Source organism: Saccostrea cucullata, unplaced genomic scaffold (genome assembly GCF_032062105.1).
Source record: "Saccostrea cucullata isolate Sc308-1 unplaced genomic scaffold, CSIRO_AGI_Scuc_v1 ctg428, whole genome shotgun sequence".
NCBI lineage: Eukaryota > Metazoa > Mollusca > Bivalvia > Ostreida > Ostreidae > Saccostrea > Saccostrea cuccullata.
In genome coordinates, this window is record NW_026928261.1 from 255,001 (window position 1) to 324,993 (window position 69,993).

The following is a 69,993-nucleotide window of genomic DNA, read 5'->3' on the forward strand; positions in this document are numbered from 1 at the left end:
TCAAATTGTAGCCCTAAAACCTATTAAACTGTAGCCCTCAATCCTATTAAACTATACCCTCAAACTAATCAACCTATAGCCCTCAAACCTATTAAATAAATTATCATTCCCCTTAGACCTATTAAACTGTAGCCCTCAAACAAATTAAATTTTAGCCCTTAAACCTATTTAAATATAGCCTGCATACCTATCAAGTTTTCATAAGGAAGAATGCAGCATGCTGTGTTGACTGACTATATGGTACACTGATTAGGATAAAACCATTCACAAATGTGCATGTGGATTTTTTAAATATCAGTTTCATATCTTATGATAAGTGGTGACCAGGTTTTAATTGCATATATTTACATTTGCAAATGTTTTCCTTTATATAACACTACTGAAAGCAATGCGTATCTATAACTGTATAAATACAGGTACGGGGTCAAGAGGTCATAGATGTGCGTATGGATAAACGTTCGACTTAATTTCTCTGTGATGTCATAAAGAGTTGAGGCGCATTCAGTGAATTTGATACATGCTGTTGGGTTTGAAAAATAACGCATTTCACACGTTAAAAGTCACAGTCAGGCAAATATAAAGTATGAATAAGTCACAAATGTAAATGTAAGTAATAAGGTATCATTTTAAAACATCTATCGGGCTATAAATACGGGTTGGTACCAGATTAAATTCATCATAAAGCCCTTTGGGCTTTATGGAATTTAATCTCGTGACCAACCCGTATTTATAGCCCGATAGATGTTTAAAAATGATACCTTATTTCTTAAGTAGTCATTGATTTAAGGAGAAAGGATGCAAGGGGTATAAAGAAATATTATGCTATTTGTACATGTGCAAATCATCTTTATTAGGAAGAATTTTTAAAGGGTTGGTAGGTGTAGAATTCTGTATTACAGCAATAGATAATTTAATGAATTATTCTACCCAACACCTCCTGGCAGTCTGGCAAATAAGTACCATAAGTCATCTCTCATAATAAATAAACTGTAAAATATAATAAATTTATTTTAAAATTAGTGTGACAGCCATCCCAAAAAAGAATTACTTTTTGACATTTTCTGTGCTACAAAAACTCCTTTCTCTTCCCCATTTTTCCTGCATTCTTCATAAAAGCTTTTGCTTGACAGGAAAAAATACATAGACAGAAACTTAGAGGGTGAAGTAGTGCAGTATAAACAGATATTAAAAATGTCAGAAAGGAGTAGGTGCGTAGAAGTAAGAAATGGATTCCCTGCTTCTCTAAGCTCTCTAGCACCACATCTCTTGCACAGTTATTAATAATTACTTTATCATATATATAAGAAACTTTCACCTGTATTTAATTAACATGACTAACAATGTTACAAAATATATAAGAAAGAAATTTGCAGCACAAGGATTATATTTTGGTCAAGTAAAAGCTTGAATATAAAACTTTTTAACAGAATTTTAATTAAAACACATCAGTTATTTTTAAAATGATATATATTTCTAGTTAATGCAATTTTTATTAATATTGATTTATTTTATTTATTTATTTTACATTTTCAGTCCAGCAGAAGTAACTGTTCATTCAAAAGTGCCCAGAAAAGTAAGTTATTATAAATAGAAATCTATGTTTAACTTACTAAATATAGAGATGAGTAAAGTAGCAAAAGTGTCACTGTTCATGACACCTTATTTTTGCAAGATAAACATTAAATCTTGATAAACAAGACAAAATTTCAAGAATTGTACTCTATATAATCTAAAGCCGTACATATATATAATATATGTGAGAAAGAAATTTTTTTAAGCACACTGTCTCCTGCAATTACTGTAAATGTATTATATTTAGCGTGTACAGTATTTAGAGGAAATTGACTTTTGAATGAGTTAGCGTAGAATTGATTTAGCGCTTTTCTTCATATTCTTATTGATGTGTATACGTGCAAGACATTTAGCTTTGTACTTGATTTAGCAGTTGCTCCGATCTGCCAAAGCCGCTAAAAAGAATACACAGCCAAATGTAATACGTTTACAGTATGCGAATATAAAGTTCCTGCGAATAAAATGTGATTTACAGGACCCACTTCATGCGGGGTTGATGTTTTTCTGTTGAGTCACTATATTTATGGATTGATCATTACAGGTGGTGACAGTGCCACGATAGCTGGTGTGGTGGTTGCGGTGATTATACTCGTGGCTCTCGTGGTAGGAATCGGAGGCTGGTTTTTCTATGCTTACACTCATCCCACATCCGCTTCAGGTCAATGGATGATCAACGTGAGTGTTTTATAAATCTGTTTTATATAAAACGATAACATCAACTCTAATTCAGATTATTATGCTACGTAAATTTAATTCCATGGTACTCAGGCCAATTTTCTCCAAAACAATTTTATTTAAACAATGTAGTCAGATCTCTGAAAATGGCTATGGGAAGTGATATTTGAGTACTAAACTATGAGAAAATGAGGACGGAACTTTTTTTCTGGATTGGTCTCTGCATTACCAATTTTTTTATTTAATCAAAATTATGATAAAATTTGGAATGTGGCTCCTCAAACCAAATGGTCACAAGCCTTAATATTTTAATTTCAATTTTATGTGGCCTAAGTATACATTGTTCCATGGAATTCTATCTACTTTCATCTTATTTTCACTTTTACATTTTTTTCAGCATCGCCCAAGTGAAATGAAAGCAAAGATGAGCAAAATGAAATTCTGGAAAAAAGACTCTGGAACAGGGGAGAAATATCGCGTAGAATCTCAGGCCTAGAGAATAAAAAACAAATTACAAAAAAGATGTGAACATTTGCTCATCAAAATATGAAATTAATTTTCTTTTTAATTAATTTATATTTCATCCAACCAAGGAATGTCTTGTTTGGACAAATATATTACATGTGGTATTTGTTCCAATTCTATTTTTATCAATATATAGGTAGGCAGTAATTAATTAATCAAATATTTTCATTTTTGTTGAGCAAATTGGATACAAGACTGTGATATCTAACTAAGTGGTTCCTTCATTCTACTGTGTTTTCAAATCTTGTAGAGGACACACCAAAAAAAAAACATCAATTTTTGAATTGATTCATAGTCCATCTTTGTGTCTTGATTAAAGACTCTCTGTCAGTCCAGTGGATAGCCAATGAGATCTGTGAACTACTGGAATGAGGGAATGCCTTAGGAAAGGTTTTATATCTGTTCTGCCATTCTACTCTTCCATGATGCCTTATAAGACTTAAATGGGAAGATACAGGATGCAGTATAGCAACGTCTGCCATTTTTTGTGCATTGTTATTATGTCAGTGTGTTGAGATACTTTTGAGAATAGGGCATGAAAATTTTCTTCTTTTTTCCATATGTAAAGATCAATCTTTTTTATGGTTTGACAAAAAATATTTGTTTGTGGAGATTTGATTGAATAATAATAATTTTTTTGGGGGGTTAAATATTGTAAAAAAAAATTTTGGAGATGAATTTGGGGGTCTCTTCATACCACAAAAGCAGTGAAATTGAAACACCACAAAAATTGCTTATTTCACAGTAATTGGGCATGGAGCAGTTTGATCATGCTAGCACTTGGGAAGATAGGCTTATTCTTGATATACTTAGCTGTTTACTTAATATTGTGTGCTTCGAGAAACTGGAGAATAACAATGCACCAAAGAGCTGATGTTGTGTACGTTATGATGTAAGCCATGACCATACTACATATCATGTTGATTTTTATACGATTTGTCCAAGAATTCCACTGAATGTTATCATTTTATTTCTTCTCGTGTAGTTCTGCAAATTCCGATCAATTAACAGTTTGGTATTAGGCGAGAGATGTCATCTTAATTATTTATGTGTTGTATTTTTAAAAACACTCTGTTACCATTGACTGCATGGAAAGGCTCTCTGATTGGTTGTTTATATTACATCCTATCTATGATTGGTTGTTTTTACTACATCCTGTCTGTGATTGGTTGTTTATATTACATCCTCTCTGTGATTGGCTGTTTTACTACATCCTATCTCTGATTGGTTGTTTGTGCTATGATGATGTACAAGTGGAATCATCTGTCATTTTCCCACCTCTATTTAGTAGGTTTAAATAAAAATCACCAGTTTTATGTTTAGCTTGTTCTTGTCAGATTTTACCTGAATGTAACTGTATCTTTTTTTAGATGCAAATTTGACCACCCCACAGATTCTACCTTTAATACTTTAACATTAGGGCCCGTTACGTGCAGTATGATATGAGTTAGTCTTTATTTCCACCAGAGAACAATGTGAAAATTTTTGACTTATTGTTTTAAATTTTTCGTAGCTTAGTATCCTGCCACCCAAAAATCATGACCACCAAAAATGACATTTGTTATCTCTTATACTTACGAAATATCAGCATTGGAATTTTCTCTTGCTTGTTAAAGCATGAATCTCTAATTTTACCCCCTGCCTACTTCGTTACCTTTGTTGTTATTTTTTTTCAGTGCAATTGATAATGTTCAGTGTGATTGATATTTTTAATTTTGCATGATCAGGCACACTTATTAATGAATATTCTGCATTATATCAGGTTACATTTAATATTCAAATTAGTCAAACTGACAATCTGACTTCATGTTTATGCAAATTAAAAAAAAAACATTCAGGAAAGATTTTTTTTTTATTTCTTACACTTGGATTCAGATTTTTAGTTCTGTTGTTTATGATGTTGTATGATCTAATATATATCAGTTTTCTTGTTAAATTGTAATGTTATTTAGCTTATTTTTTTCCCTTTCTATTGTTTATGATTTCAATTGACACAATGAAACATTGTTACTGTTTTTCTGTTATTAGTTCATGTTCAGTGTATTTTGAGATTATTGCACAATATAATATACTCGCATCTTAACAATTAAGCAAGAAGAATCAATTTTTTTTAAAAATATTACGTATTGAGATTATCAGATTTAATTTTCTATTTAGCTCATATATATTTTCTAATTGTACAAAAGAACTTCTATGAAACCTTAAAATGTATTGAGTTTTAAAAGAACTTGTTCAAATGTAATTCATATCAATTGCAACCTTCTTTTGAAATTTTTCATGTGAAGCATACAAATTGAGAATCATTTGATAAGAAATCGTACAAGATTTTTTAGTGAAATTTTTCTCAATCATATCATCAGAAATAATTTTTTCAAATTTTTTTCTTTTGAATTTTAAATTCGTGAAATTTTTACATAGTTTTCACATGGAATTCACATGCTTTGGGCATGAAATTTTCATGAGGCATTTTAAGTCAATTGTACCATTATTTTATTTGAATTTTTTTTTGCCTCTCTTTGGTAAATTAAAAAAAATTAACTTCAATACACTCAGTTCAATTAAATCATATCCATTAATTGATTGTCAGGTGTGTGAGTGGCAGTTTGTTGCTTAATATTTTCTTACTTAAGAAAAGGGATAGAACAAAGATTTTAAATTCATTTTTACATTTTTCTACTCTTTCATTTTTTTTATTCAGACATAGACTTAAAAGATTTCAACAGAACATTTTTTTAAAATTGTATGTTTCAGATATAGAAGACTTTTGTAAAATAGTATCAAAGAAATGTACTTAATATTTAAAGAATGGAAGTTAATAATTTTTTTAAATATCTGAATGAAATGCTCTAGCTTAAGTAGCAATGAACAATTAGGGGGAAAAAGATAATTTGCAGTCCTTTTCAATTAGATGACTTTGTTCTTATATTCAAAATGGCATAATTAAGATCAAATGTTTATGTACATACTGAGATATTTCTAATATATACAGATCATTTCATAGCCAAGTTTTATTTGTAGCTGAATTTACAAAATTGTATGGGTTTTCTTTATTATTTTCTTTGTTTATCTAGTTATCAAAACCTAAAATATATTTTGAAGCATACACTATTTTTTTTTTCAGTTTGTATATTTAATCCTCTGTAATGTTTAAAACACATGGATATCAAAGCATATACCAAAAAAATAATCTTGCAATTTTAAATTTAAATACTATGTATAATATGTTATTTTTGGGTAAAAAATTCTTATATTTATTCCCTTTACTTCGGTTCATATTTTCTAACTTTCTGCATTCAGTTTCACACATGTTCTGCCTCCTAGATTTGTAAATATATTAATGTTTAATTTTTAAAATCATTCAAATCTATTGCAATGTGTGCAACTTTGACAGAACCTCATTAAAAACTTGTTTATTACATGGATTTGTTTGTTTTATCTAAGTGTGTAATATTATACCTGATTCAGGTATAAGGCCAAAAGAAAATATACTCTTGTTTCCTGTCCCCTGACCAAAAAAATTAGGGTAGGTAGGTAGGGAAAAAATTTTATTTTGAGAAAAAATTTTATTTTCAAAACACAATGAATGCAGAACATATAGCATGTAATAACAACAAAATGATAAGTTAACAGTTTTAAATACAGAGCAAGTTTGTTAATAAAGATTTATAAATAAAGTAAAGGTATCCTGTACACTTGTGATGTAAATATTGTTGGTCAACTTTAGTATTTCATGAAAATAGCCCCCCAATAAAAATGAAAATGCAAAAAAAAACTTTTAGGGTCGGAGGGTAAAATGTAGGGTAGGTCGGGTGACAGGAAACAAGAGTATTTTTTATTTTGGCCTAAGTTGTAGAAATAACCCACAGTATTCAGGCTCAAAGTAGATTAATTATATAAATCCAAAGCAGAGCAAAGAAAAAGAGCTCCAAAAACTGAGTGGTGGGATCAGGTACCATGGGTAAGTAAGCATCCCAATTCAATCGGTCACATCCACTATGTGCTACTTGTCTTGGAGAGGAAGTGAGAGTCACATGTAGTCATGAATCAATTTAATATTGGAAAGTGCTAAAAATTGTCAGTTTCATTAGTAATTGGAAAGGAGAAACTGTTCTTTTCTCTTGGTAATCTCTTGCTCTCCTTTTACTACTTGCATGGCACAATTGTTAGAGTGTCTGCTCTAGAGTCGCGAAGTTAGGAGTTGATCCCTACGTCACAGGTTCGAATCCCACTGTTGGACGTGGAGACCGGTCCTTGGATGAGACCGTATAAACCGAGGTCCCTTGATGCAGTAGGTGCTGGCACGAAAAAAGATCCCTCCCTGCTCAATGGCCGTGAGTGCCGAGCATGAGAACAAAATTTCAGCTCTCCACCCGCCAGTGTTTGCGTCTCCATATGACTGAAAAAATCTTTAGAGGTACATTAAACAACGTACAATCAATCAATTCTTTTACTACTTGACAATGTTATTACTATTATATTTAAAAAATGACAGAAAACTCCCCAGGCAAGCACTGATTTGAGGTAATTTTTGCACTGTATTTTACGTCGGACTTTGATTTTAGCTATTATCTACATGTTGCAAAACACATATTTGATAGAAATAATCAAATAAGCTGAAAATAAAATGGAATGGAATTTAATTCGACAATCTTTGCCACATTTTTTTTCTGATCAAAATTTACAGTGGGGTTCTCTTTTGGCCTTGACTGTGTTGCAAAACTTTTGCAATGTACTTCTTTTCGCGGTGTTCTGTGACAAATTTCGCGAAGATACTATTGTATAAATTTAAAAAAAAAACTTTTCCTTATCAATTTAGTATAACTCACAAATAATATAAAACTACATTGCAAATTGAAAACAAAACTCAAGAATTTTATACATTACTAAAAACAATGTACTGTAGATAACTCTCAGTGATCGATCTAAAAAATCCATAAGCACATTTCAAAGTTAACGTAAATCACAGTTTCGCCCCCTCATTTTTAACAAAATTCAAATCCTATTTTTGGCCCCCTCTAACTTCAATCCGCGCCTGAAGAGGGCATAAGACGTGGACCATTGGAAATTCCAAAGGTGGGATCAGATGTATAGAAGGAGTAAGCATTCCCTATAGATTGCTCACACTCGGCGTGAGCAGTGAACATGGATCAATCTTATTAATCTAATAATTTAGAAGAACTTGCGAAAATGATGTCCTCAAATGAGACTGTTACCGGTATTATTCTTGTTTCTTCAACTTATTTGTCGATAGCATGCCTGATTTTAGAAAATGTTCGTTCGAATAGAATGCTCTTGCGTTCGAACTGGGAGTTTAAACCCCATACTCGGATGATAATTGTATACATTGCTACATAAGTTAGGGAAGCTGATACAAAAGTTAAAGCCGTCACGTTTTATATCATTAAGTTTTGTTGTACGGTCACCATAAAGGTCTGTCTAGTAAATTATCCATAAATGAAACAGAGGTGTCTGACTCAGGAATCTTTTATTTGAAGTTTATTGGGTTACTTCGAGTTGATATATTAATGAATAACTATCGTTAACTGGACATAATCCAAATAGAATAATCAAACAGAACATGCTGAAATCCTGGCAAATATTCTAAAATATACTTTGCGAAGTCAGGCCTATGAAATGAAATCAAATCCACCACTAACCCTTTTTATTTAAAAAATTAAAATATGATTAACTTAGAAGCATTCACTTAGTTTAATGTTACCCTCAGCATTTATTTCACAATACTCTTGGCAACGTGTTATGCAATATACCAATGTCACATAATGCAATTTGTGCGCACAAGTTTCGTCATTGAATGAATTCTAAACACGTCAGCTGAGTGTTTGAAATAAGCCGAATAATCACGATGTTACTAATAGTTGGATTGGGGTGAGGTCGATCTTGTGCTTAAATTACGGGTAAGGAAGTAAGCCATTTGGACAAGACCTCTGAGACAAAATGTCGAAACCCAAAGTTTTCCTGGACATTACACTCGATAAAAATAGCATAGGTCGTATAGTTGTGGAACTGCGAACCGATGTTGTCCCCAAAACGGCTGAGAACTTCCGTGCATTATGTACAGGTGAAAAGGGCTTTGGCTACAAGGGATGTCCTTTTCACAGAATTATTCCTGATTTCATGTGCCAGGGAGGCGACTTCACAAACTTCAATGGCACTGGAGGAAAAAGTATCTATGGAGCCAAGTTTAAGGATGAGAACTTTCAGCTGAAGCATACTGGGCCGGGTATTTTATCCATGGTCAATTCCGGTCCAAACTCCAACAGCAGTCAGTTCTTTATATGTACTACTGCGACTCCCTGGCTGGATGGTAAATATGTTGTATTTGGACAGGTCGTCGAAGGCATGGACGTCGTCAAAAAGATGGAAGGATGTGGAACCAGAAGCGGAAATACGAAAGCTAAAATCTTAATCCAAAATTGTGGCCAGCTATAAGTAAGGCATTTTAAAAGAATCTCAGTTATCAGAGATTTTCATTGGATATTGAACATTACCTAACTGTTGCAATGCTATACAAGTGACATTTGGCTACGTCTGTAGACTCTCTGTTGTAACTTGGTATAAAAATTAGCTTTTATAGAGAAATATGATGTGACTAATTTTGGCCATTTTTTGATTTTGTGAACTAGTCTTTAAATTTATCGTTGACGTATGCAATGTAGGGTTAAGAACAAACTCTTATGTGAACATTTTAAACTTGGTATTTATTCATTTCATTAGTGAACTAGATCAATAAAAACTTGCATTATTTTGTTATCATAAAGTTGTCGATTCAAAAATGACAAACTTAATATTAAAAAGGATTTTTATATGGGTTACAATTTGGACAGTTGAAACGCTTGATTCATAAGAAGAAGTCGTCTGCGTGGTGCAGTGGTAAAGAGCGTTGGTTCTAGAATCGCAGAACAAGGAGTCGATCCGAATGTCGCCGGTTCGAATCCCAGTAGGGGACATGGAGACCGTTCCATCGGATGAGACCGTATAAAGGCCGAGATCCCGTGTCGCGGAAGGTGCTGGCACGAAAAAGATCCTTCATTGCTCAATGGCCTTGTGTGCCGAGCATAGGTCAACATTTGCAGAGAAGGACAATTAAAAAAAAACAAACCAAACAGAAAAAAAAATATTTGCGAGCAGAGCAATAAAAATATATTGAGATTTGAGAATAAGCAGTGTGTTGAAATCCCTTTAAAATAATTTCAGAATCGAAAACAACAAAATTTCTTTTACTCTCATTTTTCCCTAGATTTATGAATAAGATATTCAGTAATGCAAACAAGTTATTGCTGTCTTGATTCATTAGTACTGTTTACGATGAAGTTTCATATAATTTTTGTGACATTAATTCAAATTAACATAGAAGTCTTCTAATTGCTACAATATCACTATAATGGCAATATTTGATGGCCAAATTACACGTATTATTGGGCGGTACATAGAGTGTATACAATTGTCTTTTGAAACTAGCTGTAGTTAGGTATCTAATTATCTTAATAACATACTTGATTGTGGATGATATTATTACTTCTCTCAGAGACAAGGTTACTTGTACATGAGGTACATATACTCAGTCCACAAGTATATAGTTACATGTATCAAAATGCTGATCATTGATGGGGGGCCTAAAATTGAGAGATAAAAAATGACATTCGCTTTTCAAATACACGCTGTTGTACATAGACTCTATATGCGATGTAGCATATTGCACAGGCTAAAGAAAAATAGCATATTCACTATCCAGTTGAATTTTATATGCAGCTCCAAAAAATATTTACAATCAATGACGTTTATTGTTACGAACTTTAGATACATCATGTCAAGTTACTTCAATTTGATCATTGATGTATAACACGATCAAGATACTTTTATTCAAAATATTTCCATTGCTAATTTTTTTTCTCTATGATAACTCTTTGAAAGTTAGCGGAGTTTATTTCTTGATAATTCTGCCGGAATGTAAATTAGGCACGGTAGGTCAGGAGCTAAGGAGGCCTAATACGCATGATCTGTCTCTGTGTCTGACGCTAAGAAGGCCAGCCTATGCATGTAAATCTCGTACGGCTGCATTTGTGTTTGACGTCAGTGGGCGAGGACTATTGAAATTGGCATGGGAGTCCTCGTGTAACTTAAATCTATGTCTACATTTTTAGATCTAAATCTACAATTTTATTTCACAATGAAATGGAAATATAAGGAATCACTGTCTACTAAATATAGTATGCCAGGGACATCAACAGTAGTGGGAAACATGGGATACCGGTAATTTATGCATAACGGGCTTCGCCCGTTATGCAAATTATCCCATGTTTCCCACTATTGTTGATGCCCTGGCATACTATACTAACTAGAAAGTGATTCCTTAAATAAACAACGTAATTTTTCCTTTGTGTGATAATATGGTAGGATAAAAGATGAGTACTTATCGAGACACTTAAAGAATTGTTTCCTGTTGTACTTTTTCTTCTCACGACAAAGTAATGTTGATGTAACTCTGAACCTTAAAATACTGCAATTGGGAGAGGACTTTTTAAGTTTATGCATGGAACTTATGTCCAATCCCTTGTACCAATGAAATATGCTCAAAACAAATTAACCCAAACAATAACATATAGAGTAATAATCTGGACCCCCCTAAATTACACTTTTTAAAAGAATTCTAATTTATTAAATATCTTCAGTTCACATTTTAAAATTTCTTCGTAAAATGGCACGTGCAAAGCCAAATAATGGAATAAACACTGCAAGAGTTATATCCTCAAATAAAAAAAAATAACACATGAAATCTTCGCATCCTTTTGATATCGTTCTTTAAAAAAATGATTTCTGATACTTGAATTTCTGATTGACAATATCTAATAGTAGATCAAGTCTTTCAAAAATCTGTCGGAATTCAAATGGGTACCAATTGCGCTCCGTTAATTGCCTGACGTCACGGCGTCAGGTTGTATAAGGATCAATATTTTTATAATCCGAAGCTAATAGATCATACCTAGAGAGCTAGGTTTTGTGCAAGCTGATTTACATTGGAATTCTTTACGTGCATTTTAAATGTAGCAGTTTTCAGAAAAAAGAATGATATTACTGTTGCAAAATACTGCAGTGTTTACTTAGTTTACTCTTTTTGCATGGAACAATTATTTCATGTGATTCACCGTTTCAACATGTCCGTGTATCATTTTCTATTCATTTCTATACTACTGGATCAGTCTATTTGTATTCTACAGAAGAGGTGAATCGCTCTTTTCGCGCCAAATCTCACTAGTAAGCTTTCTTCGCGCCTTTTACTTGAATTGTTGTATTGTATGAATGGGTGTGCTAACGTCCATGGAAATAAATAAAGTTTGTCCTTTTAACCTCCTTCTAATGCTTAAGAAATTCTATCTACATGAATTATTTCATTCTTTTAAACAACATATCGTATATATCAGTATATGGACATGCAACACTAAAGAATCTTTATTAATATGTTTCCCGATCCCGCACTTGGTTTATTCCATAAATGGACTAGGCCAATGATTATAAACAACGCAGCTAAACAAGTCATGGTCTCAAGATGCATCATATATATCATGATGTCTCTGTTCAAATGCACACACTACAAAATATCGTTAAGAAAGCAGTGCGAAGAGGCGTTAGCCTCCGAGTTTGCAATAACCTAAATATTAAATTTTGTATTCATTCTCAATATATGATAGCTGTCAATCATGTAACTGATTTATCCATGAATGAACACACTTCATTGACCTTTTCCCATATTTGGTATTTTCTTTACATCAACTAATAACAAAATTTGAAACATACCACGTCTTTTAAAAGGGGTTACATTGGTATCCAAGTAACGGATTTACAAATTTGGTAATTTTCATAGTACTGTAACACGTGATCAATTCCTTGAGATAATCAATTCATTTGTTCATATGAAATTTTGAAAATAGTAGAAGGGAACCTATCTTTTTTATCAAGAATACCTGTAACTTAATAGTTTTTCAGCAAGCCTACGACAAGGATAATTTTCAATTGATTAAGTTCAGATGTGTGAACTCGGGCGATCGGATTTAAATGGCCCATGGGGCCAGGACTTTCTGAATTTTGATTTACAGTTTCCGGAATTTAAAATAACATATCATTATGTCTCTGTTCAAATGCACATACTAAATAAGAAACCAGTGCAAAATCTTGGATTTTTCTTTCCACAAAGGCCTAAATAAATTTACTTATTTCATTCTCAATATATGATAGTGGCACTACCCCCTCCTTTAAGAAAAAAAAAAACATTAATGAACACACATGTACTATTGTTTACTTCAGTGGAGTACATGTACTTCAGTAGAGAAAATACACCCCAACAAAATTTGTATTATATCCATCTTTTAAAATGTTTACATTGCATGATTTTCTAACATATTTTATTATAGATGTTGGATACAATGCATATACTCAACAAAAAAAGAAACGCATATTGTTTTACTCATCAAAGAAATTTTGAAAAAGTATATGGAACAACTATCTTTTTTATCATTGGATACCTGTGATTTTTAACAACACACTCTAAAATCACTTTTAAAAATTAAAATTTAAATGAAAACTTGATTAATCATGCTTTATCTGAAAATGTGTTTTACATGATTTCTGTTGAAAGCTTAAAATCAATTTTCAATGAAATTTTGGATTTAGAAAAACAATAAACACTCAGATGCAGTGTAGAGATGATTCTTCTATTAGTAAACTAAAATCAACATTTCATATACTCAAGGTTCTCAAAATATAAGGTAAGGACATATTTTAAACCCACAAAAGTACTACTCAAAAGTTTATCACTCTATCACTCAGATATTGATTGATTTAGTCAGGCAAGCTTTATAAAAAGCAGTTACTTGTAGCAGACTTATTTTTGCAATCATTTAAAAGCAATTTATTCAAAACCTTATACAAGAGAAGAAAAGACTTGAGATGGCCTAACTCGACATCTAAATATATCAAGAAGTTCGTATTATCAATAAATAATATTTACTTCTATTCAATTATACTCCATATATTCCCGTGAACTCGTTTAAAAAAAGTTGACACAGTGTCTGACACATCGGTATTTAACTAGAAAAAGGCGGTAGTGGAAAATCTAACAACAAAAATTTATGATAAAATGTAATGCATGCAAATGAACTTTTGTATATTAGTTAATTTATTTCACAGGAGGTATATATATTCCGTAGGTCAAGAGTTCAACCCCGAGCTGGGGCTTCCATATAAAAGTAAAGAAATTCAGCCGAAGTTATAACTGAACACAAGTGGACGGGGCTTAAGAGAAAAAAAAAGATCCAAATTGACAGAAAAGAGATGACCCGGTTAGGCCATTCCAAGTTTTTTCTATGTTTAGCGTCCACCCATCTTTCAAAAACCTAGCTACCTATTCGCAAAAAACACACAAGTCAAAAAAATAAAATAAAACGCATATCTTATAGTAATGAAAATGACGTAATTCAAAAGATATGATTTCATTTATCTATTTTCAAAAAGAAAGTTATTTTCTTCTGCAAAATCAAGGTATTAAATACTTAAACTACTCTAATAATGAAATATTATATAAATATTTAGAGATATTGCTGGAAATCAAATTTTGACCTGAATGATTAATTTTCGGACTCCTGATTCTGTTTGTTTTTTCTGACATGGGGTGTCAAAAACCAAGGCGCACGCGGACAATAAACATAGAAAAAACTTGGAATGACCTTATATGTGCATAAACAGGACATTTAGTATGGGTACAATTTATCAAGCTATATATAAGCTACATGTATAAGTGAACACACTTTGTTGAAGATGACATTATATATATATATATCTTTTTTTTTTGCCTGATAACTTCCTTTTTGTACTTGAAATGTATCCCCTCAGCAGCTACCACAAATCAGGAGTATGTATCCGTCATTGAGTTTTTTAAGAGTCAACTGAAGTAGAGGAAGTCAAATATTAATAGATCCACCATTATTATTTGACTGAAGCGAAAATTTCAATTCTGTGTTACAATGTGGGTCTTTTAAGGCAAATCTGATTGAAACTAGCTCCACATATACAGAAACTTGACAGAAGTTTTAAAGAAAGCGTTTCTATAATTTAATTCCTCCGCTACTTTAAGAAAGACAACTTCAGTCTTATTCTAATATGTAGCATACGGAAAGAACACAGAAAACAGAAATAGTGCTATAAAAATGCATTTCTTAGATCGTTTTAATCTAAATAATTTTCTTTTCTCTGAATTGTAAACAATTTTATTTTAGAACATATTTTATTCTGTGACAACTTAGTTTTTTCTGCACTTTTGCTCTAGGTTTAATTTAATAAGCATGGGCTTCCTGAGCTATAAATATCTTCCACTAAATGTCATTTTAGGTTAGAAGTGCTTGTGCTTAAGAACTATATGTTTTGTTGGTAACCTTCCCACCGAATTTAATGCTTTAATTTATTCAGATGTGCTTTAATTATTCAGACCTTTCGACAGAATGTTGAATAACACACTGAAATTAATATGAATGCAAGAGTGTAGTAATTAATTTGCAGTGGAAAAGGGAATATGTTGAAAGTAAAACTTTTTATTGCTGTGTATTGTTAAATATGTGGACATCTTTCTTCGTTTATATGAACACGCCCCAAACCACCTACTGCAATGCCCGTTTTATACCATTTTAGAGGACATTCGAATTTGGAAAATGAAAACCTGGTAAGTACTTTTTTTTTACACTAATTAGATTTCTCGTCGTTTAAGTCTGATTACGTGCTGTATTGCATTCACAAAGATAACATATGTTTTGTTTCTCCTCGTTTTCTCAGACAGAAGTTCTTACAAAATGTTTGATGCTAGTCATTCATTTTTACTTGTGAACATTAATTTTTTTGTTTGTGAGACACAGAGTGAGGACGTATATCTGTCAAACAACCTGTGAATAGAACGGCCTAGTTTTATTTGTGGACGTCAGATATTTATGGAAGGGAGGTTGTGGAAGTTATATGACTTTATATTGTTATTTGTCCACTGCTAAACATTAAAAAAAAATTAAAAATATAAACAAAAAAAAAATCCAAATAATATCGAAGGACTAGTTAAACAAAATTGGTTATTTGGTATATTTGTTGCGTCTTATCATAGAAAAATTATGCTCTATTATTTTTATTATAGGATAGTACCAAAATGTGATTACACATATTTATACCTGGTATGGCAGCATTAAAGAAAGAAAAAATTAGACTCCAAGGTCATGAGGTAAAAATGTTGAAACATAAAGAAAGGTCTTTTCACAATGGACACACATGTATAGCATAAAACACTGCTTTAGTACAAACTGTTTGTACGTTGGGGCAAAATTTTTTTTTTCTCGGGAGATGCTCAAAGGTCAAGATCACGAGGTCATCTTTGTTTGTATCGATTTAAAGGGAGGTCACCTTCTGAGAAATACAAAGGTGAAATATAAAAACTCTATAACCAAACACTTCAAATGTTTGTGTCCAAATATAATGTTTAATTCACAAAAGTAGGACAAATGTAGATCAAAGTCAAGTTCATAAGGTCAAAATTGTTATTACTAGAAAATTCTCCTTTTGAAAACGTTTATATGTGTCTGTCACTAAATCTCTAACCTTTACTATAACTTTTTTATTACGGTCGTTGTAAGGGGCTTCGGTCAGAGAGAGCAAAATTTTCTTTTAAAAACATGTGTAGGAAAAATTTAATTTTTGCTATTAAATAAAATAGGATTCATAAACAAGAGGCCCATGGGCCACATCGCTCACCTGAGTAACTTGGGTGATGCAAATCTTTACCAGATTCTCCCTCTTGCTATACCTATCATGCCCAACAACCCCCTTCCCTTTTTTATTTTAAAACTTTAGAATCTACACTACCCAAGGATGTTTCCACGTAAGTTGCAGCTTTCCTGGCCCTGTGGTTCTTGAGAAGAAGGTTTTTAAAGATTTGTTCTATATTTTTCTATGTAAAACTTGGAATTCCCTAAAACCCTACCCCCAGGGGTACAAATGTTTGTGTCCAAATATAATGTTTAATTCACAAAAGCATTACTGGCCCAGTGGTTCTTGAGAAGATTTTTCAAGATTTGTTCTATATAATTCTATGTAAAACTTGGATTCCCTATTGTGGCCCCAACCCCTGGGGGTCAGATTTTAATAATTTACTATTTACACTACCCAAGAATGCTTCCACATAAATCCTGGCCCAGTGGTTTAAATTATAAGAAGAAGATTTTTAAAGATCTATATATTTCTATGTAAAATTTGGATTCCCTATTGTGGAAAATTTCCATAAGTTTTTGAAAAGATTTTAAAAGATTTTTCTATATATATTTCTATATTTATGTGTCATGTACACTAAATGCTTCATAACCTTTCCTGGCCCAGTGGTTTAAATTATAAGAAGAAGATTTTTAAAGATTTGTTCTATATATTTCTATGTAAAATTTGGTCGGCCATTGTGGCCCGCCCTACCCCCGGTCAACTTTTTAACAATTTAATATCTACACTACCCAAGGATGCTTTCACATAAGTTTCAGCTTTCCTGGCCCAGTGGTTCTTGAGGAGAAGATTTTAAAAGAGAGCAAAATTTTCTTTTAAAAACATGTGTAGGAAAAATTTAATTTTTGCTATTAAATAAAATAGGATTCATAAAAAACGTAGTGAAATACATGCTTTATCCAATCAAAAATTCTTGAGAAGAATCGAAAATGTGAAAAGTTTACAGACGGACGGACGGACAGACAGACAGACGGACGGACGACGGACAAAATGTGAAAACAATGCGTAGTGTAATACATGAATCATAAAATTCAAATGGTGATAAAACAATGCATTTTAGACATTATAAAAGATGAAACGAATTTTAGACAAACGGATATCCAAGATTCTGCAAATTTCGAGATTATCTCCCTTGGTGCGCTCTTCCGTTACGGATGGGGGTTTTGTTTCCACATGTAAACAGTCAGGTGGGTCAGCCTCAGTTATTTCATAGACATAAAGCGTTGTATGTCTATGGTTATTTATATATTGAATACAATTACATCATCGATATGTCATCATAACTGATTGTCCAGATACACTTTTCAACCCGAAAATTACCGAATTAAAGAAGTTCATTTTTTTCCCCGCGAACAAGAACTCGAAACGAAAGAAAACAAGAGGCCCGTGGGTCACATCGCTCACCTGAGTACTGTTGCTAGGAAAACGAAAAAATCAATCCTGTATTGAAAAGCCTATATGCATAATCGGTCCTTACCTATATTAAACTTTCATTTTGGTCTCACCCTACTCTCGAGATTCATGATTTGATCAAAATTGAATCTACACTACCTGAGGATGGTTCCATATATACTGACACGCAAAAGAAACGCAACACCGTACTTTAGGGGGAAATAATTATGTAAAGTAAAGAATTTTGTATCTTAAAATTATAAATATCTTCAATTTGGATCGGTAATTTAACGGTTGAACGATTTCCATACCATAACCGGAAGTAAATAATAACAGAAATCAAAAAGTGCATGTTTAACAAAACATTTGGCAGTATTATGGAGTTTTAAGGGTTTTTTTTTACATAAGTAATGAAGCAATATTTCAAGAAATGAACTCTCATTTCGTTTCCTGTAACGATGCTAAGGCCACTTGAAAATGGTTTATTACACATTTCCATTGCTCTAGCTGGAAAAGTTCAATGTAAAGGTGATGGAGAGTTGCTGATGCGAAATTTCACTATACGCCTCAACAGGGTCTTACGTATCATATATGCATTAAGGACAGTCCTTGTACTGGAAGTCCAAGGGTGGCTACATATTAGAGAAAAACTAATCATCTGGAAAACAGGCATTTAAAAATGCCAAAGAATATTTCCTTTGCTCAAATCTCGATATTAATGAACCTACTGTATCGTAGAAATTAAGCTTCAACTGTTGAGGGAGTCTTGCACGTTTTACTTGAATGGTTTGATAACAGTCATATTTTACTTAGTAAAGTAAACAGATAAACATTTAACATTTTTATCAAATCTCTGATGTTCTGAAAAGTGGTTAAACCTTTCTTTATTGCTTTTGAAAATCATTAGATAAAAAATCAAACATTTGTAGATTACTGCTTGTTGCGTTTCTTTTGCGTGTCAGTAAAAATATGACTAATCAGTTGTTTTGAGAAGAAAATTTTAAAGATTTTTCCTATATATTCCTTATGTAAAAAAAAATGATCGTCCATTATGGTCCTACCTTCCCCCCGAGGGACAAGATTTGAACAAACTTGAATCTACACTACCTGAGGATGTTTCCATATAAATATGACCAATCATGGCTTTGTTGTTCAGTATTGAGAAGACGATTTTTAAAGATATTCCCAATATCTTCCTATGTAAAATTTTGATTTGCCATTGTGGCCCCAACCTGCTAATTTACCTTCCCCCGAGGGTCAGGATTTTAACGAATTTGAATCTACACTACCTCAGATGCTTCCACATTAGTTTCATCTTTCCCGATCGAGTGATTCTTGAGAAAAAGATTTTTAAAAGATACCATTAATATTTCAAAAAAAAAAATATAAACTCCATTCGGAAGAAGGTGTGGGTTCTTCATTTGAAAAAAAACCAGCTTGCATTCCCTTCACAAAAGGATAGTTTGTGGCAAGTTTGGTTGAAATTGGCCAAGGGGTCCTTAAGAAGAAGTCGGAAATATGAAACGTTTACAGACAGACGGACGCCGGACAAAATATATAACTGTGTTCATGCCCCTTTAAAAAAAGGAGGCTTACAAGATAAGTAGAAAGTGTAATAGTCAGTAACATATTTAAAAAAAACACAACAACAATTGCGATCACAACTTAAAGGACTACTATATGAAAAAGAAACATATGAGTTATACAATGCAAATAAACAATTTAAAAATTTATATTCGCGAATGACAGCTCGAGGTCATGGTTAAAAAGTTATTCAGATATTACCCCCCCCCCCCCACAAAAAAAAAACCAAACCAAAAAAAAACCTTAGTCAAGATTTCATAAATGTTTATACCCCAAAAAAGGTCTTGTAAAAGAAAAACAAGAAATGAACGTCCTAGCACAAACCATTCAGAAAATATTGTACGATTTTTATAAAGTTTGAACAGGTGAGGAAACTGTTTTTACGATTTATAGAAAAACGATTTAAAAAATGGATTTAATAAATATAAACGATTTAACAAACAAATTGCATTTTAAATTGTACAAACAATTTATTTTATTCATTGAAACAAGTGATTTATTAAAGTAGAACGTTTTCTTAAATCGTTCAAACAATTAAAATAAAAATTCTACATTGTTAAAAGAGATGCCGTATATAAACCCTGCATTTTAAGAATTATTTTATTCATTGAAACAAGTGATATTTGAAGAGAAACGTTCTTTAATTCCATTTTGGTTCCTAAACTTCTTCAATTTATTTTTAAAAAGCCAAGATAATATAATTACATAATTATAGGAATTTTGATTTCAACATTTAAATTAAATGATTTTGTATTTGTAAACCTATAGGGTTTGAGACAATTATTTTAATCAAGAAAATAAAATAAGATTATTAAAATGTACTCATGATAGAGTGCACTGACCTATAATCCAATTGGGATGTGAAAGTGTTTTACCTTTCCGTAAAAGTGAACAAACCCGTTAATCGGATTAAGGACACTGTAATCACCCAGGATGTTTATCTATCTTCGGACATCAATACAGGAAGAGAAACGGAACATTGTAAAAACTTACTTTACCATTATATTAACTTTTGCACAATACCAGGACACTGAACTGAAGCTCATGTTCATATTATAATTTATTTTATAACGTCCTAGGATTTTGACCAAATTTATTGTATTACTTGTTTACTTGAATCTGATTTGTTTGTTTCATATGTAAATGAGTATCATGTATTGTACATTATAAAAATGACAGTCTAACTTTAACAAACGCTCACTCTCTCGCTCTCATCTGGGCCGCACTTCTCAGAGCGGGGTTCAGAGCAACGTTCTAGGAGGGATCGTGAGACACTATACGATCAGGAGCCATTTTACGATTACGTTCTTAACCACTATACGGTCATCATTTGTATTCTTTAACAATTTCACTACTTTAAATAAACTCTTAGAAAAGACTTTTTCCTTTTCATTGGTTCACATATTGTATTAATTTATATTTTTCAGACTTACAACCATCCAAAATGAAGAAAAAAATGAAGTCAGCTGTAATGTGGATACTCTGTCTGCTCCTTGTAATCTACTTACTTTGTACTCCTTTCCGTGGATGGAAAATTCAAACCGAGGAAATTTCATATAGACTTGTTCAGGCGTATATTGATACGGGCATAGTTCGACCCATCACTAAACCCTCAGTAGGGTGTGCTGACCATGGTCAAAATGTGTTTTTACTAATAATGGTGCCTAGTTCAGTATCAAACTTTCAACAGAGAGATGCCATTCGTCACACATGGGGAAACGTTTCAAAAGTTACACCGACTGTTCAAGTCAACTTTGTCTTGGGCAAAAGTAAAAACTCAGCTTTGCAGGATTTAGCGAACACCGAAAAACTGATATACAACGATATTATATTTGAAGATGTTCTAGAAACGTACGAAAACCTTACCAGAAAATCTATAGCAATTTTGCGTTGGACAGTTTCATTTTGCAACCGAGCTCGTTACCTTTTAAAGATAGACGATGATATGTTCTTAAATCTTCCCAGACTTCTGAGTTATCTCTCAGACTTTTCTCAAGTTAACACAGTCCTTGGGTGTAAGGTCAGTCATTCTGCGCCATACCGGAATCCATTTTCTAAATGGCACGTGTCACGTGATCAGTATGAGGACAGAGAATATCCGGACTATATATCCGGAACTGCTTATCTCATTTCCGGTGATATCATTTACGATCTCTACCAAGCAACAAAGAAGGTTCCTTATTTCATATTTGAGGATGTTTTCGTAACTGGTTTGTGCCGGAAACAAATCGGTGCTGTCGCAAAAAAGCATCATGAGTTCAGCTGTGGTAGTCGTGAAATAGGACCCTGTGGAAAGAACTTTAGGTACAGGATTACAGGTCATCACTATAGCCCACCGGAAGTGAAACGAATGTGGGTAGAACTACAAAACAGGTGGTCGGACTGTCGTTTAGTGGATTACTATTTTATTTATAATCTGATTGATATTTTTAAATGGATATTTCTCTAGTAATCATTGTATAAATTATGTCTTTATTACAATTTTCTAGTCATGAAATGCCAATAAAAGTGGCTTTGCTGGTTATTATCTACATGTGTATATTTCAGTGAACCTTACCCTTTTTCTAGCCTTCTTAATGTTGAAAATGATAAAACAATATTATTACGAAAAACTGTGTAAAGGTATCAAAATTGTTTGTTATACCTTTAAAAGTTTCTTCTAATATACAAATCTTTATTAAAAAATTTAACATTTGTATATGACATACATGTAATACAACAAAATTTATTTTTAAATAAAATTTAAAAATGCCACACCGCTTACGTCACACAATGGGCGGAGCTTAATTTCATTTGCATTGGTTGGTGCTGAACAGTGACAGACCTTAGGTTTACATCATTGAAGACAGTACAAGATACATGTATTTAAAATTTATTGACTGTGTTCTCGGGCAAAAATACATTTTGTTTACGCTCGAATCCTTCAGGCAAACAGTTTGGTTATGGGTCCGACAAAACGCATGTTGTGCTGAACAGTCAATAAATGTAAAATATTTTCTTGTATCATAATAAAAATTCTGCCTTATTCATTTCAATAGATACATACAAATAAATGTAGTATCTTCTAGTAATCCTCTAATTTAAAATTGTTACTAAAAATATGCACATCTTCATAGATAAATTTTGTCCAAATTGTCTTGGAAAATTATTTTTATTATTGAAATGAATAAGGCAGTGCTGTACAAAAATAGGAAACAAATGAAGTTTTGACATAACCCGGCGAGTTTTCCTTTGAAGTCAAGCGTACTGTAACTGCGATACTCTCTCTTTGTTGGCGTTTCTTATGCAAATGAGCAGAAACTCTCTGTATCTGCAAAATATCAATGAAACAGTACGGGGTTTTTTTTAGCGATGAAGGAAAGCTGTATCCGTATACAGACATACCAATCGTTCAATTCACCATAGAACTGTTAGTATTTACACAAAAATTTAGGTGAATCAAAAATAAAATTTTACAACGTAAAGGTATTATTGTCGGATTCAAAATTTAGAAAGGAGGGAGTGGGGCAGTTCACAAATTAAAGGTAAAAAAAAAAACAAAAAAAACAAAAAACGGAAAATCGTATTCCGTGGGGGTAGCAACCAACACCTATGTGCGTCATTTGTTGATGAATTAAAAACTGTATGTATACAAGTTTAGAAAAAAAAAAAATTAAGAAAGCGAAAAAGAAAAAAAAAACTCAAATGTAGATGGGAGCACCAGTGAGTGCTGTATCCCGTTTTTACTCTACATTTTAATGAAAACGTGAATGTGGATACCCCCCCCCCCCCCCCCCTTTCCTTTCATCTGCTTATTTCAATTTTGTATATGACGACCGGTGGAGGATTAAGACATTTCTTATTTACAAAGCATTTTTGTTCAAAAAAATACTCCCACATGATTCTTATATATCAAAATGTTTTGCATTAAATCAGTACATGTAACTTAAAAAAAAAAATGTCAGCAAGAGCTGCATAGAGAAAAAAACCCTGCGCAATCAAATCTAATTAAAATTTTTGGAAAACAAATTAATTTATGCATCCCTTAAATAATTATTTTAGAATGATAGATACCTGCACGGCATTTCAGTTGAGAATGCTTAGAATGGGATACTAATTCAAATTTCTGCAAAATCATGATTGGTTGGGAAAAAACCCAAATACGCATGTAAATCAGTGAGGTCCTTAGAAAGGTCATGTCACAAGTCATTTACAGAAATGTTTCTTATTGTTTCAGAGATATATAGGGCGGGGCCAGGCTAGAGCTATTGCTCTCCCTCAAGCCCCGCCCTTAATGTTGCAGTAGAAAGTCTAAATAATACATAAAATTGAAGTAATCCTGATGATGAAATAAATGCACTTGTAATGCAATTGATCGTGCTGCACATCTCCATAGATTATTGTGTGAAGCAAATTATTTTTTAACTTTCCAATATGGTGTATAAACTTTACAAGTATTTTTTGAACCCTCTCTCTCTCTCTCTTTGCTATCTCCCTCCTTCCGTTTACAAACAAAAATGTGTATCTCTTCCGTAACATAGATTTGGTAGGTAGGTAGGAGAAAAGTATTTATTGCTTATCCTCTGTTTATAGCAGGTGAGAGATCCTTTTGTTTGAAGCATGCAGGTGTGACCTCAAGTGCATTGACAATAAATTAAAATAATGATTTTGAAGTAGACATTGTGTAATTTCAACATTTCGTACATGTATTAATATGGTCCTACTATTAATTTTCCATTTCTTGTCTTATATAACTTCACCTGGAGCCATATCTACGACGGGTAAATATTAAATTTAATATCTTTTGGCATAAATAAATTTCCTGTAATTTAACATGCATTTTCATTTCAATATGTATTATTATGATGTTACAATGTTAAATTACGTTAAATAATGTTTCATTAATTAATAATATATTAAGCTTGTCTAATCCAAATACCACAGATTAATATATAAAAAAAAGATTAGAGAAACTATCTGTTATCATAAAGTATCATTAGAATTTTTAAAAATGTAAAAACTATAACAAGATTTCTGAATATTTAACATTGTTTTTATAGTCAATTTTCTGTCTCTATTAATTAAGTAAAATAAAAAATGATTTAGAGTAACTCCGTTAATTGATCAATTCTTACCTTTGTACATGTCCCCTACAGAGATGACGACATAGAAGTTACCCAGGGTACATAGAAGAAGATATCCCCTCACCTTGCTAATGTTACAGTAGAAAGTCAGGTAAGATGATGTTTATTCAGAGGACAAAAATATCCACTGATAATAATGAAGAACCACCTTGAACAACTTACCATTTATAGACCTATATGATAATAAAAATGTAATTCACTTTTAAGTAACTAATAGGCTATTGGCCTACTTTCTAAATTAGTGACCACAGAAATATCTCAGTTTCTTACATTATTTTAAAAAGAAATTTTAGAAAAAAAATTCCGAGAAATCTTTTTCTTAATTGAAAAATTCCTTATATACATGTAACTGTGTATCATATTATATTGCTTAATCTCTGTAAAAAAATATAACTATAACAAAACCAGCCCCGGATTACAATCAATACATAGGAATATATCGACTTCACAGAAAAGCATATTCAGAATGGATCGCACTTCAAGCCAGATACATCATGCTTATTAATTAATATTATTACATTCAATGTCACAACAATTAAAAATAACAATGTGAATAAATATTTATATAATATAATAAAAGCAATTTGTATTTTTCTTATCTTTTATATATATTTAATGTTTTACAGGAACATGTTTTATAAAAATTCCCATAAAAGACTGAGTGATTTTCAATGATGAGTAAATCTAAAGAAAATCAAGGCAGAAGTTGAATGTTAATACAAATGATTAATCAATAACTTTCTTTACACTTTTTGAACGAAATGTGTATATATTTTGAAAATTTTCAATCTGCTTTCTTCAGTTTGCCAGAAACACGTCACTCTCGATTTGAATCAAACCTATTCCATACAGTCACCAGAATTTCCTCTGCCATACCATGCAGGCCTACGTTGTTCATGGACAATAACAACAATTAGGAATGACACCTGGTTCAAGATTGATACAGTGACACAGGGAAGTGATTGTCTGACTTCCTTTGAAAGTAATTTTAAGACCGATTTGTGCTCAAAAGCCAAGAGAAACGAAAGTCTTGTTTTGCCAAATAACTCTTTGTACGTGAATTTCTCCTCGATAAAAACGGGTCCATCTTCTTATATACACTTGGAGGGTGAGTTAATTTTATAAAATCCTAATAACTATATTTAAAGTAACTTTTGGAAGATAAAAATTAATTTTTGTACATTTTTTTATATGGTTGTTAATTTGTTATTTTTCCCGAAGACAATTCATACGAGGGCTGTTCAATAGATAATGTCATCGGTGCTCGGAAAGAAACAAAAAAAAAAAAACGCTTTTCAATGATTGAGCCTTAATAGTTTCATTTAAATATTCTCTTTTAATTAAAACACATGTCCGTAACATTTTTCTCCAATTTCTGATTGTTTTCAGAATACCCTTTTTTGAGTATGACCCTTCGTATACTGGAATATGGCATATCCTATGATTTCCTTGACTTGTTTCTTGCATGAAAGGTGTTTTTTCAAGTTTGGAAAATGAAACAAGTAAAAGGATGAAAGATCTGGCGAATATTGTTGGTGTGACAATACATTAACTTTCCGTTTATCCCATAAACACCTTAACTCTTCATGGCGTGTGGGTTTGGACGCTGTCATTAAGAAATTTAATGTAGGGGATTCCTGATTCTGGTTCCATCTTCTCATAAACCTTTCGATTTTTTTGCAAAAAAAGTTGCTTTCTAGACTTCTACAGAAATTGAACTTCCTCCCCAAATGAGCATTTGAACAACAAGATCACTGATATTTATGAAAATGGCATATAAATCCGTTTTTGTGCTTTTGCAATTCTTTGCTCTTCTCAGACCTTGGCTGTTTTTGTGTATCTCATTTGTTTTGATGGTTTAAAGCAATGGATTCAAGTTTCACTATATATTTGAAATTCAGGCAAACTTGGATAACTACATTTTTTTGATTTTTTAAAATAATTGTTTAGATATTCTATTTTCACTCATTTTTCAAAACATAGGATGACCATTGAGTACTTTTTAAGTTTTTTTTACTGTCAAATGTTTCTGCAAAACAGTGTGAACTACCTCCAAAATGATGCCTATGATAGCAAATTTGCTATATGTCTTAAAGTCAATCAATTATCATCAGTGATAATTTGTTGGATTTCTACAAAAAGTAAATTGGTTGTTGTAAGTCTTTCTCGCCAAGGACGATGCTCATTTTTGATGCCCATTATATTATTTTTGTTTATTGAAATCAACCTGTTCATATGTCTATAAAACAGACATTGGTTGCTATAAATTTCACATATTGCAGTGAATATTTCTTTGGGATTCTTAACGAGTTTTACAACAGCTTTCATGAAGCATTTGATTTCACTCTAGTTTAATGATTCCTTACCATTCATTTTTAACGCAGTGTCTCGAATAGCCCTTGTTTTTCAGCTTCTCACAATGAAATTATTTGATGAAAAGTGGTCACAAAACTGTAATTAATTAAAGATTCAATCATGAGAGAAAGTCAAACTCAATGTCATATTATTTCTATGTTGTATGTCATAGAGTTCGGGGCATTATTTATTGAATAGCCCTCGTATTGTTTAGACTTTGCTTATATTTATTCATTCTAAAAGGTTACGTCTCTTTGTTGATAATAGTCATACCTAAGTTACGCCCGCCTACAAACCTGTCCGCAACAGCATTACGGGACTTCATACAAATCGACTGGTTTTGGAATGGTACAGACTTTGATGCCCTTGTATGTGTGATCGAATATCTAGTATATCCTTCCACTATAAATTACCAAACATTGGTCAACTGCAGTGATAATTCGTTCACATTGAATATCAGTCTACAGAGGGGCAGGTTCTTCCAGATTAGGATGTTTGCAAGGACATCTTTCTGGGAAAGTGAAAAGTTGAATTATGTAAATCTTACGTTAGGCAAGTGTCTACACTTATTCAAAATGTTGATCAGTTTTGTTGGGTGTAAAGTAAAAATTACTAAAACAGAGAAAAAAAGTTTTGATTTGATTTAGGACATCCGAGACTTTGTACATATACATTTTTAGTAGAAAACATTATCAGCCTTTACATTCTATCATATACTCTTGTCCGAGAATAATTTTTGTTTTTGTATTGTAGAATGTCAAAATGAAGTTTTTCTCCGGGACAAGAACGAAACAGCCATTCTTTCAGAAGGTTACCCATATCATCTACAACCATTTTCTTCCTGTCAGTGGGACATAAAGACGTCGGCGGATAAATACATAAAATTTACCATCCGGGACTTTAATCTGTGCTCGAATTCAAATATCTGTCGGACAACATGTCTTAAAATTGACAAGGAAATAAAACTTTGTCCAGGTTCTTCCATTGAAAAAACGTATTTGATACAGAAAAACACAACCTTCATTATGTTCAATTCCACTGAAACATTAAATGGGAGGGGTTTCAACCTGTCTGTCAAAGCTGTTGGTAAGCATGTTTACAGAATTTGCTCTAAAAGTATGCAGTATACATGTATAATAATTATGTATATATTATTGTTGTTTGTCAGCTTCAGATTTTTAGATTGTTTTTAGGTCACCTGAGTAAACTCAGGTGACCTATTGCTATCTGTTTGCGTCGTTCGTCGTGCGTCGTTCGACGTATGTTAACATTTGAACTTATTAGCTCACCTGAGCCGAAGGCTCAAGTGAGCTCTTCTGATCACATTTTGTCCGTCGTCCGTCCGTCCGTCTTTTCACATTTTCGACTTCTTCTCAAGAACTAATGGGCCAATTTTAATCAATCTTGGTACAAAGCATCCTTAGGTGAAGATGAGTTAAAAATTGTTAAAATGAAGGGCCAAGTCCCCTTACAAGGGGAGATAATTAAGAAAAGACAAAAATAGGGTGGGGTCATTAAAAAATCTTCTTCTCAAGAACCACTGGGCCAGGAAAGCTGAAACTTATGTGGAAGCATTCCTGGGTAGTGTAGATATTAAATTATTAAAATGATGACCCCCGGGGGTAGGGCGGGGCCACAATAGGGAATATAAGTTTTACATAGAAATATATAGAACAAATATTTAAAAATCTTCTTCTCAAGACGCACTGGGCCAGGAAAGCTGAAACTTATGTAGAAGCATCCTTGGGTAGTGTTGATATTAAATTATTAAAATCATGACCCCCGGCAGTAGGGCGGGGCCACAATAGGGAATCCAAGTTTTACATAGAAATGTATAGAACAAATCTTTAAAAATCTTCTTCTCAAGAACCACTGGGCCAGGAAAGCTGAAACTTATGTGGAAGCATCCTGGGGTAGTGTAGATTTTAAATTATTAAAATCATGACCTACTGGGGTAGGGTGGGTCCCCAATAGGGAATCCAATTTTTAGAAATATATATAGGAAAAATCTTTAAAAATCTTCTTCTCAAAAACCACTGTTTCAGGAAAGCTGAAACTTATGTGAAAGCATCTGGGGTAGTGTAGATTCTAAAGTATTAAAATCATGAATGGGGAGGGTGTAGGGGGGGCATGATAGGTATAGCAAGAGGGGAAATCTGGTAAAGAACTTCATCACCCAAGTTACTCAGGTGAGCGATGTGGCCCATGGGCCTCTTGTTCAGCTTCTTCTCTGCAACCACTCAACCAATTTCCACCAAATTTTACACAAAGCATCTACTGGTGAAGGGGAACAAAAATATTGTGAATTCCATGGTCCCTGCCCCTCCTGGGGCCTGAGGGGTTGGGCCCAAACCACTAAAATTAGTGCAATCTTTAAAAATCTTCTTCTTTACTCCTGGACATCAAGCAGTCAAAATGTTAGCATGAATGGAATGACCATTGAAACCTCTATGAAAATTGTGAAATTCATGGCCCAAGGGTCAGGGGTTCTAGTGCTAGGGTTGGGCTCTATTGATTATATAGTTAAAATGCATTATTTCTTTAAAAATCTTCTTCTCTACTCCTGGGTATTAAATAAACTAACTAAGGACATAGTTATGATGAGGAAAAATACCTTTTGCAAAATTGTGATTTTTATGGCCCCAGGGTCAGGGGTTCTGGTGTTAGGGCTGGGCTCTATTGATAATATAGCGAAAATGCAGAATTTGTTTGAAAATCTTCTTCTCTCCTGCTGCGTATTCAACAAACGAACTAAGTATATAGTTATGATGAACAAGAATGATTCTTCCAAAATTGTGAATTTTAAGGCCCTAGGGTCAGGGGTTCTGGTGTTAGGGCGGGGCTCTATTGATTATACAGAGAAAATGCAGAAATTGTTTGAAAATCTTCTTCTCTGCTGCTGGGTATCCATCGATTTAATTAAGTATATAGTTATGATGAGCAAGAATGCTTCTTCCAAAATTGTGAATAGTATGGCCCCAGGGTCAGGGGTTCTGGTGTTAGGACGGGGCTCTATTTGTTATATAGAGAAAATGCAGAAATTGTTTGAAAATCTTCTTCTCTGCTGCTGGGTATTAAGTAAACTAACGTAGCATATAGTTATGATGAGCATGAATGCCTCTTCCAAAATTGTGAACTTTTATGGCCCCAGGGTCAGGGGTTCTGGTCTTAGGATGGGGCTCTATTGGATATATAGTGAAAATACATTATTTCTTTAAAAATCTTTTTCTCTGTCCCTGGGTATTTAATAAACTAACTAAGTACATTGTCATGATGAGGAAGAATGCTATTGTCAATTCTATGACCCAAGGGTCAGGGGTTCTGTTGTTAGGGCGGGGCTGTATTGGTTATATAGAGAAAATGCAGAAATTGTTCAAAAATCTTCTTCTCTGCTCCTTGGTATTAAGCAGATGAACTACCTATATAGCTATGATGAGCAAGGGTCATTCTTCCTAAATTGTGAATTTCAACGCCCCTGGGTAAGGGGTACCAAAAGGGGGGGGGTCTACTTATATACTGAAAATGAATTAATTGATTGAAATCTTCTCCTTTGTATTACATTTGTAATCAAATATTTTCGATAAGCAAGTTAGAGTGCCTTTTCCAAAATTTTGAAATGTGTGGACCAATCAATCATGTGTGGTATGGCATATTATTGCTGAATATTTGATTTCGAAATGCATTTTTTTGTTCCCCCACTCTGTCTATGGGTATTAAGTAACCAAACTAAACATGAGTGTATAGTTATTATAATTAGCAATGGTGCCGCTTTCAAAATTGTGAATGCCATGATGTCTAGTTTAAACAGTGTTAAAACATGAACCAAAGTCAAGGGTTGTAAAGTTGTTGCATGATGCTCAGGTGACCTATAAGGCCCATGGGCCTCTTGTTTAAAACAGCATGATATTTTTACAAATGGCGTGAACTAAAAAATATTTTTTATTAATCATTTTTAAGAAACTTTATTTGCCTTTTACTTTGAATTTGATACGTATTTCATTCTGTTTCATTTAAAGACAGCATCAAGCACTTTATAGTCCTATAGTACTTTACGGCTTGTGCAGTATATTTATATTTTCTCTAAACCTTTATACAAAATGTTGTCCAGCCCAGTCGTTCTGTGTTCACTTAAAAATTGGTATTTATTTGTTTGTCATTTTAAAAAACATTGTAGATTCTCCTCCTCCCTTTCTGGACCAATTTTTTGTCGAGAGCAAACATGACTTTATTAAGATAACATGGCGTCCTTACGATGGAGAGAAAGACCTGTTGCGTTACCTCGTCACCTACAACGTCATACCTGACGTAGGGCATCACGTGGTTCCTGTTCGGGTCGGTCGCCCTTCAACAACATACGTCATCGACACAAATACTCATCAAGGCCAATTGTTTGCCGTGAGATTATCTTATCTAAGCGAGGGCGGGGAAGGGATACCTTCCAATGTAAAAATTATCAGAGCTTGTAAGCACTTTTATCCATTTCAAGGATGAATTTTCAATCCAATTGAACAGAGCAGCAAGAAATTTAAAACATACTAGTATTGAGCACACAGAATTATTATTCATTATCCGTTTGTGAACCAATAAAAACAAATGGAACACTAAAAAACTCCTGCAAAAGAAAAGAAATAAAGTTTTTATGAGAAAATATTTAAATCCAAAATATAATTTTAACAATTGCATTGAACTGATTATATCAAAGTGGCTAACCTGTCTTTAATTGCCATACGTACTGTGGGAGAAATACATCAAGATCACCAAATGAATCATTTTGTATAGAAACAGATAGGAAGTTGAATAATAAGATGGGAAAAATGTTATATACTTCTCCACTTTTTTATAGCATGTGGACGTGCAGTGCGACTGCGCCATAATCAAACCTTCACCATACGGTCGCCGGAAGTCAATGGTAGCTATCTTTCAAATGTCATTTGCAGATGGAATTTACAAGCGGATCACGGACTTTGGTATAAGGTTAATAAAGTATCATTATCTTTCAATCAATATGTAACTGACATCTTTGTTTCTCAATGACCAGAGAAAAGAATCATCGATGGGTTATAATGTTCCTCTTACTCTCATTTCTCTCTAGTATATACCCTAGCTTTAAGAGCTTACAAAATTTTAAGCACCGACGCAAGTGCTATTCTTAACGGTCCTGATATAGTTAAATCAACTTCTGTTAAAAAATCCTCAATATTAAATACAAGATCTGTCATAAAACCAGTTAAGTTTTTTCTATCGTCTTTATAGCTCTTGCAATTCTTTGTTCCCCGTGTAATGGATCATGGATTTATAACTTGTTTGTTTTTTGATTATTGAAATGCGATTTGTGTCACAGTGTGCTCGAGGACAGAACATCCCACCCCAACCCGGTGCCTTTTCAATTTATCTGTCTTGTAGATGAATATTTGATATTTTTTTTACATACTCATTGATGCATGTGGTGTATGGATTAGGTCAGGGGCTCTACGTCGGTGCTAGCTTATGACTTGAACAAGTATCCATGCTAAGAAAATCTTATTTGATTTTACAGTTAGATATCGTAAAATTAGACATTGAAAACTCCACATTGTGTCAAAAAGATTATGTGGAAATTCCCGGAAAGCGGAGGTTTTGTGGAAACAAGCCTGATTCCGTTATAATAAAAGATCACAGAGCCGCCATTACTTTTGTTACAGACGATAGCAACTATGCGACAGGATTTACAGCGATGGCTACAGCAGTTTGTGAGTGAAGACAATAGCAATAGACCCTATAGTTTATTAATCCTGAAAATTTTTCCTGCTTTGACTTACCAGTTTAAATCCTCCCATTTCTTATTTGCAATGTATTTGGAATTCTTCAACGATTCTTTGGAATCCCAAAAGATACCAGCAGTACTTTTTAATGAACAGATACAATTTCTCCCATGTGTTTTACGGTATTATTTTTTGCTCGAATTTAACAATAATCCCACGTTAAATTGTTTTATTTCTTTTTTCAAGATCCACCATCGGGCCGTCCTAGAAATTTAACTTTAACGCCAGCACGGTATGGGTTCTTTTCGGAGTGGGAGAAACCTTTTTTGAATCCTAGTTATGTGAGGGGATATCGGATAAATTACAGACGACTGGAGAAGACCGAGGTCTCTGAAATGGTTGTACCATCCAATGATAATAGTGCTTTTATAAACACTCTGTCCTTTCCTGGAAATTTGTTTGAAGTATGGATGTCTGCAATTGGTGAGGCTCAAGATAGCGCGTTAACTGAAAAGAGGCAAATTTTGTCAGGTAGAACACCGCTTTGCTATTAATTATCATCATCTTAATAACATATAAGGAAAAGTGATACTATAATTGAATACAAATATTGCTATTATCGTTTTAAAAGGCAAGCTAGATGAATCCTGAAATTGTAACAACTTTATCGGGAAAGGTTACATGATTCTTGAATTTTAAAACAAATTGTCATCATCTTACGAGGGACGTTCAATAAATAATGTCATTAGGTCGATGACATACAACATAGAAATCATATGACATTAAGCTTGACTTTCTCTCATTATTGAATCTTAAATGAATTGATAACAGTTTATGTGACACTTTTCATCGCATTATTTCATTGCTGGAAGCTGGAAAACAAGGGCTAGTCGAGACACTGCGTTAAAAATGAATGGTCAAGAATCAGTAAACTAGAGTAAAATTAAACGCTTCATTTAAGCAGCTGTAAAACTTGTTAATATCCCCAAAATATATTAACTGAAATATATGAAATTTACAGTAACTAATGTCTGTTTTATACGCACATGAACAAGTGGATTTCAATAAACAAAAATTGTAAGATAATGGGTTTCAAAACTGGGTACCGTCCTTGGCAACAAGGACATACAACAACCACTGTATATTTGCAAAAATTCAACAAATTATCACTGATTATGTTTTATTGACTTTTAGACACATAGCAAAATTGATAGACATCATTTCGGGTAGTTCACACTATTTTAAAGAAACATTTAATAGTAAAAAAGTTTAATACTCAATGGTCACCCTATATTTTGAAAAATGAGTAAAAACGACAGCGTGTAGGAATATCTGAACAATTATTTTTAAAAAAAAATCGAAAATTGTACTTATCCACGTTTTTCTGAAATTCAAATAGATAATGAAGCTTGAATCCATTTTGCTTTAAACCCTCAAAACAAATTTACAATAAGATGCACTTGACAAAAATGCAAAGTCCAAAGAAGAGCAAAGACTTGCAAGAGCACAACAACAGTTTTATATGCTATTTTCTTAAATATTAGCGGTCTTGTTGTTCAAATTCATATTCGGGGAGGAAGTTCAATTTCTGGGGGAGTCTATTAAACAAATTTTTGCAAAAAAATTGAAAGGTTTATGAGAGGAAGGAAACAGAATGAGGAGTCCACTACATTAAATTTCTTCATGACAGCGTCCAAACCCAAAGGCCATGAAGATTAAAGGAGTTTTGGGGATAAACAGAGAGTTAATGTTTTGTCACACCAACAGAATTTGCCAGATCTTTGAACCTTTGACTTGTTTCATTTCCAAAACTTAGAAAAACAACCATCAGAAAGAAAAAAACAAGTACAGCAAATCATAGGATATGCCATATTCCAGTATATGAAGGGTCATGAGTTCTAAAAACAATTAAAAATTGAATAAAAATGTTACGGACATGTGTTTTAATCAAAAGAGAATATTTTAGTTAAATCATGAAGACTAAATTATGGAAAAAACTTTTTTTGTTTCTTTCCGAGTCCCAATGACATTATTTATTGAACGTCCCTCGTATTTGAAAACAATGTTAATTGATTCTGAAATGGTATCATTTAGACTTTTGATCTGATTAGGAAATGTGGCTAAGATCATAAAGATACGGTTCAAGAGATCTCCAGAATGAGTTTAATGTGTTACAAAAAAATTCAGGTACCAAAAGAAAAACATCCGACACGAAGCAGCAGTATTTTCGTCAAGTTTTCATTCGAGTGACGTAAACTGTTCTTTCAATATCAAATGCATAAATGGAACATTTGTTTACCATCTTGGACGTTCTCCTTTAAAATGTATATACAACTGTTAGGATCTTGTCATTATTTTACGTGATATTGATGTGAAAAATAACATTATAATTTAATTTCTCGTTACAGACTGTGGAGAATTTTTGAAAATAGATAAATCCGTCCATCTGATCAGTACGCCATTCTACCCAGAATTCCCCAATGTCACGTGTCAGTGTTCGTGGACCTTGTCGTCTTTGCATAATTTATCATTCTCATTCTTGGAAATTCATCGTTATGACAACCATACCACAAACTCAACAGAAGACGAGTTTCTTATCTTAAACAATACAAAGCATTCTTTTGCGAATATAAGCGAAGGAATGCAATTTTTATTACATAAAAATGAAGTTGAAAAGATAGAGATTCGGACTAAGAAGACAAGTTTTCTAGCAGCAATAAAACCAGTACATGGTAAGTGATGATTATCATCTTTAATTCTTGAAGGTTCATCAATACTCTAATAAGAGAGATAACTCTTATTGATATTATCATTCCTTTACATACTGTATTCAAAAATATATAAATGGTTCCTCTTGGCAAGAAATTAACTCCCTCAGTGGCTTTGCAATCTTGGGAAATAGATTTCACTCTCGTTTGGAACATCGATTTGCAATTTGGGAAACCAAATAAGGGAGAAAGGTTAAAATGTTAGTGTAGTGCAGGATTACGTTATATTTTCGTTAAATCAATTGTATTTCCATGGTGTTTTTGGATATATATGTGATTGTCTTTATTGACAGATGAGGAAACCTCCGTTAGAAGCTTCAAACGCTCATCATCTAGTGTCCAAAGACTTGACCCTAGCTGACTAGTGCATGTCACATTGGGAGTAATTCTCTTGATAAAAACACTCTAAAATAATAATGTTGAGATGCTTGATGGAGTAGGGAATCTGTCTTAAAATGAAGATAAAGGATTTTTTTTATAATCCACAAACTTAGTAATTAAACAATCATGTACTGTTATTGTTGCTTATATATCCTTCATACCATTATAAGAAGAAAACAAATTTTTACTCTTGCAATAAAAACCTACTCTTGATACTTTCGGTGAACCTACTTCACAGTTGCAAAAGGGGCTTAGATCAGCTTATCAGAAAATCTTCCGGTTTCTGAATCCAGGTAATACAAGTAGTAATGTAATTCAAATACATCCATATTTACAACATTCTGAACAAACATGTTAACACTTCACGGTTGATGAATTAAAACATAAGCAATAATTTTTGAAATACAATTACCATCACATTTCAAATACATTTAAGATATGCATATATATGCCAAAATTTGTTGGCCCAAGTTTATGATAAAGTAAACAAAGTGAATTACTTAATGATAATAAAACAAGAAATTATTGAACAAATTAGAAAGCAAGACAGACATTTAAAAAATTAACTATAGATTGCATTGATTGCCAAATGTATACAAATACAAAGAAGACCAAATTAATTATACATAAGCAAAATCTTACTTACATGTAAACTGAGCTCGTCCGCAGTACAATGTAACTTTATTACAACTTTTAACTTTACAGATTATGAGTAACTTCAGATTACTTATTTAGCCTTACACATGACTAATTCCAGGGTCACTGAAAAGACTGCATAATACAACATGGGTGACAGTAGCAAGAGTAGTGATACGTATAAAATAAGGAGACGACAAACACTTCAAGCTTAAAAGTCCATCGATCTAATACAAAATGGGAGCAGAGCAAACACAGTCCTCTTAAATCATAAGGTGGGATAAGGTAACATGGATAATCAAACATCCCCGGTCACCTGGTATATATTTGGTGCAGGGTTTACACTCCTACTGACTGCAAGTTCCTACTTGAAAAACCCGTCAAATGACATCGATACCTGCACACGTCACTTTGAATTGAAAGTGTAATTATCAGTGTATCAATAAATGTTTGACTGGAAAATGTTCACCCCATTTAAGGTCCTAGCTGTTGGTCCTGAAAATTTAAAATCATTCGGTAAAGAAGCAAGATCTGCGAAACAATGGGTTGTTGTGTACACCGTCAACCCTTTTATGTTCTATGTGTCCATCATTTAATCTTGGACTATACTGATCTTGCATTATATTAAATCCTGGAAGAATCGTCCATGAAGGTTAAATGGTACAATCGTAGGAAGTACCGCTGAATTGACCATCTCCATAGTAGTGGCGTTTAGGAACGCCAAATAACTTGAATTTGTTATTCCGTCCAAAACTGGAAGAACGAGATATCCATCATCTTCAGATTTGCCACTATGTGTTGGGATAAACCACGCCTCTACTGCATAATGATTGGATACTTTCCACATTCTGTCCTGGCCCCGCCCACACAGATCTTTTTTGACTAGTGCTATATCACTCAAGGAAACATTATTGCATTTCAAAGCTACTCCATACGCAAAACAGTACGATTTATATCGATAGTTTTCGTTAATGGCTGGGAGGTCAAGTGCTGAGGCACAGGGTGCATTTCGGGAATCTTCAAACGTTTTCCATTCGACTGTTAAGGTATTCAGATTTATGAAGTATCTTCTTACAGCTGCCCTTGTGTCAAATTGGTTCCTTTTAATTGGATCCAATAAGTTTCTCATTTCTAGGTTCTCAACGAAGTCTGGATTCGGGTAGGACGAAATATCCACGATGATGTCCGAATTATCTTTCTCAAAAGCATTTATCTGATGCATCATGAACACATTGTCTGTTTTTAACGTGTATACCTCACCAGATTTTATATGTACAACATATAAAGTTGTAGGAGAGTTAGGTTCCCAGTCTAAGGCTTTCTCTGGGATAGCATGCTGAATCATTTTCATAACATTGATGTAATATGGACAAGCAAAAAATATAACGTAATTTTCTGTTGCAGCGAAAGAATGCATATAAGGAATGCGATCTACCTCCCACGATGTAATTATCTCCCTATTTTTGGTCGATTTTATTCTCACCAGTGAAATTTTGCTTTTCATTCCTGGAATGACATTTACACTGGATAAATAGGTCAGATGATTTGATGTTCCTGATTCCGGAAGGGAATGTGCAGAGGAAAGGAAATTCAAAAATGAGAAAGCTGACGGACTTTTGTGAACGTGAACAGGAGCCGAGAATGAAGACAAAGTTTGCAGGGAGTCGGAATCGATTTGATAGACTTTCCAGAAGTCATTTAATGCTACAATATTTCCATCTCCGAACTTGTAAACATTTACATTCATGTTGTCAATACCTCTTACGAGGGCCTTCAGCCTTTGAAGGAAATTGAATGGCGGATCCACAGATTCAAACAAAAGATAGGGTGCAATATCATGTTTGTCCATTGATTCTTTGTAGAATTCGCTTTGAAGGAATTTGGTAGAAAAGAATGAGGTGCCATTTCCTGGAAATTGCCAGCTGCTTAGTTTTGCAAAGGCGTCGAATGCATGCGTAAAACGTCTGCCGCCAACCTCATATTTTCCAAGTCCGTTTCGTATCTGAATAAGTCGTACAAAATATTAGTTTCACGTCACTTAGAGACAATAAATATAGCAGTATCTTTACAAAACATCAATTTAAGATATCTTTTGCTACATTATCTTCTCAAGCCAAAAATAATTACAAAATTAAATGAAAGTAAGTGATCAATGCGGTGAAATAGGTGTTATTTTTATGTTCTTTAAATCTTTCAAGACTAAATTATCCAAAGTGTTTGATTTGAATAAAACTGTGTATCGCAGTAGTGTCAGGAAAATTCCTGTAACTTACTTGTTTACTTATAATAAAACATATCCCTTCTTTTCACAGCACCGTATGTAAGAGTAGCGTATCAGAAAAATGTGGCTAGCGAAGATGGTAGACTGGAGAGGTAGAATATTTGAACAGGAAAAATCCAACTTTGTAAAATGTTTGCTTCTCTAAAAGGTTCTTTGACATCTTTATTTATTGCAACATAAAACTTACCAATGTGCCTTTAAGCCAAGATGGTAGTGGTTTCTTGAAGTAAATCGGAATGTTTTCCATTTCCTGTTCATTTGAAGCAAAGAAAAGATCAAATCCCGAGTCTGCTTTTCTTCTGAGTAATTCCTTCTCAGTTTCTTTCTTCAAAACCGTTGTTGACGCTGTACGCATCAGTGCCATACAAAGAACTAAACATACGAGCACGCTGAATTGTATTTTACGCATCGTGTTCAATTGTCAATTTACAGTTTACCTATCTGGAAGGAACAAAGTTTACAAATTATTACCTAGGACATTATGAATTTATACCCTATTTTTTCCAGAGAGTCAGCGTTGATAAACTTTGTCACCTTGTCAGCCACTCGACCTCTAGAATTACAAATAAGGGTTTGTCAGATTATCATTTAGTCAAAGTAGACTGAGGCAAAATTTGATAGATATTTAAAAAAAGAAAAAAACCTAAAAAAGAGTTAAATATGTGTTTATTGCTTTCTTTATGTAAAGATCTCTTCGGAGGACGTCCATATTTTTACAACTAGATAGTCATAAAAAAGGAATAAAATACCTGACAAGTTCGTATATGTTTTTCAAAAAAACCCACCATAATATTGTATTATAATGATCTTGCCTTGTTTTATACAGAAAAAAAAACGAAACTGATGCTTAATCCGTACTCTGTATATTTATGCAAAATTAACAAACTCATCTTGCTAAATTCTAGAGTTAATTAAGTCCATGATTTATTTACTATAAATGCACTATATGCATTGTATGTAAGTTATCAATGATTGTAAAATACCTCTTGATGTATCATAGTAAACTTCATACGACCTTTGTCAGAAGAGTTTTGTGTAACTTATTTACTGAAAGATAAAAAAGTCTGAGTGATTGCCTTGAGACGATGTAGTTATTTAACAGATGTCTAAATTGCATAACGTGTCTAAATCAATTCTTAATTTTTATTAAGCTAAATTAATCAACGATTTTTTAAAACAAATGTTAAAATGCATGTTAAAAAGAAAACAATTGTTGAGTGTAAATTGACCTCTTTATACCTGAGCAGTGTATTGTGACCTTGGCAATGTAAACAAATGCAATTCAGTGGTACTCTTCATATCTTAAACGTCAACAAACCCGAACGGTATTCAAAATGAGAATGACACGTATGCATTGCAAGTTACATCACAACACTACACACCACAACACTTTGCATGATGTATATGTACCAGTCGACAGGAGATGTTTTCTTTTAAATGGCATCTGATCCCACTCCTGATGTTTTGAGGGGTCAGTGTTTGATCTGCTCTGAATTTTATAATTGACTTTTGAGCTTAATTACTGTACGCCCTTCTCATACATAATCATGATATATAATAAGGTTTATAATAATAGTATAAGTTTTACATTATTATTTAAGTTATATTATTAGACATTAGACGAGAAAAAAATAAGTCCTCATTAGAAAGATCTGCTTCACAAGTTTATTGGGTTCAGTTACATACTGGGTAAGTGTGTGCATTGAAACAATCACAAATGATAACTCTTCTTAATAATAGAAGTATCATTAAGTGTTGCAATTGCAACTTTTAATGCCATAAACTATTGTATTAATAGTAGATTTCTCAACCAAAAATGATAAATCGCCCCTTAATGAAAGAATTACATCATTCTGGTGTTAAAAATGACTTGTGAACTAATAATACAAAATTTATGACATTAAGTTTTGACTTGTATTGCAACACTTAAAGCAATATCATTAATCGGCGTTTTATCAATTGCTGTTGTTCCAGAGTATGACTGAGTAGATTGGATATCTTTTGTTTGCTGCAACCATGGTTTTTGATGAAAATATTATACCGCATGAACTCATTTGAAAGTAATCCTAAATTAATTCAATCATGCTAGTAAAAATGACATAAATAGCTGGTGAATTTAAACCACAGAATAAAACATCCATAAGGTACATCCATCGTATTTCATGATACCTGAAAAAAATTATTTTGGAGAAGTAGATGTTTACATGTAAACATAAAGGTTAATTCAAAATCAAAAAGTTTTTCTCCCCATGTGTTAAGGGTGGGCTTATTGTTCTATGATGGTCATCAAAGTCATTTGGCTGGGCGTGGTAATATAGACTTGGCTTCAGGTCATAGTACATTCCAGTTAAGTTTCCAAATAGTGCTTCTGTGGAGTATAGATCAGTTGCTTTTGCTGCAGATTCTAGGAACTTGAAGTCACATGCTTGAGGCGACGTAGATGAGCTTAAACCAGCTAAAACAAAGGAAATGGATATGAAAATGATAAGTACCGTGGTTTACCATGGATTTGAAAGAAAAATTCGTGTGCATGTTTTGAATGCAATGCTGGATATATATATACCTTTCGAATCTTTTGAGTTCATCATGACTTTCATTTGTTTTCTCCATTTTGCTCTCCGATTTTGGAACCAAACCTAAAACAGTAAAGGCTCAACTTAGAAAATTAACTTTTCGCCATTATTTACACAGAGAATTGTCTACGGATTTTCCCCCTGATCATGACTATACGTTGGATGTGGCTGGTCGGCAAGGGATGCCCTCTACTCCATAGCACCTGATCCCAACCTCTGCTCCTGGTTTATATTGTTTAAATGGTCTTTTGGGTATAAAAACTGTTCGTTATCTCCATATTTCATATTATCTACATGTAGATGAAAGAGATGAAAATATCAACTCAGCAAGCTAATTAATTAAGTTCGACAGCTAACCTGTACTCTTGATTCTGTCAGATCAAGTTTCGTAGCAAGCAGCTCTCTTTGGAATACATCTGGGTATCGAGTCTGTAGGAAAGCGCCCTCTAGTTCACATAATTGACCTCTGGAGAAAGTCGTCCGGAAGCGCCGCTGTGTGGGACTGGACAGGAAGACTTTAACATAATTGATATTATGAGAGAATTTTGATGTTATATAATGATTTCTCGTTTAATGACGTATAGGATCTAATTAATGAAAATAAAGTGTTGAAATAATGCATCTGTCTCGGACAGATGCATATTATTTTCAGAATATGAAGGTACAAATCAAAAATAGAAAGATTAAATAGAAAACTAAAATTGTGCAGCCTTGTTATTTCATTGCTTGAGCATGTTTACATTTTTGTTTGGTTAATTTACTTAACGCAAATGCACAATTAACAGATGAATCGTTAAAAAAGAAAAAGAAAACGAGAGGCAAAAAGAAAAGTACGCTGTTAATGTTAAATAAATTAGAAACAAACAACAAATAGTATTAAAGAGGCATGAACACAGTTTCAGCTAAAATTTCAAAATTTATATTTCCATTTTTACAAATATTTAACTAGGGTCTTTCTAATGATCATCAAAAATATGAACGTCAGTTGTCGAGATACAAGACAGATTTAAAGCTCCAAACGTTTGTTATGTAAACAAGGTATATGTCATGTTTTTGTTTAAACAGGTTAATATACTAATATATGTTCGTTCAAAGTATATAATTTCAAATAAAAGTTAATTTTAAATATGATTCCACAGTTACTGTTGATTTGCTAAATTTCATATTTTTATAAATATTATATTTTCTATATGTAAACAAAAACAAGGCACGAGCCTTGTTTACACAATGGAGAACTTTAAGTTCTGTGTCTTGTTTGTTAATCAACAAATGATATTCAAATTTTTGCTAATCAATAGATTATTCATTAGGTAAGAATTGTAAACATTAAAACTGGCTTAAAAAATTCAGTTGAAACTGCGTCCCTGCCCCTTAAGATAATATTGATAAATTAAATTCACAGAAACCTTAATTATCTGGCTTATTTTAAAGACGTTAAATTCTCGCGCGAATTCAAATGCCTAAATTCATAAAAAAAGAACAACACCTCCGTGACTTTATTAAAATCTTTACCTTTATTTGTTAGAGATCCTTTTACATCGAGTTTGCTTTCTGAAATGAAAAAATAAGATAACGAACAGTATGTGATTGATTTAAAAAAATAATATAGAAAATATTATAAATCAGTGAACACAACATTCCACACCACCCAAGAAAATTCAAAAGGTGGGATCAGATGTCTATATAACAGGAGATAACATCCCCTATCGTCTACTGACCAAACCCACCGTGAGATCTATGCTATTGTATGATCATTAAATAAATTTTTCCGTACTTATAATAATAAGGAGATGTTGCAAGGATTTCTAATGACCTTGTCAGCAATTATACTGTAGATTCCTAATTATACGCGAGGAATTAATTATAGCTTATTTTCGCGAGAAGTATCACTCGTGAAATAAAATTACTTGCTTTTATTTTTATGGTACTAAAGTCCATGTAAATTCTCTTAATGAACTGTTCATTCGCGAATAATTATTCTCGAGATTTGACGTTAAAAAGCCATTAAGCGATAATAAGTACTCGCAAAAAATAAGAAGTTTACAGTAATCTGTTATTAGGTTATATGATTGGCCATTGCAAGCCCTTTACTTTTATAATTTGTGTAAAACAATCAGCCTGCAATTTCATATCTGTTGTAATTCATTAGCATGCACAAACTAGTAAATTACAGTACACATTCTCAAACTAATTAAAATTCTTTAATTGTTCTATGATTAAAGACTTTACTCAAACTGATGCTTACCTTTTGATGTTTTACTGGAATATGCTCCCTTTTGATTATCAGTGTTGGTTGTATAAAATACAGTTTGTTTTTCTCGCTCTTCAAATACAATGCCCGATACCTCTGACGTCACAATTGTCGGAGAACATTGATGTATATTTGATCGAACAAGGAAAGTGTCGTTGAAAATTGATTTGTTATGGACATCCATAAATGCAAATTAAAAAAAACCTCTAATGCAATTTGGAGTCAGGTCTTTGATTTTCTGTCATTTTAGTTAATGAAATTTGATTTAATATTTCCCAGAATCATTTTTAAGACTTCAGTTCTTGAAGCTACATCCAATCATTTGACAGTAGTTATAAAGGGGATAATATCAAAATACTTATGAAAAGTAGAATGTGAAAAACTACACGTGAATTATTCTGCTGCTACTAAACATATCATGTAGAAAATAACTTTGGAGACAGCCCCTTATCGATGTCCAGGGAACGTTATATGGCCTCTGAATCAGAACCAAATCTCATTGTAACGCATTAATAAGTTTTCTTCGTAATTAAAGATGTCCTGCTCATTTGTTGGAATTAATACAGTCTTTTGTTGGTCTTCATCGTAACTAATGAATATCACATATCCTACATCTGCTTTAACGGGGGAAAATTATTCTTAAATCAGTGTTTAAAATCCTTTTTGCCAACGTTGATAAGTTTGTTCATATCTCATGCAAGTGTTTTACTAAGAAAACAACTATTCATAAATTTTAAGATTCGACTTTATGAAATATTAAAGTTTATAGTTTTCAGTACTTAAGAATGTGCGATAACTCATATTTCAGAAAATGTTATTAGAACATTCAGTTGTTATAATTTTAATTCCTTTGTACTGGTATTTAAGATGAATTTCCAACTTATTTAATTTCCCGCCAAAAATTTGTACTCGGAGAAGGATTTTTATTCAGGTGAAAATCATATACACGTCTTCCCATGAGTGAGATGACACAAAAAATTATCATATTATGTATTCAGGTGAATGAAGGATATGGATATAACGAACAGTATTCAGTCTCAAAGTCCATAAAACTACACACAATACAAAATAGAAGCAGAGCAAACACGGACCTCCGAAAAATCAGAGGTGGCATGAGGTGCCATGAAGGAGTGAGCATCCCCTGCTGATCGGTCACATCCACCGTGTGCTCCTTGTCATGATCGGGAAATAACGGAGAATCCGTCGCCAATTCAGTGTATAAATAATGGACTAACAATTAGTATGAAAAACGTCAGTCAGCATTTGACTCAATGATAAATTGTATTTGCTGACAAGGTCATTGTATCGACCATAGAACTTACGAAATGATAACTTTAAACGAGACTGCTTATATTTTGAATATAATTTTGGTAATTTGTCAACCACCTTATCGCACAATGATTAAAATCTTGTACCATTAATATCTTAAAAGTAATATTGGAATGTCAAGGTCTCTATGCACACCATGTATATAGACCGTTAATGTCTATTTTTTTTCTTTATACAATGCCTAGTTGTCTTTATGTCCAGTTTTGTAGATATAATGCCCGCTGATATATTTGCTTTCTTTACTGATTAGTGATACTACAGCTCAATATCCTTAATCACTGAAACGGAAAAATGTTTGCCGAAAAACGGAGAATAAAGAGACAAATATTTTTGTCGGTGTTTGACTTGAAAGTTAAATAGAGATATCGAGAAAAATGAAGAACGCGTGTTAATTATTTAAATTATTTGTTTTATAAATGATTAGTCCAAAGGGAAAAAGAGACATGTTTGCTCGTCTAATTTTAAACATTTCAGGTTGTCCAAAATCAATATGAAGGAACATTTTTTAATATAGCCTCATGTTAATCAGTACTTGGGTGTCAGAAACTGTGCAGCGAGACATTGTCTTCCGAACAAAGAATTTAGCAGACAGAATCGGACACCGTTGAGAAGACGACATGAATGTAATGATTTCGATTGAAGAAATACAATAGAGGATTTAAATATGTCTTGACCAAGTATTAGGTTACATTACTTTTCTCTTCTTAAATATAAAAAGCTTTGAAAATATTTATTTTAGTCTTGAAGGTGTCAATGCAGATTGTGATTGTCGCAATATTTCAATATGGAGCACCTTCTCTTCAAAATATTTTTAATTTGCTTTACGGAGGACTTTGTTTTCGCATATACTTTAACAAACGAGCAGAACTTGCATACAGCGCTGCTAACTGGATATAATAAAGATCTGCGACCAGGGACGGACAGAACTTATCCTCTTGAAGTAAACGCGACTTTTTACCTGTTTTCGATCAAGGAGTTCGATCTAGATACGGGAAAATTCTCTCTCACTGGTGTGTTTCAAGTCAACTGGTACGACGAAAGACTTTCCTGGGATTTAGCAACTTACAATCAGACAAACTCAACGTCCATCCCTCAGCAGAAACTATGGCTTCCTGATCTGATAAATGTAAATCCATACGAAAACATAAGGGGATTAGGAAGCGATTTGATTAAAGTGATCGTTTTCTATACAGGAATGTGCGACTGGTACGCCCTCCAAGCATTCGAAGTCATATGTGATGCTGATGTAACTAAATTTCCTTTTGATACCCAATATTGTACGTTAAAATTCTTCATTTGGGGTTATCAACCGAATGAAGTAAATGTGAATTTTATTTCATCAAAAATGATTCTAACATTGTATACCGAAAATGGTATCTGGGAAGTTGCAGATTCGATATGTCATACACAGTCAAACGTGTACGGTTATAAAGAAATAGTTGTTGGCTTGCATCTTAAGCGGAGAACTGCCTACTATGTTGTGAGTCTCGTTTTACCAATAACGACAATTGCAGGACTGATGGGGTTTGTTTTTCTTGTGCCCCATGATTCCGGCGAGAGACTTGGGTTCTCCATCACAGTGCTGTTATCTATTGTTGTGTATCTGACAATAGTCCAGGACATGCTTCCAGAAGCTTCAGAACCGAACATTTCCATTATGGGATACATTCTTGTTAGCTTCGTTCTCAGTGGCGCCCTTGTTGTCGTTCTTGTAATAATAAGTTTGAGGATCCAGAACTGTCCAGACGACAAGCCTATTCCACAAAGTGTTGCTCAAGTAGTTAGGTGTTGTCGCAGGAGGCGACAGAAGAAGAATAAAGACTCCGTAGAACCGATTAATGAAAAATGTGGGTCATTGGATGACGATGAAAGCGATGGACACGTGACCTGGTATGAAGTTGGAAAGTGCTTTGATTTCGTGTGTTTCACAAGTTTAATAACTCAGTTAATTGTAACGTGTGTAACGTATTTCTCCATTGTGTTGTCATAGTATATATTTATAAACATCCGAATTTAATAGACAAGTCTTTTCTAAATAAAAGAGTTACAGCGATATAATATTTATATTGTTAAAATATGATTCTAATGCAATTGTTTTGTAAAACACATTTTGATTGGCTAATGCACTAATGTTTGAAGCAGTAAAACGAGCATTAACGAGCGTGAAAGCTTTTTCATTGTGACGTCATAATAGAGCGACGCAAAAACAATGCTCCGTGACGTAATTTATGTAACAAAATTCAACAAAATAAGATGTAAACAACAAACAAAATGCACGAATTGCATTAGAATGGGAATAACTAATCTTCTAATTTGGTATTTGCGACTGTTAATGCTGATTTAACGGTCGCAAACATCCGTTTTACGCGTCGCCGGTAAAACTCAGTTTGCGACCGTTAAATCAGCATTAACGGTCGCAAATACCAAATTATAAGATAGTTATTCCCTAAATGTAAAGGTATAAGCTTAATTCGTTTTTATATAAAGATAGGGCTACTGAAAGGTGAGACATCGAAATCAGTTTTAGATTTAAAAAACCATTCTTAATTTATATCTGAAAAGCATACAATATGTCCATTATTGTTGTTTTTGAAGTCGGTAGCAATAAATCAAATATTTCATATCTCTTTAAATTACTTTTCAACATGTCTGAAAATCATGTTTGATAAACCTTGTTTCATAATTAAATATGATAATATCATAATTCAGATTTTATCAATATTGCCATTTAAGTAACAAAATTAGTACCCCGCACCCTACCCCCAAAATATCAATAAATCCAAGTAGGGCGCCATGATCTTGAGAAGGTCTTGATGAACTCTTCTTTGCATGCACAATATACATAAATGTATCCTGGCAATAAAACCGCTTCTTATAACATTATAGTCTGTCGGTGTAGTTTTATAATATATACATAATATTGTATTTTATCATATTGACTATCTTTTTGGCAGATTAATTCTTAAATATATTACCGTAAAGATTGACAAAAAGTGTATATAAATGATGCAAGATTTCTAAAAAAAGAGAGTTATTGATATTCGATTGATATAACTGTGTTGATGCCATCAAATGTCATTTTAAAATAAAATCTGTATAAAATTTGGTGCCATTTACAAATTGAATCGGGCGGTTTCTGGTTCTTTCGAACTGGATTAACACTACTACAGTAAACAGTACTCTCATATTTAATTCAATAAGGTACTCTAGTTAATCCCTTTTATTAATTGGAACGCGGCGTTTGTAAGGTCCAATGAGAAACATTTGATGTTAAAGAGTTTTAAATGGAGTTTCAAACATGCTTTTAAATGATTTGATAACCTTTCATGAACGGCACAGTTTTATTGGAGGACTTATATAAACCATTACAATAGATTTCTGTTCATTCATCGCACAATTTATATCAGTTTAAATACAAGTGTATGAAAGGTTTAACGAGAAAATTCGTGATCTGCATCCCTGCAATATAAAATGATGTTAATGATTCGGGCACTTTTTCTTCTTTGTTCTCTGGTATCAACCGTGGGCGCCTATACCCTATCGGACGAACAGAATTTACGGACTTCTCTTTTGACCGGGTATGATAAAGAGCTGAGACCGGGAACTGACAGGGGCTTTCCTCTTCAAGTCAACTCCTCTTATTTTCTATTGTCTATAAACGAGTTCGATTTGGATACCGGGAAATTCACCCTAACTGGCTTCTTCGGACAAAAATGGTTTGATGAAAGACTTTCGTGGGACCCCGCCAGTCACAATCAGACAAACTCAACCGTATTATTACAAAATAAAATATGGCTGCCCAATTTTATAAATGTCAATCCTTTTGAAGACATTAGAGGACTTGGGAGTGATTTAATTTCAGTGCGTGTTTCTTATACAGGTTATTGTGAATGGTATGCCCTACAGGTACTTGAAGTTATATGCGATGTTGATGTTTCTAAATTTCCTTTTGACACCCAGTACTGCACGATGAAATTCTTCATTGGAGGTTATTTACCATACGAAGTATATGTCAATTTCGAGTCATCAGAAGTGTATTTATCATTATACCAGGAAAATGGTGTATGGGATATTATTTCCTCTACAACACATATAAATATAAACCTTTACGGATATGAAGAAATTGTTGTTGGTTTTCAATTGAAACGAAGAACAGATTACTACACTGTTAGTCTAATACTGCCAATTTTAGCAATCTCTGGACTAATGGGTTTTGTTTTTATTCTTCCGCCGGAATCTGGTGAGCGATTGGGATTTTCTACCACAGTTCTATTATCCATAGTTCTCTACCTTACTTTAATCCAAGACATGCTACCGGAAGCGTCGGAACCTAACGTTTCCGTCGTTGGCTATATTTTGGTAGTCTACGTTGTAACTGGAGCTTTTAGTGTTGTGTTCGTCATCTTTGGCTTAAGACTACGGAGTTCTTGCAAGAAGCCTGTACCTCGATTTCTTGCAAGCCTTGTGAAATATTTTCATAAGAAAAAGAAAAAGGAAAACGCAGTTGAGAGCTTCGATACAAAATCTGTGGCCATAGATGATGATGAGGATGATGACGATGTATCGTGGTTAGAAGTGGGATGCTTTTTCGATAAAATTTGTTTCATTGTCTTCTTAATTGAAATAGCATTATCAAATATAATTTTTTGGTCCCTTGTGCTTTCTTAGATTTGAAAAAAAAACATTTCTATTTCTATATAAAATAATTGTTGTACTGTAATTGACAAATTACATTCCTATTTCAAGTATTAGTTTACGGATGAGTATTGTCAAGAATATAAAAAAATATTTATTTTCTTATTTATGTACTATTATTTAATTTCTTTATGTACTACCTCATTTTTTTCACAATAAAAAGTTTAATAAATATTTCTCAGTGTTACTCATTTACTTTACAAGGTGTGATTTCTGAAGCCTAACTCAAATTCAAAATGATTCCTCCAATAAATAAATTCCATTTACATAAAAATAAAATTTACCACTTTTTAATGTTTACTCTAATGCTTATTTGGCGCTTATTCATTGCATGATAGTAATCTAAGTAAATTTTCAACTAAGCTTTTGCCATTAAACAAATTGGATGTGAGTTTATGATTTTACCCTTCATTCTCAAATCTTAATGATGTACTCAGAGAGCAAATCAAAATTAACGAAGTTAATGTGACATTATTGATTATAGTGTTTGTTTTTTCAAACAATGACCAAGTCAAAATGTAACGATATGAATGTCACTGCATTGATTTAAACGTTTGTTTGATTTACACTCCGAATTTTTCTGTCCATGGCATATTGAGTCTGCAGTGCTACAATAACTGACTGCTCTGCGGCTAATAATTTTAACCATTGAACCATTTTCCATTTCGATCACATCTGAATACCACAAGACAAGATAGGTTAAGTCACTGAAACACATTTTTCTGATCATTGTCTGTGCTATTTTAAGAACGATGCAATCGTTCATCATACATTAAAAGGGTGTTTTAATCCCTATAACAAAATCATCGATAAGTAATTTTATTAATTTGCATATCAACAAAGGATTTGAATGAAATGTATGGAGATAACGAACATTATTCCAGCTCAAAAGTCCATAAAACAATACAAAATCCTTTGCATAGCAAACACGGATCCTACAAAAAAAAGACCGGATCACGTGCCATGGAGGAAAGCGTCATTGTTAATATAACAAGCCGATGTGCTATTTTGTCATGATCGTGAAATAACGGAAATATATATAATCACGATTTTATTAATTTGCATACTAACAATTAAACGATTTGAATGAAACATCTAAAGTACAGATTATCCTGATTGGCAAGGTCTGGATGGACTTTCAAGCTTAAATACTGTTTTTGTCTCAATATTGCATCTTCTTTCTCTCCATTATGCAATATAAACTGCCTTTTGAAGCGTTCAGAATCCTGTATTTTTGTGACAGTCGAAAATAATGGGAAAATCCTCGTCAATTCAGTTATAATAAAGGTAACAAATAAGTCTTTGAATGGCAGAGATTTGCAATTTAAAAACTTTCCAAACCTTCCAGTGACAATTTAATTGACAGAAATGGTATAGGGTAATAAAAGGGTTTTTTGTGTGATAAACGGTGTAAAAAAAACTGGTGTAATATAACATGCATCACTGTATTCAGGGAAATTTTCGCACCCGTTTTATTTTTGTCCCTTTCGCCCTTCCCTCATTTGGGCGAATTAAAAACAAGCGAATTGAAACAACACAGTATAAATTTTTAAACAAAACTATAACTGACAATATTTAAAAGGTGTAGGGTAATAAAAAATTATTTGTGTGATAAACTTTGTAAAAAAAGTCGTGTAAAATAACCCTGTGTACAGTATTAAGTCTGCGATTCCAAGAGAACTCTGAACGAAGTACATTTCAATAACAAAAGCTTGTACCCACATTCAAGAGAAAGAGTCTGTATGATGTCTAATTATTTTAACTATATTAATTATATTTAAGGCAATCAAATTGTTCTGTCTCTTTATACACTAAAGTACTTTTGGGCTGTTTGATGATTTATTTTCTGTCGAACACAATATTTTATTTTTGAGTAAATAGTATCTAAACAGAACATTAAATTTTATATTATATTAAATCTTAGTAAAACTTTTCAATTCGAGGATGCAAATAGTTGATGATTTTTAAAGATTTTTTGAAATAAAATATTTACATTTACATGCAGAGTCATCTTGCATAATTTTCATATATTTTACATATATTTTTGTAAGGAAGCATGTGCGTGAACCTATTTACAAAGAGTTTTACAATGGAAAGAAAAAGTGGCATATGTAAATAATATTAAGTAAAGTAATATAATTAAACAGAAAAAAAAATCAAATGAAGAAGTCTCAATTAAAATGCTTTCAAAAAGTTATTTTGAAAATGAGAACATTTAATCTGCAGATAATTAAGTAAAACATAATTTTTTCTCTTATTAATCAAGATATTGTCCTAAACATAATTTATATTTATTTTATTGATTGACAATCTGGACGTATTTGTTTCCTTATAATTAGAACGTTTCATCTCGCTAATTGTTCGGACAAAAACTAGAACATGAGGGTGATCATTCGTGGCTAGTGTGAAAGAAAATTTCATCCAAATAAATCCTTAAAATCTGACATTGAAGAATAATTATTTTCAATGTAATTCAGACTACGCGTATTAGAGAACACAATTGTACACAACTGAATACCCCTACCTTGATGAAGATGAACATTTGGAAAAAATTATCGTGCAGAACATTTTTTTTAATAGATGTAAATATATGCATAAGTTACTCTGTAGTATATTATGCACTTCTTTTTTTTTTTTTTTTTTTTTTTTTACAAGTCAGTTTGAAAATGCAAAGGTAATATATCCCACGTGCACGCTTCTTGATTGAAAAAAAAATATTTTTTTGCAACAGTCCGCAACTTCTCTTTTACCGCTGCACGGAAGTCAACCTTTTTTTGTCATGGCAATTATACTTCATTTTTAACCATTGCTTCCATGAAATATGAACACAATTGCAAAATTTACATTTTTTAGGACATAAAACATATACATGCATATACGTTTAAATAAGCAATATTATTTCCATTTGTCATATGAGAGAGAGAGAGAGAGAGAGAGAGAGAGAGAGAGAGAGAGAGAGAGAGAGAGAGAGAGGGGAATAAAATCCCTAGAAACTTGTAAAAAATATAAAAATTTTGAATAGATTTATTATAAGCATATAATGTGATATCGTTACCAAAAAGTAAAAAAATCTTCAAACATATCAAATTAGGAAGTAGTAAACTGCCCCTTAATTTGAGGACAATGTTCCTTCTTTGAAAAAAAAATATCAAAGTGCACGCTACCAATAATTTTTAATAATACCGTAGAATTACCAGGTTTCTCATTTATGTTCTACTCACAATATTCAATTGCTTTTGTTTAAATTATGAATTAAATTATAACGTGCTATTAAATTTTAATTAAAAAAAGAAATGAATGAAGAAGACAATTTTTAAAAAATATTAGGTAAATAATAGTTTATGTTTGACATTTTTTCTTTTACTTTGAAATTCCGAAAAAGGTCATGTTAACGCGACCCATGCTCAGGATTAATCACAAAAAATCAGTTTCATAACCATGATTTTGCTAATGGACTTATTAACACAAATCAAAATTGTTAGACAAATAAGTCAATGAGAAAGAAAATTTGACACCGGTTTTCCGATTGCTTTTATTATTATATTGAGTAATAATAATTAGCTATTCGATAAAGGACAAATTGTGGAACACGAAAATGGGAGTGATCATTTACTAATGTCGTGAAAGGTATAAACTTCCATATAAATCAGTTTACCTGCTTTTAAGGTTAACGAATAATTCAACGTAACTCTTTTATATTAATATTTGTGCTATATTCTCACCTTTACCCTTATGAAACTATCGATATACTCGGGTTACATAGGTACTGTGTTCATTTAAATACTTAAATTATGAGAGAGATTTGTTGATAATTATGTGAAATAAGTTTCACATATCGATGCATTTTAATAAAAATAGCTCATATATATTTATTTTTAAGTTGAAAATGTTCGGGAAAAAATATATTAAGGTTGATAAACGGAAAATATGCCCTCAATACAGTGTGTAAATAATGGACTAACTCTCTCAATATTCATGCAGACAAACATTTTCTACCACTATCTTTATTTCAAATATGCACTTTACTTAAAGGGTCATGTGAGTTCTTTGTTTTCTGTTTTTGTCTTCAAGATGCTTTGTCAATAATAGATCATCCAAGAAGATTTTAGTTTTTCTTAACTCAAATCTTCGTTGTGTTAACCAACATAATAATTATTTGATTTGTTAATTATTCGAATATTAGACAACTTATTTTTTTCTGATCGAATACACTTCTTATGAAGAAAAGAGATAATATAAAAACAGCGATCGACGTCATAAAAACTACAATGAAAGAATGAGATACCGAAAAGTATTCAAGCTCAAAAGTCCATAAAACAATACAAAATAGGAGTAGATCAAACACGGACCTCCAAAACATCAGAGGTGGATTTAGGTGCCATGAAGGAGTGGAGAACTATAAACAATATTAATCTGTCATCAGGGCATGAACTCACAAACTCCAGAAATTCCAGAGCTGAGATGAGGTGCCCAGGAGGAGGGAGTGTCCCTTGTTGTCCAGTCACACCAGCTGTTTTTGGTAAAGTTGATGGAATATTCTGTAGTCAAATTTAGAGCAAAATAGAAGAACTATGAATTAGTACATGAATTATGGAGATAACAAACATTATTCAAGCTCATAAGTCCATAAAACAATACAAAATAAGAGCAGAGCAAACAGTACCTTCAAAACATCAGAGGGGGGATCAGGGGCCATGGAGGAGTGAGCATCCCCTGCCTACTAGTCACACCCTCCTTGGGCTCATTGTCATGATTGGGAAATAACGGAAAAATAAGTCATCAATTAAATGAAACATGTCCGCCAAAATAAGTCCCAATGTGAGGTTATATTATTCACTTAAGTTTGTATTTCACTTCTATTTTAGAGTTCTACTTGTAAAGCTGTAGTGAATTGACAGGAGGTGATATATTCAATATTTTAATAATACATTTAGCAAAATTTAACTTTTTTTTCGAGGCAATAAATGCATTTATTCTAAGTATACATTACATGAGATTATTCTGATCCGAATATTATGCTGCGTTCCCGATTTGCTAGAATTTCATTGAAAATTTTGAAAACCTGGATCATCTAAATTGCTTTGAGAAAATGAAATCCTATTAACAGATTCAGAATTAGGCACATTCTATTAATGAGAGTTCCAGGGTTTCTATTACAGCGATGAACGGAGAATGATTGACGCCATTTCTTCTTACTAACGACTTTCAAAAATTCTCACAGCGTTTAACATGATTAAGGACAGGTCATGCAAACGAACTTTCATAAGTTAAAAAGAAGAAAAAAAAAACAACTTGTGTCATGCTCATATATGTACAATGATCAGTTTTATCTAACTTATTTTTTTATTTTTACATTCAAAATTGAACAAAAATTAATTTAAAGTGACAAAAATTTAAACAGAATAATAACGATGGTTATGATAAGATAAAATAACTATGAACAACAGAAAATTATATTTTCTGGAATTTAGAAATTTATAATTCTAATCATTTTCAACAATATAACATTTTGTAAGGTTATGAATAGTAAGACTTGGTCATAAAAACTCGGTTCAAAACAATTTAGGTCCCAGTGACTCGAGCTCTCTATGACCATTTAATCGGATTTTGAAATTAAAATAAAATGAAACCTTGAACTACGTAACCGGTCAAACAAGCAGATTTTTTTAATGCAATAATTAAATTTAAAAGGATTAGAAATTAAATAAATAAATTAATGAATTAATAAAAGATTGAAACTATTAGGGAAATAACTGCAAGGATGAAGATTTATAGTTATTTGTATAATTTATATGAAAATGTCCACGATTCTAACATATTTGCTGATATCCCTGATATTTTACCCAAACACTACATGTATCTGACAGTTTTTTTTTCAAAGGTTAAAGGAAAAACAAATCTAAATTAAAATTTATGTCATCGATATATTTCACTGGCTTAGCGAAGAAGAATGAGATAACGTATACAAATAAATCATCTCAGCTGCAAAATCGATTGACAGGAACATTTTTGACAGGAAAATAAAAATGTTGTATTTTTTAAATTGGTATCAATAAATTTTATTATTCTTTAATTAATATAAAGTGTTTCGTGTGTACCAGAAAAATGGAACAAGGCAGTAAAACTTGCTTGGCATGAAAGTAATCCTTTCAACTAGAGAACTTTAAATAATCAGTGTATACAAGTGTTAATCGACCTTTAATGGGTTTAAATACATTTATTGGAAGTCATTTGAGTTTCGTTCAATGGAAAGTTGCTAATGGTATGTAAATTATATCCTGATCACTGGATTCTACGTAGATGTTAAGGGAGAATTCTTTATTTGTTTTATAGAAATTTCAGCAACATCATGATGAAACTTCTCTATGTTCTTCCCTGTATCTGCTTTCTATCCACGATTGTGACGGCATACACTATAACTGATGAGAAAAACCTTCGCACCTCCTTGATGGTGGGATATGACAAGGAGTTAAGGCCGGGTACAGACAGAAATCTTCCTCTCAATGTGCAGACAAAGTTTTTCCTGTTGTCTATTAACGAATTTGATTTGGACACGGGAAAATTATCACTAACTGGTTTATACAGTATTTCCTGGATTGATGAAAGACTCTCCTGGAATCCCGCTTTATACAACCAAACAAACGCAACTTTGTTTCTACAAAAAAAAATATGGATTCCGAATTTTATAAATACAAATCCTTATGAGGACATAATTGGACTGGGAAGTGATTTGATATCAGTACGTGTATTTTCTACGGGGCTCTGTAGCTGGTATGCCGTTCAAGCTCTTGAAATAATATGTGATGCGGATGTGAGTAACTTTCCTTTCGACTCTCAATATTGTACCATGAAATTCTTCATTTGGGGTTATCAACCTCACGAAATAGATGTAAATTTCACCTCTTCTAAAGTCCTTCTAACATTATATCACGAAAATGGCATCTGGGATATTACAGATACAGCCACCTATACCCAGCATAACCTTTATGGTTTTGAGGAAATCGTTATTGGTTTTCATCTAAAACGAAGAACGTCTTACTACCTAGTCTTCTTGATTTTACCAAAGATAGCATTAACGTCGTTGTTGGGTTTTGTTTTTCTTCTACCCCCTGAATCAGGCGAGAGATTGGGATTGAGTACTACAGTTTTGTTATCAATCATTTTATATCTTACTCTTATCCAAGATTCACTTCCAGAATCCTCAGAACCAAGCGTATCTCTGATTGGTATCATGTTGGTGAGCTATGTTGTGAGTGGAGCGCTCAGTGTTATATGTGTCATTTTCAGTTTGAGATTTCAAACTTTCTGTCAGAAACCTGTGCCTGGACTCATAACGAGAACAGTCAAATTTTGTCGAAAGAGGAAGAAATCGATGAACACAGTGGAAATATTGGATTCAAAATCTGTAACAATGGATGAATTTGACGATCACGTGACTTGGACAGATGTGGGAAGAATATTTGACAAAACGTGTTTCATCATTTTATTTATCCAAGTAACACTATCGTCTATCATTTTCTTTTCAATTGTTTTTCAATAATTAAATATTTTCTAAATATATGAGGAAAGTGTAGATGTGTGAGAAAATGTAGGTAAAAGTTTATTATGTTACTTAAAATGTCTCTTTTTGAAATAAAAAAGAAATTACATATGTGAGAAAATGTTGGAAAATCTATGAAATAAAAAAGAAATTACATAAAGAAAATCTAGACGTAGTATGTCATTAAACTATTCAAATATTCATTAATGATCATTAAGTAATTTGACAATTGAAATCATCAATAAAGTAAAGTCAACTGAAATTCTAACAGGAACTAGTCGATTGTAAGTTTGTAACTAGGAAACGTCCCTTTAAAAAATCTGTTTGAAACATTGAATTTAGAAATGTCACATTGACACTGACTTGAAGTGTGCCATTGTCACATTTACTCCCTAACTTATCCCAATCACTGAGCATGAAGGAATTCTATTGTAAATTGTGATAGATTACCCGTACAACTCTGCAGAATAGTTATAATTGATACTTTGTGTATATCATTAAAATTTCAATAATGTATCTTTAAATGAAACACATGGAGCAGTATTTAAGCTCAAAAGTCCATAAAACAATGCAAAGTAGGAGCAGAGTAAACACGGTCTTCCAAAACATTACACTTGGGATCAGGTGCCACGGAGGAGTGAGCATCCCCTTCCGACCGGTCACGACCCTGTCACGCTCGGGAAAAAAATCATTGCCAATTCAGTGTATAAACAGTGGACCAACAACCGCATGAAAAACGCACCCGTCTCAAAGACAAATTGCACGTGGTGACAAGCTCGCTGTATCGACCATATATAGAACCTACGCAATGATGACTTCAAACGAGACTGCTGAAATTCTTGTTTCATCAACCCGTTTGCTTCAACAACTTCTACTTCATTGCAAAATTACAACAAAACAAGTCTTTACACTTAAAATAGTTAAACCTCTATTACTCAAGCAGACACTTACTTTTCCAACTTGCCTCGTATGATTAAAATAAAACCAGTTTCCATGACATTTACTTTTTCGTTTATATGGGACAAAAAAGCCCATTTTTGTTCTTTTAATCAGACGAAAAAGATTTTCTCCTACTTTTATTAAAAGCGAACATTGGATGTAAATGAGCATAACGAACAACGATGTCTTAAACAATTAACAAACAATAAAAATCAGTAAACAACGTATAGACCCCCTCGAAAATTGTACATGTTGAATCAGGTGCTTAGATCAGGAAAACATTCCCTGTAGATCAGTCACACCCGCCTTGTTCTCTAAGTATTGATCAGATAAAGAGAACATTTCTCTGTCAAGTTAAGTATAAAATGGAAGGACCTTAAACTTTTTATTACACACACCAGTCAGATATAGGTCATATTTGCTACCAAGGTCACCTTCAACAAAACGGGGTTAATGAAGTAAGGAAAAAAAAAAACTAGAGCAAATATAATTATTTAACTATCACTTATTCAGCGAGAATATCTGGAACTGAGTACACATTATGATTGTTTGGTTTGAGGTATAATAAATAGATGTAAATAATTGATCATTGGGATTAAATTACCATACATCTTATTAAATATGGTAAATCGATTTATTTCTCATTGTCCTGATATTAAATTAGGTTCTTTTGATGCAGTATAGTGGACTTTGATTCTCAAGGGCCTATTACTGAACCTTAATTGAAAACAATCTCTAGATTCAAATGTTTTCCTTGGAGGTATTTAATTCCTGACGAATTCTATATCGGTCCAGTTTGATCACTGAGAAATTTTCCAGTGATTTAGATGGCCTGACCGTGTGATTCTCACTGTGATTAAAATTAAGAAAGAAACAACTTGATTGAAAATTTAGAAGGCTCAGAATGGAATTATTTCTACAGAGACTATTCTGTTGTCATATTTTGTTAGGAGCGGTGAAAGCGTACACATTGACGGACGAGCAGAATTTACGAACCTCTCTTTTGACGGGTTATGATAACGAGTTGACGCCCGGGACTGACAGAACATACCGCCTCGATATAAACACATCCTTTTACCTGTTTTCTATTAACGAGTTCGATCTGAACACTGGAAAATTAAGCCTTACCGGCTTCTTTGATTCTAAATGGTTTGACGAAAGACTTTCCTGGAATCCAGCAAACTTTAACCAGACCAGCAGAACCACATTTCCACAGAATAGGATTTGGCTTCCAAATTTCGTCAATATCAATCCTTTCGAGGATATAAAAGGACTTGGGAATGATTTAGTGAGAGTGCGTGTGTCCTCTTCTGGGATGTGTGAATGGTTTGCTCTTCAAGCACTTGAGATTATTTGTAATGCTGACGTGTCTGATTTTCCCTTTGACACACAGTACTGCACTTTGAAATTCTTCATTTGGGGTTATGAACCAACCGAGGTCAAGGTCAACTTTATGTCAACAAGTGTTATTTTAACATTATATCAAGAGAACGGTGTATGGGACATTGTATCTTCCACAACCTATACACAGTTGAACTTTTACGGATTTGAAGAAATAATTGTGGGATTTCATTTGAAACGAAGGACAGCTTATTACGTTACAAGTCTGATACTACCGATTACTTCTTTCTCCCTATTAATGGGGTTTGTTTTCGTTCTTCCTCCGGAGTCAGGCGAGCGATTGGGTTTCTGCACAACGGTTCTTTTATCAATAGTTTTGTATCTCACTTTGATCGAAGGAATGCTTCCTCAAGCTTCCGAACCCGATGTGTCCATTATTGGGTACATTCTGGTTAGCTATGTTGTCAGCGGGTCCATTATTGTTGTGTTTGTCATTTTTAGTTTTAAAATTCAAAACTTTTCTTCCGATGAGCCTGTACCGAGATGCATTATTAGCTTGATCAAATGTTGTCGTCAGAAAAGGAAAGTATTAAATTCAGTTGAAAGCTATGATGTTAAAACTCCACCAATTGAAGATACCGATTACCATGTGACATGGATTGAAGTTGGAAAGTTGTTTGATAAGGTGTGTTTTATCATTTCATTATTCCAGTGGGCTGTTACTTGTATAATTTTCTTTTCTATCGTTTCGTGATTATTGTTAAAAGTGATTCCATTTGCTTGAACATTTTTTATTTGAGAGTTTGTTTCTAAGGCAGTTTCATTTTCTCTCTCTTTCACTCATTCACACAGTATTGAGTTAAGAATACCTGTATATATTTATTGTTTCAAAGGATAAAAGAATTGTAATTCTTTTATCTTATCAATTTGCTTTAATTCAAATAAAATTATGTTCAGTATGACTGCTACAAAATATTGTCCCTTTTTCATTTAACTGAATTGATCCAGTGCACAGTGCAATTTTTCAAACCAGTAGTACTTGATTTACATGTAGTTGAATAAATCAAAGTGAAATCACATACACTTTATGATAGGTTTTCATGCACTTAGTTGATAGGAAAAAGATATCGACCACTATTTTTGCAAAAATCGCGCGGATTTTTTTGCGTAATTTTAAAATTATGAGGATTTGTTTGCATTAAATGTTGTCAGCTTCAAAAATAAGAGTTAATTTAGATTTGATAAAATATTTATAGCATCATAAAGTCTTTTTTTGTCGATCATGGACAAGGTACTTTTTGATCATAATCGAAAAAATTACCATAAATGATGGAGAAAACCAACCATCTTTTTTTTTTGGTCTGCTCCAATTTTGTTTTGTTTTATAGACTTTTGAGCTTGAATACTGTTCACTATCTCCATTTATTTCATGCTATATATTTCAGAGTGCCACAAATGTGGATAATAATTATTCTGAACTTATTTAACAAATGGAAAAATTATTGCATCAGGAGGGAATTTGTTTCCCTTTTTGAGTGCTAATGTTAAACAGTTTACTGTGACAAAAGAATATTTCAATGTATTTTTTTAAAATATTGTTTGTACACGTCATACATTTTGTATTTTCTCTACGCAGTTATGACAATAAAGCTGCCTTTTTTGTTTATTTTTGAATTAAAGAACCCTGCTAGAATTTTTATTCACACGAAACATCATCATAAACCGATGAAGAACTTCAAATTTTGACTATTGACCAGAATTGTTCTTAATCGTGCCACCAACTGAAGGGGACATTGGTCTTCACTTTTAAAGATTTGTACCATGAAGCATTTTAAAGATCAGCTTATCATTAATTCAAGTTTGCAATGTACATTTTAAATTTCATATCTAATTTTAATAGAATTATCGATCTATTATATAAACATATTGAAAAAAAATATTGTTTGTCTAATTTCCATTTTATGGACTCACGTTCTGGGTTTTCCTTTTTTTTTTTTACCAGTATGTCTCTACTATAACTAGGTAAATACAAATTAAAAAGAGACTCAGAGAAAATGAGAACAAGTATAGAATTTGATATGGAACATGTAACTGTTGCTTAATTTATCAAAGGGTCTTTCTTTCTTTTCTAAAAGAATGAAATAAATAAATTCTGTTTTTCATATTCAAATACTAGTACCATGTATACCGGTATGTTTTTCATATTCGTAAAACAAATCTTCCATTTCCTTTGTAAAAATGCAAAAAGAAAACGCCATGAAACAATTTTAAAAGAGTTGATAAAAGTCTTGAATTATAAAATTTTAATTCCAAAGAGAGATGTACAAAAATAAAATAATAAAAAAAAGAATTATTAAGAACATTTTAAAAAGAAACAGAATTTATCATAAAGTAAGAGCATTAGCTTTAATTTTCTAATCAAATTCATAAGATTACAACCTGTCTTGCTATATTGCGTAGTACATGTATTTAGAAGTGTAAATTTCAAATTCGATGAAATAAAATATGAGTTTATTTTTGGAAGACAACACGTGGTTGTATGGTGTTTATGTCGTTATCGCCAACTTGTATCAGTCGGAATCCATGTTCTTCGATTGTTTTCTTCTTTCGTTCATATCCCCATCCTACACCCAAACCCTCACCAGAAGGACCCGATAAACTCAACGGAAGGCAAGAGAAGAGACTCAAAGGCAATTGCATCTGTGCTGTTGGATCATTGACTAGCTTGTTGGGATACGAGGATATGGGAGGGTCATATGTTGCTACATATCCATCTGGTTTCACGACCCTCTTTGTTTCTTCAAGCATGGCGTCGACCTCAAACGAATCGTGAAGAACATCGTTAATGAAGACAAAGTCAAACTTCTCTGTCCAATCCTCTGGAAGATCTCCCCCTTTCCTGTAGATAAATTGAACATTTTTCCTATCACTCTTTGAGAGTTCTTCTTGGGCATGATCTATGGACACCTTGTCCATGTCAATACCATAAATGCTACTCTCAGGATACATTTTAGCTATTTCTAAAGTAAATTTTCCGTAACCACATCCAAGATCTAGCAGAGTAAACTGGCTTCCTGGTTAAAACAAAAATGATGAGTTAAATCAATAAAAATAATGGGAGTGTTAGAAAATTTAAATCAACAAAACTTAATTATATATTGCACGTATATACTTATTCAAAAAATATTTTTATGTGCAAATTCATTGCCACCACCTTGTCTGAGTTCCAGCACTGGGATCAACAGATCTTTTATCCAGTTTTGAACTGCTTCCGGTGTGAAAAATTGGCCCCACCAATGTAGAAATGGCTCATAGCATCCGTAACCTTTAGAAGCAAATTATGTAAATAAGAAACACGTTTGCTTTCTGAATGTATGCATTATGTAAAATTAAATTTCTCCATTATTTGTGAGCGAATTGTATCCATGAAGCATAGGAATATTAATTTAGGTGTAAAACTTTTAATCAAGAAGAATACATAACTTCAATATTTTATATGTACTTAAAGTTAAGTAAAATGGTATTCACTTATATATATTATCGTATATCAATATCATTGTGAAAATAAGATATACATGTATCTTTATATAATAAATTTCTCTTAATTCTGGTAAACAAAAATGAGACCTCGTGGTCCATCCTCTGCCATTACGTTTTCTAGTTGAGGGAACATCTCACAGAGTATAGGAAGGACGGAGGCAATGCTTCCGCATTGTTTCACCAGTGATTTTTCATATGGAAGTGAGTATTTCCCGTCCTCATGAAGTCTGACAATTCCTGCCGAAATCATACAACCCAGCCATTCTTGTACGTACCTAAAATATTTTGTACATAAGAAGTTAATTTAGAAACAATATTCCAATCTTAAATGTTAAGTCCTTGAATTCGATTCAGAAAGAATATTTGCAAGTATATATAAAAGTTTGGCAATAAAATTCTCTAAAAATAGGTATGTACTTAAAAGTTCTGAGTAAAATGGTATTCACTTATATATATTATCGTATATCAAGTTCTCATTGTGAAAATAAGATATAATGAAAAATGTATCTTTATAGAAAAAATTTCTCTTCCCTTAAACTATAACAGTACTGTTAATTTTAGATTCCTATTTTTCCATGTGGTTGCACACAAAGCTGTTTTTTGCCAGTGAACGTGTTTCTAGTTGAGGGAACATCTCACATGAGTATAGGAAGTGATACAGTAAATATAGGCAATGCTTCCAATTTTAACATTGTTTCACCAGTGATTTTTCATACTTTTGGAAGTTAACTTTGACCTAGCTTAAATTATTTCTTTGAAATAATTTTCTTGCTTATTAAATTCTCATACCAGAAAAATCTACATTTTCCAGTGCAGAAATCATAAACCCAGCCATCTTGTACGTACCTAAAATATTTTGTACATTAGAAGTTAATTTAGAAACAATATTCCAATCTTAAATGTTAAGTCCTTGAATTCGATTCAGAAAGAATATTTGCAAGTATATATAAAAGTTTTGCAATAAAATAATTCTCTCCAAAAATCAGGTATGTGAAGACGACTTAAAACATAGTCTTACTGATATTTTAGAGGTGGGATCAGGCGCCATGGAGATGTAAGCATCCCCTGTCAACCGGTCAAAACTGCCATGAAATGTAAGAATTTCACAAAATATGGACAAAATATTTCGTAGTCAAATTATGCATAAAAACATAGTCCTATCAATAATTCACCGGCATGTTTAAAATAAAACATTCAGATGATGAACCATTATCAAAGCTAAATGTTCCAGTGAATCAATACAAATCGGGGGCAAAGAAAACACTCACATTTTAAGTAACAGTGGGGAACAGGTGCCGTGGAGGACTAATCATTTTCTGTCGACAAGTCACGGTCGTAGCTTGCTTCGTGTCATTGGCCTAACAATTAGTATGAAAAGCATCAGTAAAGCATTCGAATAAAAGGCAGATTTTATTCGGTTATATTATTGCTTCAACCATTGGATTTGCAAAATGATGACTTTTGAGGAGAAAAATAAAAGTATTGTTTTTTGGTATTTGAAAGAATTACTGACGCACACGTACATTTGTTTTGTTATACTGAATTGAATAACAATAGGGCAATATACCATTATTACCTGAATATGAAGTTTATATCTCTGATGGTTCGATACACAACAGCATTTTTTGTTCGAAAAAATTCTAAAACAAGGAAATCTCCTGGCAAATAAGTTGATGAAACAATATCAACATTCTTGTTGACACTTAATTATTCAAATTATTCGATGGTCGATGACGATATAATGTTCTTTTCGGGAAGTGCGACCGATCATTGAGTCAAATACCAAATAACGTTTTTCATTCAAATAGCTAAGTCACAAACCTTACATCGATATGTCTAAGAACATAAACGTTTATCCGATTGTGTCACAGAGCACACGATGGGTTTGAAAAAAATAAGAGATGATGATTACTCCTCTATGACACATGATCCCAGCTCTAATGTTCGTGTCCTTTAAGGAGCCCCGACCCTCTGCTATAAATTTCATTAAGAAAAAATAAAATTTTTAACATTGATTTTCATGAAAAACAATAGTATTTAGAGCCACATGGAAAATAGTTTGAAGTATGAAATCTAATCAATTTATTTTTGCAGAAAAATTCTTATGTCAGATCATGAAATGAAGAAATTTCAAAAGAGAGAACAAAAAGAATAGCGATATTTTTATCACAACATAAAATTCAAAATATTAAGTGTATATGAAAATAATACTTAGTATTATACCTATTAAAATCATGTTAGAAAACATAGTAAAGCCACATGGCTTTTGAAGTAGAATATCTTATGTTGTACAGTTGAAAAAAATACTTCTGTGAGGAGGACTTACCTTTTTCTACATATTTCTTCATTTGAAAAAAGTGTAATACTAATAAAAATTCTATTTTTGGGTACTTGAAACATTAAACCAATTTAAAATGATACTTAAAAGATACAAAAAAAAATACATTTTGAAATTAGACCTTTTAAATATATTTTGTTAAATTGAAAAAAAAATGTAATACTGATAAGAATTCTATTTTTGGGTATTTGAAACATTAAACCAATTTAAAATGGTCCTTAAAAAGATACAACTTTTTCAATGTGTCAGGCTTTTGAAATTGGATTTAAATATCTCTTTTATCAGAAATGTACCAATTAATTAATTTGATTTTAAGTACATGTTTGATTAATTTTCTATCTTTATATCGGTATTTCATATCCTACATTTGTTTTTCTTAAAATTCTGCTTAGCTGTAGTATCTGTACTATACAAAAGAGTTGCTAAAAACGATGGAAGTAAAAATTAAATACTCAGTTCACAGGCACCTGACGTTACTTAATTTTCTTTAAAAAAAATATACCCCCTACAGAATAGTAAACTTAGGAAGGCGGTATATTTTTTATTAAATGAAAAATACGTAAGGTCAGGTGCCTGTGACTCAGTATTAAGTTTTAATTGAAATATAATGTACTTTATTAGATAAGTAACTAAATTTCATGAGACAATGTATAGTGCATAGCTTTTAGCTTGTCTGCATATTTTATGTACCATGCAGCAAAAATGTATAAGTTCAATGAACTAAGTATCTGGGTTAGGTTCTATAAATAGACATCGACAAAGAAGACGTACCTTAACTTTTTACCTGTCTTCTGACTTAGCTCTTCCGCAGAACAGGGGCCTTGTTCTTTGAGTAACGCATCAATTAATCCGACTTTGTGTCCAAATGCCAAAACTAGAATACTAAGTCCATCTCTTACGATCTGTTGTAAATCTCGGGGACCGGGTGCCGACGCCATGTTAAACTTGACTTTTTTTCTTATCAGTTTAGACAGTTCAGACGTGTTAGCGGTATTGATAGCCTGTTACAATATTTGAAGAATACGATAAATATATATTATTATAGCAGTAACTTGATCCGAAGGGTCCTATCACGTCGACTTGACAGGCGCGGATCATCAGATCTAACAAGTCGTGAAGCGTCGAGTTTGATCTGATGATCCGCGCCTGTCAACGAGACGTGATACGACTCATCAGATCAAGTTAATGTTATAATGATTAATTTATTATATACCCCGTTATAACTAGCAAAATATAGCGAAATAAAACTTAAGAGATCAATTGTATAATTTTTATCCATAAAACAAAGCATAAAAACAATGGACTTTTGGACGCGCAAGAAAAATAACGTTATGTTTCTGCGTACTACGTCATCAGTTTCAGAGAGTGGTGATATGGATTCTGAAAACCACAGTGTGGTGATCCGGAAAGTCGGATCACGATGTCACGTGATAGCGTAAAATCAACAGTAAAATTGAGTGATACACATTAGGTATATAATAAGTGAAATTAGTTTTGTGTTTTCATTTCTATGAGGTTGCTTTTATAGAAAATGAGTGACATTGCAAATATGCTACATCTATGACGTCAATTTGAATAGCCAAAATGACGTACTAGATTTTCAAAATTTTAATGCCTCTAAGTGCATCAACATTTATAATGTTTTTTAAACCGATATATCTTCTTAAAACAAATCTTTTTGGTGGAGACATGTACATTGAAGTTATTTTTTTTTAAAAATATGATAAGCATATTTTATATAATGTAACTATCTAAAATCTGAAAATGTTTTGAAATCTTTAATTTTAGAGTTCCATTTAATAATGCAATGAACGTCTTTACGTTATCGTGTATAACGTCATGACGTCATATTAACAAATCAATACCAAATTTTTGCGACTGTAAAAAGAAATCGGGAAAAGATATTTATATAAAGTTTGTAAATAGGAAACAGGAAATTGTTTTGAAATCTTTAAGTTTTAGAGTTCCGTTTATATACGACATTAGGCTGATTTTAGCCCTAATTCAGATTTGCAATTCACATTTTAAATGTCAAGTCTAATTTACGAAAGTAAAACGTCTTTCTTTTTTCTAAAAAAGAAATAATAAAATTGATAAATTTTGTTTTTCATATTCAAATGCTAGTATCTGTTTTCATATGCGTGAAAATTTTTTCTATTTCCTTTGTTGTAAAAATAGAAAACAAAACATATGAAAATAATTTAGATTTATTACATATGTCTTTGAATGACAAAAAAATATCTCAAAAGAGATACATGTATTTTTAACATAAGATATAGTATAAAAAAATGTAGTAATTTTGACATTTTCATAAAGAAATAGAATACATGTATATCATAAAGTAAGAACATTAATTAACTTTAATATTCGTACAAAAAATCATTCGATTACCATCTGTCTTGCTACATGTATATCACGTAGTGCATGATACCTATACATTTCTTTTATATATGAGTTTATTTTTGGAAGACAACACGTTCTTGTATAGTATTAATGCCCTTATCGCCAACTTGTATCAGTCGGAATCCATGTTCTTCTATTGTTTTCTTCTTTCGTTCATATCCCCATCCTACACCTAAACCTCCACCGGAGGGACCCGATAAACTCAACGGAAGGCACGAAAAGAGACTTAGAGGTAACTCCATCTGTGCTGTTGGATCATTGACTAGCTTGTTGGGATAGGAGGATATGGGAGGGTCATATGTTGCTACATATCCATCTGGTTTAACGACCCTCTTTGTTTCTTCAAGCATGGCGTCGACCTCGAATGAATCGTGAAGAACGTCGTTAATTAAGACAAAATCAAACTTCTCTGTCCAATCCTCTGGAAGTTCTCCCCCTTTCCTACAGAAATATTGAACATTTTTCTGATCATTCTTTGAAAGTTCTTTTTGGGCGAAATCTATGGAGACGTTGTCCATGTCAATACCATAAATGCAACTCTCAGGATACACTTTAGCTATTTCTAAAGTAAACTTTCCGTAACCACATCCAAGATCTAGCAGAGTGAATTGGTTCCCTGGTAAAAAAAAATGGAGAGTCAAATTAATAAGAGAGAAAGAGAGGGAGAGATAAAATCAACAAAACTCACTTTATTATCTTTATACCTTCTTTGAGTTCCAGTACTGGGACAAACAGCTCTTTTATCCACTTCTGAATTGCTTCCAATGTAAAGAAATGACCCCACCAGTGCAGGAAAGGCTCATAGCACCCGTAACCTTAGGGGACAAAGTAAGCAAAAAGATAACTGAATATATGTACATTATGCAAAATATGACTTATCTATTATTTGAAAAGAAATCCTGTAACCCAAGCAGCTTGGGAACTTTACAAGTAAAATTTATGAGGGCCTATAATCTCAAAGGTTACATGATTCTATACTTAGTCAAAAGGGTTTCACTTAAAACCTTTTATCAAATTTCCAAAGACTTGTTAAGCTTTATTTTTAAACAATAATCTTCTCATAGTAGACTCATGTATCTTTATAACGTTTTAATTTTAATATTTTAATATTTGCAAAACCCCAGAAAAATCTTGTAAACCAAAATGAGACCTCGTGGTCCATCTTCTGACATGACGTTTTCTAGTCGAGGAAACATCTCACAGAGTATAGGAAGGACAGAGGCAATGCTACAGCATTCCCTCACCACAGGCTCTTCATATGGAAGTGAGTATTTCCCGTCCTCGTGAAGTCGGACTATTCCTGCCGAAATCAGGCAACCTAACCATTCTTGTACGTACCTGTAATAAAATGTATATAAATATAAATACATGGTTACTGTCTTGAAATATAAGCGATATTTGGGCGAGAGTAATAAAACGTGATAGAGGGCGAGGCTTGCTGAGCCCTCTTACGTTTTCAACCCGAGCCCAAATATCGCTTATATTTCAAGACAGTTATCATGTAATTTGTTTATCCTGCAACATATTCTTTACATTTGAACTCCAAAACAAGCTATTTTCGACAGATTTAGGCACATCTCTGCAGTTGAAACTATGACGACATGGCGTAAACATTGCAATATACATGGCGTCACAATGTTTGTAGAACGTCGGAATACATGCACGAGGCTTTATTAGGGCAGTGACCGGATAAAGCTTTGGTTTATTAGGTTACCTTTATTAGGTCAATGCAAGGGGTAGTTGCAGGATAAAAATAATTATCTAATAATACATGTATAAGGAACAATAAAAATTAAATTTAAAATCAAACTTTCCATCATTTAGGTAAAGTCCTGGAATAGAATTTAGAAAAGCAAGCATTTTTGTTTAGAAGTTTTTATGACATAAATAGAAATGGTCACGATCACAAGCATTGGGCTTCTAAACAATCCAACTTAATACATATCTGTGCAAAAAGTTTGAAACCAGGATCCATGGTCATTCCAGAGGTGGTTTAGATGTCAAGGAGGAGAGGTTTCGCCTGGCGACCGGACACAATCGTTATAAGCCTTAAACATTGATAATGTGAATAAAAAAAATCAATTCCATGTTAAATTTGATTTTAAAAAAGGCCTAAAAATAAATCATTGGTATGATAAAAAAAATATGAGGAAAAGAAAACGTACCGTAATCAATCTTTAACGTTAACTGAAACAGGTCAAT

The 69,993-nt window shown here is 32.7% G+C and overlaps 9 protein-coding genes across 13 annotated transcripts in view; 5 read left to right on the forward strand and 4 right to left on the reverse strand.

The window, feature by feature from the left end:
* Positions 1–6,182, forward strand: part of LOC134276958 (plexin domain-containing protein 2-like) — a 44,305-nt gene extending 38,123 nt beyond the window's left edge. For all 4 annotated transcript variants that reach the window (XM_062759246.1, XM_062759244.1, XM_062759247.1 and 1 more), the window contains 3 exons: positions 1,534–1,573; positions 2,114–2,247; positions 2,645–6,182. In XM_062759246.1, the coding sequence (XP_062615230.1) occupies positions 1,534–1,573; positions 2,114–2,247; positions 2,645–2,743 (273 nt within the window). In that variant the 3' untranslated portion in view covers positions 2,744–6,182. The remainder of the gene's footprint in view (positions 1–1,533; positions 1,574–2,113; positions 2,248–2,644) is intronic.
* A 2,385-nt stretch (positions 6,183–8,567) lies between these two features.
* On the forward strand, positions 8,568–9,378 carry LOC134276962 (peptidyl-prolyl cis-trans isomerase-like). Its single transcript, XM_062759249.1, has one exon. The coding sequence runs from the start codon at positions 8,728–8,730 to the stop codon at positions 9,220–9,222; it is 495 nt and encodes a 164-aa protein (XP_062615233.1). The 5' UTR covers positions 8,568–8,727; the 3' UTR covers positions 9,223–9,378.
* A 5,813-nt stretch (positions 9,379–15,191) lies between these two features.
* Positions 15,192–22,166, forward strand: LOC134276950 (beta-1,3-galactosyltransferase 5-like). Of its 2 annotated transcripts, XM_062759229.1 has the most exons (3): positions 15,192–15,499; positions 15,956–16,039; positions 20,985–22,166. In XM_062759229.1, the coding sequence occupies exon 3, from the start codon at positions 21,002–21,004 to the stop codon at positions 22,004–22,006; it is 1,005 nt and encodes a 334-aa protein (XP_062615213.1). In that variant the 5' UTR covers positions 15,192–15,499; positions 15,956–16,039; positions 20,985–21,001; the 3' UTR covers positions 22,007–22,166. The 2 variants fall into 2 exon arrangements, with proteins under 2 accessions (XP_062615213.1, XP_062615212.1); XM_062759228.1 differs by lacking the exon at positions 15,956–16,039 and having other exon boundaries at positions 20,985–22,165.
* Positions 22,167–27,792: 5,626 nt separating this feature from the next.
* On the forward strand, positions 27,793–35,936 carry LOC134276943 (uncharacterized). The gene is made up of 7 exons (XM_062759219.1): positions 27,793–28,121; positions 31,210–31,497; positions 31,879–32,018; positions 32,572–32,764; positions 33,023–33,307; positions 35,185–35,508; positions 35,838–35,936. The coding sequence occupies exons 1-7, from the start codon at positions 28,061–28,063 to the stop codon at positions 35,903–35,905; spliced, it is 1,359 nt and encodes a 452-aa protein (XP_062615203.1). The 5' UTR covers positions 27,793–28,060; the 3' UTR covers positions 35,906–35,936.
* Positions 35,937–37,180: 1,244 nt separating this feature from the next.
* Positions 37,181–39,217, reverse strand: LOC134276951 (beta,beta-carotene 15,15'-dioxygenase-like). Its single transcript, XM_062759230.1, has 2 exons — positions 39,030–39,217; positions 37,181–38,563 (listed from the first exon to the last, which is right to left on the reverse strand). Exons 1-2 carry the CDS (start codon positions 39,204–39,206, stop codon positions 37,181–37,183), a joined length of 1,560 nt encoding a protein of 519 aa, XP_062615214.1. The 5' UTR covers positions 39,207–39,217.
* A 1,816-nt stretch (positions 39,218–41,033) lies between these two features.
* Positions 41,034–43,850, reverse strand: LOC134276944 (paired mesoderm homeobox protein 2B-like). The gene is made up of 4 exons (XM_062759221.1): positions 43,661–43,850; positions 41,773–41,930; positions 41,406–41,478; positions 41,034–41,297 (listed from the first exon to the last, which is right to left on the reverse strand). The coding sequence occupies exons 1-4, from the start codon at positions 43,848–43,850 to the stop codon at positions 41,062–41,064; spliced, it is 657 nt and encodes a 218-aa protein (XP_062615205.1). The 3' UTR covers positions 41,034–41,061.
* A 1,910-nt stretch (positions 43,851–45,760) lies between these two features.
* Positions 45,761–47,616, forward strand: LOC134276952 (acetylcholine receptor subunit alpha-like). Its single transcript, XM_062759231.1, has one exon. The coding sequence runs from the start codon at positions 45,780–45,782 to the stop codon at positions 46,983–46,985; it is 1,206 nt and encodes a 401-aa protein (XP_062615215.1). The 5' UTR covers positions 45,761–45,779; the 3' UTR covers positions 46,986–47,616.
* Positions 47,617–62,013: 14,397 nt separating this feature from the next.
* On the reverse strand, positions 62,014–66,371 carry LOC134276953 (uncharacterized). Its single transcript, XM_062759232.1, has 4 exons — positions 66,160–66,371; positions 63,138–63,325; positions 62,725–62,835; positions 62,014–62,584 (listed from the first exon to the last, which is right to left on the reverse strand). Exons 1-4 carry the CDS (start codon positions 66,324–66,326, stop codon positions 62,022–62,024), a joined length of 1,029 nt encoding a protein of 342 aa, XP_062615216.1. The 5' UTR covers positions 66,327–66,371; the 3' UTR covers positions 62,014–62,021.
* Positions 66,372–67,679: 1,308 nt separating this feature from the next.
* On the reverse strand, positions 67,680–69,131 carry LOC134276954 (uncharacterized; the record flags this gene model as incomplete). The annotated part of the gene is made up of 3 exons (XM_062759233.1): positions 67,680–68,407; positions 68,496–68,606; positions 68,942–69,131. Coding segments are annotated over 3 exons (864 nt in total), but the record flags the coding sequence as incomplete, so codon positions are not given.
* Positions 69,132–69,993: the final 862 nt, after the last annotated feature.

Coding starts and splice junctions, on each gene's coding strand:
- LOC134276962 (XM_062759249.1), top strand. CDS start 8,728: ATGTCGAAACCCAAAGTTTTCCTGGACATTACACTCGATAAAAATAGC.
- LOC134276950 (XM_062759229.1), top strand. CDS start 21,002: ATGAAGAAAAAAATGAAGTCAGCTGTAATGTGGATACTCTGTCTGCTC.
- LOC134276943 (XM_062759219.1), top strand. CDS start 28,061: ATGTTCAATTCCACTGAAACATTAAATGGGAGGGGTTTCAACCTGTCT. Junction 32,019..32,571: donor TTTGGTATAAGGTTAATAAA/GTATCATTATCT, acceptor TTGATTTTACAG/TTAGATATCGTAAAATTAGA. Junction 33,308..35,184: donor AAAGAGGCAAATTTTGTCAG/GTAGAACACCGC, acceptor TTCTCGTTACAG/ACTGTGGAGAATTTTTGAAA.
- LOC134276951 (XM_062759230.1), bottom strand. CDS start 39,206: ATGGCACTGATGCGTACAGCGTCAACAACGGTTTTGAAGAAAGAAACT. Junction 38,564..39,029: donor CTTGGCTTAAAGGCACATTG/GTAAGTTTTATG, acceptor CGACTTATTCAG/ATACGAAACGGACTTGGAAA.
- LOC134276944 (XM_062759221.1), bottom strand. CDS start 43,850: ATGGATGTCCATAACAAATCAATTTTCAACGACACTTTCCTTGTTCGA. Junction 41,931..43,660: donor TTCCAGTAAAACATCAAAAG/GTAAGCATCAGT, acceptor ATTATGTTAAAG/TCTTCCTGTCCAGTCCCACA. Junction 41,298..41,405: donor GAACTCAAAAGATTCGAAAG/GTATATATATAT, acceptor CCTTTGTTTTAG/CTGGTTTAAGCTCATCTACG.
- LOC134276952 (XM_062759231.1), top strand. CDS start 45,780: ATGGAGCACCTTCTCTTCAAAATATTTTTAATTTGCTTTACGGAGGAC.
- LOC134276953 (XM_062759232.1), bottom strand. CDS start 66,326: ATGGCGTCGGCACCCGGTCCCCGAGATTTACAACAGATCGTAAGAGAT. Junction 63,326..66,159: donor AAGACAGGTAAAAAGTTAAG/GTACGTCTTCTT, acceptor AAAATATTTTAG/GTACGTACAAGAATGGCTGG. Junction 62,836..63,137: donor GGCAGAGGATGGACCACGAG/GTCTCATTTTTG, acceptor TTGCTTCTAAAG/GTTACGGATGCTATGAGCCA.